This window comes from Manis pentadactyla, chromosome 11, assembly GCF_030020395.1.
Source record: "Manis pentadactyla isolate mManPen7 chromosome 11, mManPen7.hap1, whole genome shotgun sequence".
Classification (NCBI taxonomy): domain Eukaryota; kingdom Metazoa; phylum Chordata; class Mammalia; order Pholidota; family Manidae; genus Manis; species Manis pentadactyla.
In genome coordinates, this window is record NC_080029.1 from 171,757 (window position 1) to 243,845 (window position 72,089).

Genomic DNA, 72,089 nt, shown 5'->3' on the forward strand with positions numbered 1-72,089 from the left:
CTTTTCAAACAATAAGGCTTCTCTCTCACTTACCAACTTCACAATTCCCTGTATGGCCCCGGAAGATGACTGGTTAGCCAGAGACGGGTAAGATTCCTCAAGGGAGGAACAACCTAAGACAGGCACAGTCGCAGGGGGCCATCAGGTGAGGAATTGGGGATCAACAGAGGTGAGGCTTAGAACCTCACCCCCCCTGTTCTGAGAGAAATCTTCTGCATACGTGGATGTTTTATTGCCCTGGTCTAGCTTGGATTAACACATAGTCTACAGGCACACACCTGATCATCTACATTTGCTCTCTTACAACACTAAACTATGTTTTCTACCTTTATCTTGTATCTACCTACCACTTCAGCATTTTATTAAAAATAATAATAATAAAGAGAGAAATGTAGTATCCACACATAAATCAAGTATAAAAACCAAATGAGTATTCATATTTGAACTGACTGTTTAGAGTTCATAATGCATGAGCAAAACCGAAAGTTTCTGTGATGACTGCCCTTGTACTGTTCACTATGTAACTTATTCATTATGTAAGAATTTGTTCTCCATGTAAGAACTTGTTTGTTATGCCTCAGAAGATTGGAGACTGACGAAAATTAGGCTTGGGGTGGATTAATGATTGTGCATTGAGCATTGACTCCCCTATACAGAATTTTATTGTCGTTAACAATCATTTGATCAATAAATATGAGATGCCCTCACAAAAAAAAAAAAAAAAAAAAAAAAGGACAGACTTCCAATGGTAAAATAAATAAGTAACCGGGATGTAATGTATAGCATAAGGAATATAGTCAAGATAATGTAACAGCTTGGTAGGGTGATAGCTGGAACCTCGAATTATGTATATAAATGTTCTACCACTGTGTTGTACACTTGAAACTAATGTAATGTAATACTGTGCGTCAACTACCCTTCAATAAAAAAATAATTATTAAAAAAAAAAAAAATAAGCCTCACCCAAAATGAACACATGATATCCTTCAACTGTTATGAATGCACAGAAAGAAAACCAATCTGAAGAAGCACAGGGAAGATCAGTCTTTATGCTGGTACAGTGTGGGAAGAGGTAGGAAGGGGAATTCCAGGAGAATTATGGGATGTAACAGGGTCAATGAGTTTGCTCCTGACAATGCTGATGCTCATGTCAACATGTATCAAAGTTCACATTCCAAACATGGCATCTTATTGTATGTAAATTGTACCTTATTAGAGAAATTTCAAATAAAGAAATGGGTGACTTGTCAGAAAAGGGCTGATAGATAATGAAATGTTACAGAATCTCACACATTCATCTGCATGAAACAGTAGTCAGGGCAAAACCATCATGTCTTTATTACAGGAAGGGTATCTACAAACCTCACGAGGTACCCCCAGCTCAGCCCCGAGCTGGTGCAGGGAAGCAGTCAGGCCAGTGGGGAAGATCCCAGAGCCAGACCCTGGGGCTCATGCTAACCTGTGGATCACATTGGACACTTCAGAACCTTTCTGCAATTCAGGTGCAGCTTTTCATCTCTAACATAGGAGATGTAACATAACAATGTCACGCACACTATAAGCATTGTGTGCAATTAACAAACAAAATAACATATTGGTGCTCTGTGTTGCCTCAGGAAATATTGTAAATGAATAATTAAGTTTCCTGCAATGTGACCAATGCCACCAAATCCAAGGCACTCACACTGGCTCAGGGGCTCTACCCTCTCCAGAGACGTCCAGCCCCAGGGCTGCTACAGAGTCAGAGCTCATGCAAATGGGGACCTCCCTGTGCTGATGAAAAGCAGCCCAGCCCTGATCCTGCAGTTCTGGGAGAGGAGCCCCAGTCCCAGGAGTCCCAGGTGTCCCCAGTCGATCATCAGGGCTCAACACACACAGCTCACCATGGAGTATGGGCTGAGCTGGATTCTCCTTGCTGCTCTTCTAGGAGGTGATTGATGGGGAACAGGAGACCATAGGTATGTGTGTGTGGGTGTGATTTGGGGAAGCACTGGACATGTGACAGGTGCCTGACCAGGACATATTTGTGTTTGCAGGTGTGCAGTGTGAGGTACAGCTGGTGAAGTCTGGTGGAGGCTTGGTGCAGTCTGGGGGGTCAGTGAGACTCTCTTGTACAGCCACTGGATATGCCATTAGTAGCCATACCATGCACTGGGTCCCCCAGTCTACAGGGAAGGGGCTGCAGTGGGTCTCAGCTATTAGTAGTGATGGAGGTAGCATATACTATGCTGACTCTGTGAAGGGCCAGTTCACCATCTGTCACACTCCAGAGACAACGCCAAGAGCACGGTGGATCTGCAAATGAACCGCCTGACAGTCGAGGACTCAGCCCTGTATTATTGTGCAAAAGACACAGTGAGGGGAAATCAGTGTGAGGCCAGACACGAACTGCCCTGCAGGGACGCAGGAGGAGCTGGACTGCAGGTGGCACTCAGGAGACCAGGAGGTCAGGACACCAGGGGGCACTGAGGATCCACCCATCATAGCGAAGCAGTCTCAGGACGGGATGCACAAGGAGGCTTAGGATGGCTTCCTGTCCGGGTCTGGGCCTCCTCTCCACATTGAAGCTCCCCAGGGGAATCTCTCTATATTTATGACCCTGGGGTCACTTCTCACATCTCACAGTATGGAAGGTTTTTTGTTTTCCTTCTGATTGGAGCTCACATTCTCCCTTGTACCAAATGTAGTGTGTCCCTTACGAAGGCATAAATGACCCTGTGTGGTCACCAGGATCAGAATCCTGAGGAAACTCAGGGGACCCTGATGGGCATATCACAGTGGCAGAGTAGAGCCCTCTGATTTGGTCCCTGATTAGTACAGTGTGTGTGGGTATTGTATCATGTAAACCAGTGGAATAGAATTGAGTGTGCAGAAATAACTCCATATTTCTATGGCAAATTAGTCTTGTGAAGGTTCCTGGGAATATGAAATTGGGTATCTCGAGAAAATGATGCAGGGAAAACTGTACTTCAACATGCAAACAATGAAACTGTACCAACCTTACTACATATACAAAGACTGCCTCAAAGTTCTTTGAAGATTTGAATGTAAGAGCGAACATCCTGAGATCCTTAGAGAAGAGCATGAAAGCAGCTCCTCATAACCCTGGATTGCACATGATCCTTCTTATGACACTGAGAGCTTCAAAGAAAGAATAGCTACCTTGGAACTCATCAAAACTAAGTACATTTGTCATTGAAGGACATTACTAAGAATGTGCAAAGACAATGTACAGAATTAAATAAAATATTTGCAAATCTGACAAGAGTCCAGTATCCAGCATATATAAAGAACACCTACTACTGAACAACAAAATAGTAAGCTACCCATTTATAAATGGGGAGGCAACAAAGGACTCAAAAGGGCCTTGTCCCAAAGAAGATATTCAATGGCCGGCACACACATGAAAATATGCTCCACACCATTAGATATGAGGAAAATACCAACTTTCAAGAACCAGAATGTACCACTTTCAGGCCACTAGGATGTTTATGATAAACAGAAGGGAATTGTTAGTAAGGGTGTGGGGAAGTGGGAGCCCTCACACATTACTGAGGGTGGAGATGTGAAAAGATGCTGGGCACTGTGGAGAACAGACAGAAGCTCCTCAAATGTAACAGGCAGGATGAGCACACCACCAGCACTTCTGCCATGACATGTACATGGAAAAGGATGGAAACTGGGACCCAAACAGACATGAATAAATGCCCATCCACTACAGCCCTATTCACAGTAATCAGAGGAAGTGGAAATGGCTCAGATGTTAAGCTGTGGAAGAATAAATGCTGGAATATCTTTATTGTAGAATATTATTCAGCCAACTAAGGAATGATGTACTGACACAAACTACAATGTGTATGAACTATGAAACCATGATGGTGACAGACACAAAATGTCCCAGAGGATATGAATCCATTCATGTGGAATACATGGGACAGGCGAGTTCACAGGGAAAAAAATCAAGCTGTTCTTGCCAGGGATTTGAAGGTGAGAGGAACTGAAAGAAAGTGCTGGCTGGGACAGTTTCCTTTGGGGAAATGGAAAGGTTTGGGACTGAGACAAAGGAGATGGTTGCACAAGGCTGAGAATGACTTAATGCCACTCGAGTTTCAGTTTAAAAATATTTAATTTTATGGTATGTGAAGTTTACATCCATTTTAAAAGAGACTCTTGTATATCTTCTTAGCACCCCTACAGGTCTCAGTCACACATTCTGCCAATGAAGAGTTTCCATGGCACGTGTGGAGCACAGAGTGCTCACCCCCCACCTGTGAAAGGACATCTTGCTTGCCTCCTATTTCAGCCCTTATGAATGGAGGAACGACAATCATTCCTGTGCAGTTTGTGTGCACAGTTCTCACATAAAGTTGGTAAATACACAGGACCATAACTTGTGGATCATAGGATAAAACTATTAGCTTAGAAACTGCTTTACTGTGCTCAAAAGTGACTGTGTAGATTTTCATTCCTACCAGCATGGTGAGCCTGTCAGTTATTCTGTATGCGTGCAAGTTAACATTTGGTATTGAAAGCCCTTCCATTTTTGCCATTGTGTTAAGTCTGTAGCAGCAGGAGTGGGAGGTGAGGGAGGAGGGGACTGGGTTTGCACTGCTCCTGATGTTCTCAGAGGTGTGGACACCATGCCTGTGCCTGCCCCTCAGTAGGGCTGTGGACACAGACCCTCACTCTCCTGAAAGTCCAGTGCATTATGACCCACCCTGGAGGGGAATGGGTGCACAGAGAGAGGCCCAGGCCTTTGTACAAGGACAGGGCTCTAGATTCTTAGGTAAAAAACCTGCTCCTCCTGCACACAACAGGGTAAGTCTGATAAGTCCCTGCCCCCAGCACAGCCGTTGGTCCTCACAGGCACTCTCAATCCTGGTCCCAGCATGGGGAGCAGTAAGGTGGCCCTTCTGCCTGCTGCCCATCCAGAGGGCAGGTGCCAGGGCCACTGGAAACTGGGTCACAATGCTGGTGTAATGTGGCCCATGGTGACTGTCCTGGCCCCCTAGTGTCCTATCCTAGCTGAGGCTGATTGGGAGGCTGGGGAACCCAATCAGATTGGGGTCTATCAGAACTGACCTGGGTTCTGACTTATCTGACACCATATTCTCTGCAGGATTATGGCTAAATCTGTCACTGCAGAAAGGAAGGCTGCACCCAGAGGGCAGGCCTGCCCAGTGCCCAAGACCCTTGCTGAGCTCCAGTGTGACCTCTGCTCTGTGTGATTTCACAGGCAGCACAGTGAGGTGGAAGGTGGGACCCAGAGGGAGCCCTTCCAGCCTGGTCAGCCCCTCCTGAGGAAGAACCTCTGCTGAGTGACTGGGGGATCAGTCAGCCTACAGGGAAGCATCAGAACAAGCCCTCCTGAAATGGTCTTTGGCATGTGAATCATTTTGAGATGAAGGCCCTTGACCACCAGAAGCAGGAGAAGCTCTTTACCTTTTCCCAATGCCTAAACAGAACATACAAGTTTAAAGTCCTCTTTTGCAAATGAAATTGACATTGTAAAGAAACTTCAGGTGGTTATGGAAGAGGGATCTGGGGAAGGCTCTTCCACCTGAGGGGCCACCATGTTCACCACAGGGTGATGCTTGTTTACCACGTCTCCTGCCTCAACCTGTAATCGTCCCTGTCCTGGGATCCCCCCTAGTCCTGAGCTATGCTAAGGTGACATATGAGCCTCCATCTGGCTGCCTCTGTGGGCTCTCTTCTCTGTGGACACCTGTGCATGTGGCTGTGAAGGGCCAGCAGTCTCCAAACACCTGTGCACACACAGTATGAAGGGTTCTTACCTGTGCCTACCCAGCAGTCATCAGACAAGCAGCCTCCAGGGAGCCACCCATGTCAGGAGAACAGGTGGCTAGAAGTCAGACACACATGCAAAGGACCGGGAAGTGGCTGGGCTGGAGGCTGGCAGCCTGAAACTGCTGGGAGTGACCATGGAGGCCTTTCCCTCCATGTGGGCTGACCTAAGGTTGTGTCCTCAGGAAGATGGTGCATCGCATGACCCTGTTGCATGCAGTCTGCAGAATTTTTAAAGGCTCCCACCACTGTAGCAGAGACCCCGAGCATAGAATCATTCCAATTCTGCCTCATCAGAAATCTTCTCCCTGATTTAAGGGGACACTGCAAGAGTGTGGATGGGTGGACAGGACAATCTCTAAGAATTGTCATAGGGGCCACCACTCAGTCACTTGGGGTCAGCTTTCAGGATCACAGGAGGGTAGAAAAATGGAATCCAAGTGCTCTTGACTTGCAAACTGAGCCTCTGCAAAAGCAAATGTGTGACTCACAAGCCCACTTCTGAGCAGCGCAATGTCCTCCCAGGTCCTTGCAGTCCACCGGGTCTCCCAATTTGTCCCCAAATGTTTGCAGATATGACAAAAGCCAGGACATTGAAAAACATGTTGTTCTGTTTTTGAGAAAAAAAGAAAATCTTGGACATCAATTTTCTTGGCTAGTGCCCTCAGTGGGTCTGACCCCATCCACAGAAAATGCCCATCTACTGGTTGGTCAGCAACCCTCGGGTGCATCCCAGAACCACTAGAAACCTAAAATACACTGGGACTGGACTTCTTAGTGGACATGGTCTGACCCTATCATCTGCTCAGAGGATGTGTCTCGGCCTCAAACCTCTGATTCTATTCAAGCTCTCAAGTCCCTGGCCACCCCGTGCCCCTGTCCATCATCTCAGGCATTCCTAACCTTCACCAAGCCTTCCTGGTTTCTGCCTCCTCACCAGCCAACCTTGCAGGTAGAGGTGTTGTTGTGCAAGTTTAACAACACGGTACAATGGATGAACAAAGGAGTTCCTACTTCTCTGCTGTCAGAACAAATTTCCCACTTTCCCTAATGGAGCCCCATCTTGATGGAAAATCCTCTGAGTATGGTGCACTCTGGGAAAGATGTGCGGGCCAATTTCTGGGCCTCCAGCAAACAGGTCAGGCTTGCAGATACCAGGCAAATAGCCTGGGAAGGGGTGGCCCTCCCCATCAGCAGCCCAATACCCCTCTCTTGGTGCAGAGTGAGGAAATGAGCCTGTGGTAGACTGTCTGGCACAACAAGATGCACAGATGAACGGATGTAATTCCTCAGCTCTTACATTGCAAACCTGCAGTATGGAAAGGGGAGATTTGAGTCATGAAAGTCTTATGAGTTTTGCAAATGATGCATAAAACCTGACAAAATCCAACATTCTTTCATGATAAGAACCCTTGACAATCCGGGTATGGAAGAAACATTAACCAAACAGAGGCAAAATTAGACTAATGCACAGCTGACATACTCACTCATAAAAGGTTGCATGATTTCCTCTAAGGGGAGAAGCAAGACAAGGGTCCCCTCCCACTGTACATATTCCATGTACACTGGGATTCAATGCCCCAAATGAGATAAGCAGGCAGGAAAAAGGCACAGAAGGCATCCATACTGGGCAGGAAGGAGGTGGCAATGTCAGCTCGGGGTGTGACCTTGCATGTAGGGAACCGTGAAGACTGCACCTAGAAACTGCTGGGCTGACGGACAGAGGATGGAAAGCTGCAGGATACAAGACAAGCATATGAAGCTCAGCGCATTTCTGTCCAAAACAGTAAATGACCAGAAATAATCAAGGAAAACAATCCCCTCTGCGACAGCATCAAACACAGGGACACAGTTCAGATAAATTCAATCAAGGGAGGATTCACACAGCAAAATGCAGGATTGAGGAGAGAAACTGCAGAAGCACAAAGAAATGGAAGCTCCCCACAGTTGTGCACATGAGAGTAAATATTGTGGAAATGTCCCCATGTTACCAGCCATCTTTAGGTTCCCTACCGAACCCCTATGCAGTCCCCATGGAAACGCTTATGGCATTTTTTACATAAATTAAAATATCCTCAAACTCATTTATACCCACAGAAGACCACAGAACAGTCCTGGGGAAGAGCGCAGTTGGAGGACTAACTCTCCCTGACTGTAAACGGCCCTCAAAGCTGCTGCACACAAACCCCGTGGTGGCGGCGGGGACACCATCACCCAGCCCAGCGGGACAGGCAGAGATCCAGGAATGACCCCACCCAGATGGGCTCAGACGGTACTGACGGGAGCCCAGGACCCTCAATGGGGAAAGGCCGTGGGTATCGGCTTGCTGCTGTATTGGAGGTTTGGCTTCATCCTGCAGACGACACCCCCCTGCCCGTGTCAGGACGTGTTGGGGGGTCTGTGTGAACCCAGCTGGGCCCAGGTAAAGCACATGCCTGCAGTGGTTCCCAGGGGTGATGTGTGTCCCTGCTGGGGCCTCCAGAGAGCTTGGGAAACCCCAGTAATCTCCGTGCCTCTATCCTGATTGGCTATTGTCCCCTTATGTTCCCCTTTGCAGTATGCATGCCAGCTCTGATAGACTCCGGGGCCACAGTCACTTGCACTGGTTGACCGGGTACAGGTTGGACAAGAGGAGCCCCTGATGTGTTGACTGAGCCTGGTTCCCGGGTGGGTGTGGGAGCCTGGGACTGGGTGAGGCCTTGCCGGTTTCCTGTCCTCCAAAGTGCTAATGCCCAAGGGCCCGTGCCATCCATGGATTCAGGGTGTTTCTGTCCCTCCCTACTCTGCCCTCCACAGCCCTAGGGCTTCTCTATCTGTGCCCTCAGCTCCCAACTTGGGGGCCTTCCCTAAAAATCAAGTCTTCTGTGCCCAGTGAAGGAGGGGATGTGGTTCTCAGCAGGACTGTGGGGCTGACCTCTGGCCCCTCCAGATCCTACTGGTCCTGCAGCACAGGAAGCAGTTTGATGGCTCCCTGAAGGCTGGGTCATCATCTCCATAGTGGACATGGGGGGGGGAGCTGCATGCATTTCTGCAGGGGCTGCTCATCCTCTTCCTTAGGCTGAACCCCTGGGGAAGGCAGATTTGTGGTTTGTCCCCATCCTAGAGGAAAGGGATTCAGGAGGATGGGGAGCCTTTGTGTGGCCCTGGAGTATTTCCCACAATAACACCCTCACCGCACTTTGTGTCCAGCCATCCTGCACATTTCCAGCTTTACCTGTAATAGTCTCTTTACCACTCAGGTCCCTCTGCCCCAGATAAGGTCATTTGCTGCCCAAATAGCTATTATCTGAAAGACAAGAAGTAACAAGCATTTGCAAGGATGTGGATGAAAGGGAAGCATCACACACTGTTGGTGGGAATGTACATGTGTGCAGGGACTGTGGAAAACAGCAGAGATGATCCTCAAAAATATAAAAATACAAATGCCATTAGACCAGTAAATTCACTTCTAAAAATTTACTGGAGGCAAACAAAACCACTAACTCATGCCGCCCTATGTTCTTTACAGCATCATTTACAACAGCCAAGATACAGAAGCAACCTAAACATCCACCAGCAGATGAACTGATAGGGATGATATGACACATGTATCCAAGGGAATGTTATTCAGACACACAAAAAATGACATCTTCCACTAGTGACAACATGGCTGGACCCTGAGGGCATTATACAAAGTGAAGTAAGTCAGAGAAAGAAAAAAACCATATGACTTCACTTATATAAGGGATGAAAAAGCAAACAAATCAGAAATAGACTCAGATAAAGGGAACAAACTGTGGTTCCCAAAGGGAAAGGGCTGGGGGAACAGGTGAGACAGTAGAATGGCGGAGTCTGCCAGGGATACAGTAAGTAAGTCACTGAGATGAAAGTATCTAATAGGGCACATAGGCAATAACACTGTGAACACCTTGCATGGGGACGGATGGGCACCAGCTTGCTGGTGAGCAACAGTTGGTGCATATACTGTCCTATCTCCATGTCCTACACCAGGCACACTATTGCATCAGCCACATGTCAGTGAAAAGAAGTAAAATGACAAGGTGTGCTCTGCAGGGTCTCTTGAGGGCTCCTTCTGCTACAATGATGCTTAATGAACACAGCGACTGAGTTTCTTCACAAGCATTTATGATAAACAAAATAAGCCTGACCACAAATGAACATGTGAAGTGCTTCCATTTTTAAAATTGCACAGAAGGGGAGGCGGAGCCAAGATGGTGGTGTGAGTAGAGCAGCGGAAATCTCCCAAAACCACATATATTTTTGAAAATAAAACAAAGACAACTCTTCCTAAAAGAGAGACCAGAAGACACAGGAAAACAGCCAGACCACATCCTGTGAGAACCCAGCACCTCGTGAAGGGGGCACGATACAAGCCCCAGCCTTGTGGGACCCGAGCACCCCACACCCCATCTCTGGGTGGGAGGAGAGGAGTCAGATCAGGGAGGGAGAGGGAGCCCAGGACTGCTAAATAGCCAGTCCTAGCCATCCGCACCAGAGCGCAAACACAGTGCACGTGTGCGGTCCTGGGTAATAGGGAAACAGGTCAGTAAGACCTGTGAGTGGGTCCCCACAGCTGGCGCCCTGGGAAAAAGAAAAGTGAGTGCTTTTTGGAAGTCTTAAAGGGACAGGGACCCCACAGCCAGAAGGAAGCATCCTGGGACACTTAGTCCAGCAGCAGGGAATCTGGTGAACTCTGGGCACTCTAACCCCCCAGGCAGCAGGGAGCTCAGAGGCCCCTCATGGAGATAAATAGCCTCCCTGCCATTCCCCCTCTAACATGTCTCCATCATATCAGAGCAGAAGCCCGAGGCAGGCCATGCCCACAGCAACAGCAGAGATAAACTCCATAGCAACTGGGAAAGAATCAGAAGCCCCGTCTTCACGCAGCTGCACAGCACAAGCCACTAGGGGTTGCTGTTCTCCCAGGAGAGGAGGGCCACAAACCAACAAGAAGGGAAGTTCTTCCAGCCATCACTCGTGCCAGATCTGCAAACTGTCTCTATCACCATGAAAAGGCAAAATTTCACACAGACCAAGATAACAGAGACAACACCTGAGGAGACAGACGTAACCAGTCTTCCTGAAAAAGAATTCAAAATAAAAATCATAAACATGCTGATGGAGATGCAGAGAAATATACAAGAGCTAAGGGATGAAGTCCGGAGGGAGATTACAGACACCAGGAAGGAGATTACAGAAGTGAAACAAACTCTGGAAGGATTTATAAGCAGAATGGATAAGATGCAAGAGGCCATTGATAGAATAGAAAGCAGAGAACAGGAACACATAGAAGCTGACACAGAGAAAGATAAAAGGATCTCCCAGAATGAAACAATATTAAGAGAACTGTGTGACCAATCCAAAAGGAACAATATCTGTATTATAGGGGTACCAGAAGAAGAAGAGAGAGGAAAAGGGATAGAAAGTGTGTTTGAAGAAATAATTGCTGAAAACTTCCCCAAACTAGGGGAGGAAATAATCGAACAGACCACAGAAATACACAGAACTCCCAACAGAGAGGACACAAGAAGGACAACACCAAGACACATAATAATTAAAATGGCAAAGATCAAGGACAAGGAAAGAGGTTTGAAGGCAGGTACAGAGAAAAACGTCACCTATAAAGGAAAACCCATCAGGCTATCATCAGACTTCTCAACAGAAAACTTACAGGCAAGAAGAAAATGGCATGATATATTTAAGGCAATGAAACAGAGGGCCTTGAACAAGGATACTGTATCCAGCACGATTATCATGTAAATATGAAGGAGGGATTAAATAATTCTCAGACAAGCAAAAGTTGAGGGAATTTGCCTCCCACAAACCACCTCTACAGGGGATTTAAGAGGGGCTGTTCTAGACGGGAGCACTCCTAAGACTAAACAGATGTCACCAGAGAAAATAAAATCACAGCAAAGAAAGTAGACCAACCAAATACTAACTAAAGACAAAACATAAAATCAACTACCCACTAAAAGCAGTTAAAGGAAACACGAAAGAGCACAGAATAAAACAACCAACATATAAAGAATGACGGAGGAATAAGAAGGGAGAGAAGAAAAGAATCTTCAGACAGTGTATATAACAGCTCAATAAGCGAGCTATGTTAGGCAGTAAGATACTAAAGAAGCTAACCTTGAACCTTTGGTAACCACAAATCTAAAGCCTGCAATGGCAATAGGTGCATATCTTTCAATACTCACCCTAAATGTAAATGGACTGAATGCACCAATCAAAAGACACAGAGTAATAGAATGGATTAAAAAGCAAGACCCATCTATATGCTGCTTACAAGAAACTCACCTCAAAACCAAAGACATGCACAGTCTAAAAGTCAAGGGATGGAAAAACATATTACAGGCAAACAACAGAGAGAAGAAAGCAAGGGTTGCAGTACTAGTATCAGACAAAATAGACTTCAAAACAAAGAAGTAACAAGAGATAAACAAGGACACTACATAATGATAAAGGGCTCAGTCCAACAAGAGGATATAACCATTCTAAATATATATGAACCCAACACAGGAGCACCAGCATATGTGACACAAGTACTAACAGAACTAAAGGGGGAAATAGAATGCAACGCATTCGTTTTAGGAGACTTCAACACACTACTCACCCCAAAAGATAGATCCACTGGGCAGAAAATAAGTAAGGACATGGAGGCACTGAACAACACACTAGAACAGATGGACCTAATAGACATCTATAGAACTCTACATCCAAAAGCAACAGGACATACAGTCTTCTCAAGTGCACATAGAACATTCTCCAGAATAGACCACATACTAGCTCACAAAAAGAGCCTCAGTATATTCCAAAAGATTGAAATTCTACCAATTTTAAGACCACAAAGGTATAAAGCTAGAAATAAATTCCACAAAGAAAATAAAAAGGCTCACAAATACATGGAGGCTTAACAACATGCTCCTAAATAATCAATGGATAAATGAACAAATTAAAATAGAGATCAAGGAATATATGGAAACAAATGACAACAACAACACAAAGCCCCAACTTCTGTGGTATGCAGCAAAAGCAGTCTTAAGAGGAAAGAATATAGCGATCCAGGCACACTTAAAGAAAGAAGAACAATCCCAAATGAATAGTCTAACATCAAAATTATTGAAACTGGACGAAGAAGAACAAATGAGGCTAAAGTCAGCAGAAGGAGGGACATAATAAAGATCAGAGAAGAAATAAACAAAATTGAGAAGAATAAAGCAATAGAAAAAATCAATGAAACCAAGAGCTGGTTCTTTGAGAAAATAAACAAAACACATAAGCCTCTAGCCAAACATATTAAGAGAAAAAGAGAATCCACACACATCAACAGAATCAGAAATGAGAATGGAAAGTCATGACAGACTCCACAGAAATACAAAGAATTATTAAAGACTACTATGAAAACCTATATGCTAACAAGCTGGAAAACCTAGAAGAAATGGACAACTTCCTAGAAAAATACAACCTTCCAAGACTGACCAAAGAAGAAACACAAAAGTTAAACAAACCAATAACGAGCAAAGGAATTGAAACGGTAACCAAAAATTACCCAAGAACAAAATCCCCAGGCCAGACGGATTTACCTAGGAATTTTATCAGACATACAGAGAAGACATAATACCTATTCTTCTTAAATTGTTCCAAAAAGTAGAAGAGGAGGGAATACTCCCAAACTCATTCTATGAAGCCAACATCACCCTAATACCAAAACCAGGCAAAGACCCCACCAAAAAAGAAAATTACAGACCAATATCACTGATGAATGTAGATGCAAAAATACTCAATAAAATATTAGCAAACCGAATTCAAAAATATATCAAAAGGATCATGCACCATGACTAAGTGGGATTCATCCCAGGGATGCAAGGATGGTAAAACATTCGAAAATCCATCAACATCATCCACCACATCAACAAAAAGAAAGACAAAAACCACATGATCATCTCCATAGATGCTGAAAAAGCATTTTAAAAAATTCAACATCCATTCATGATAAAAACTCTTAGCAAAATGGGTATAGAGGGCAAGTACCTCAACATAATAAAGGCCATATATGATAAACCCACAGCCAACATCATACTGAACAGCAAGAAGCTGATAGATTTTCCTCTGAGATTGGGAACAAGACAGGGATGCCCACTCTCCCCACTGTTATTTATCATAGTACTGGAAGTCCTAGCCACGGCAATTAGACAAAACAAAGAGATATAAGGAATCCAGATTGGTAAAGAAGAAGTTAAACTGTCACTGTTTGCAGATGATTTGATATTGTACATAAAAACCATAAAGACTCCACTCCAAAACTACTAGAACTGATATCGGAATACAGCAAAGTTGAAGGATACAAAATTAACACAGAGAAATCTGTGGCTTTCCTATACACTAACAATGAACCAATAGAAAGAGAAATCAGGAAAACAATTCCATTCACAATTGCATCAAAAAGAATAAAATACCTAGGAATAAACCTAACCAAGGAAGTGAAAGACCTATACCCTAAAAATTACAGGACACTCTTAAGGGAAATCAGAAGGGACAATAACAAATGGGAACTCATCCCATGCTCTTGGCTAGGAGGAACTAATATCATCAAAATGGTCATCCTTCCCAAAGCAATATACAGATTTGATGCAATCCCTATCAAATTACCAGCAACATTCTTCAACGAACTGGAACAAATAGTTCAAAAATTCATATGGAAACACCAAAGACCCCGAATAGCCAAAGCAATCCTGAGAAAGAAGAATAAAGTGGGGAGGATCTCACTCCCCAACTTCAAGCTCTACTATGAAGTCATAGTAATCAAGACAATTTGGTACTGGCACATGAACAGAGCCACAGACCAGTGGAACAGATTAGAGACTCCACATTAACCCAAACATATATGGTCAATTAATATTTGATAAAGGAGCCATGGACATACAATGGGGAAATGACAGTCTCTTCAACATATGGTGCTGGCAAAACTGGACAGCTACGTGTAAGAGAATGAAACTGGACCATTGTCTAAACCCATACACAAAAGTAAATTCGAAATGGATCAAAGACCTGAATGTAAGTCATGAAACCATAAAACTCTTAGAAAAAAACATAGGCAAAAATCTCTTAGACATAAACATGTGTGACCTCTTCTTGAACATATCTCCCGGGCAAGGGAAACAAAAGCAAAAATGAACAATTGGAACTATATTAAGCTGAAAAGCTCTTGTATAGCAAAAGACACCATCAATAGAACAAAAAGGTACCCTACAGTATGGGAGAATATATTTGTAAATGAAAGATCTGATAAAGGCTTGACATCCAAAATATATAAAGAGCTCACCCACCTCAACAAACAAAAAACAAATAATCCAATTAAAAAATGGGCAGAGGAACTGAACAGACAGTTCTCCAAAAAAGAAATTCAGATGGCTAACAGACACATGAAAAGATGCTCCACATCGCTAATTATCAGAGAAATGCAAATTAAAACCACAATGAGGTATCACCTCACACCAGTAAGGATTGCTACCATCCAAAAGATAAACAACAACAAATGTTGGTGAGGTTGTGAAGAAAGGGGAACCCTCCTATACTGCTGGTGGGAATGTAAATTAGTTCAGGCATTGTGGAAATCAGTATGGAGGTTCCTCAAAATGCTCAAAATAGACTTACCATTTGGCCCAGGAAATCTACTCCTAGGAATTTACCCTAATAATGCAGCACTCCAGTTTGAAAAAGACAGATGCACTCCTATGTTTATCACAGCACTATTTACAATAGTCAAGAATTGGAAGCAACCTAAGTGTCCATTAGTAGATGAATGGATAAAGAAGATGTGGTACATATACACAATGGAATATTATTCAGCCATAAGAAGAAAACAAATCCTACCATTTGCAACAACATGGATGGAGCTAGAGGGTATTATGCTCAGTGAAAGAAGCCAAGCGGAGAAAGAGAAATACCAAATGATTTCACTCATCTGTGGAATATAAGAACAAAGGGAAAACTGAAGGAACAAAACAGCAGCAGGATTACAGAACCCAAGAATGGACTAACAGAGGATCAAAGCCTAATTTGGTTACACAGAAAATGAATTAAGATACGATATGAAGAAGAACTTCCAACATCAACATCCTCTGGAAGAGTCATTCCAGAAGATGAACATCAAAAAACTTCAACAAACATCCTGGCGCTACTGCAGTTGTAGCTGCAGTCATCCCACCAGTTCCTTGACTTGCGATTGGAATGAAGAAGGGGATATCTAAGCTGGCCTGTGCATACAGTAAAACAACAATTTTGACTGGAACTACACTGTCGGAACTCAACCAAGAATTAGGAGAAGTGCAAGTTGCAGTGCTCCAAAATCGTGCGACTATAGACTATCTACTGTTAAAAGAACACATGGGATGTGAACAGTTCCCAAGAATGTGTTGTTTTAATTTGATTTTTCTCAAACTATTCAAATTCAGTTAGACAATACCCATCATATCACTGATAAGTTTTCACAAATGCCTAGGGTGCCTAACTGGTTTTCTTGGTTTCACTGGAGATGGCTGGTAATTGTAGGTCTGCTTTGGTTATGTAGCTGTATTCCTATTATGTTAATGTATGTGCACAATTTAATTAGTAGTTTAAAACCTATACTACAAGAAGATATGCCAAAGAAATAATCAACCTTCCCACGTTTTCTTCCATCTGCTACTTCTATAGCTTTTCTTCTTCCTTCATAATTACAACCCTTTAGTAGAATTAGTGCCTCATATCGAAAATTACCGAGTATCATAATTCTTTCAAGTGGTAAAGATACCTCAAGACAAATGCTGGGCATAGAAGCCACAGGGCATAAATATGCAAAGATGTAAAAAGCTAATCTTTTCAAACAATAAGGCTTCTCTCTCACTTACCAACTTCACAATTCCCTGTATGGCCCCGGAAGATGACTGGTTAGCCAGAGACGGGTAAGATTCCTCAAGGGAGGAACAACCTAAGACAGGCACAGTCGCAGGGGGTCATCAGGTGAGAAATTGGGGACCAACAGAGGGGAGGCTTAGAACCTCACCACCCCTGTTTTGAGAGAAATCTTCTGCATCCGTGGATGTTTTGTTGCCCTTGTCTAGCTTGGATTAATACTTAGTCTACAGGCACACACCTGATCATCTACATTTGCCCTCTTACAGCACTAAACTATGTTTTCTACCTTTATCTTGCATCTACCTACCACTTCAGCATTTTATTAAAATAATAATAAAAATAATAATAAGGTTGAAATGTGGGATTCACATATAAATCAAGTTTAAAAATCAAATGAATAATCACATCTGAATTGATTGTTTATAGTTCATGATGCATGATCAAAACTGAAAGTTTCTGTGATGACTGCCCTTGTACTGTTCACCATGTAAAAACTTATCCACTATGTAAGAACTTGTTCACCATGTAAGAACTTGTTCATTATGCTTCAGAAGATTGGAGACTGTTGAGAACTAGGCTTGGGGTTGATTAATGATTGTGCATTGAGTCCCCTATACAGAATTTTATTGCTGTTTACAACCATTTGGTCAATAAATATGAGAGATGCCCTCTCAAAAAAAATGCACAGAAGGAAAAGTACCCTGAAGCAGCACAGTTAAGATCAGTCTCTATGCTGGGACAGGGTGCAGAGGGGACAGGAAGTGGCATTTCAGGAGAACTAAGGGAGTTTGAGGGGATTGATGTATTTGCTCCTGATAATGCTGATGCTCATCTCAGCATGTATCAATGCACATTCTAAATATGTCAGCTTATTGTACATAACTCATGCCTAATTAGAGTGATTGCATATAAAGAAATGGGTGATGTGTCAGGGAAGGGCTAATAGACAGTGAAATGTTAGAGAATCTCCAAAATTTATCTGCATAAAATACCAGTCAGAGCAAAACCATCATGTCCTCATGACAGTAAGGGAGGCTGCAAACCCCATGAGGTGCTCCCAGCTCAGCCCCAAGCTGGTACAGGGACGCAGTCAGGCCAGTGGGGAGGATCCCAGAGAGAGACCCTGGGGTTCACTCTAACCTGAGGGTCATACTGTATGCTTCACAAGCTCTCTGTTATTCAGGTGTAGCTTCTCATCTCTAACATGGGGTAACACCTATGCACACTATGCTCCTTATGTGAAAAAAAAATAACACAGGAGTGTTAAATGTTCCCTCTAGGAAAATTACAAAATGAATAATCACATTTTGTGAAATGTGATAAATGCAACCAAATCCAAGGCTCTGATCCTGCTTTGGGGCTCTACACCTTCCATAGACATCCAGCCCAAGGGCTGCTGCAGAGTCAAAGCTCATGCAAATGGGGCCCTCCCTCTGCTGATGAAAAGCAGACCAGCCCTGACCCTTCAGCTCTGGGAGAGGAGCCCCAGCACCAGGAGTCACAGGTGTCCCCAGTCGGTCATCAGGAATCAACACACACAGGTCACCATGGAGTCTGGGCTGAGCTGGGTTCTCCTTGCTGCTCTCCTAGGAGGTGATTGATGGAGAACAGGAGACCCAGGGTGTGGGTGGAGGTGAGTGGGGGAAGCAGTGTATATGTGCCAGGTGCCTAACCAGGACATCTCTGTGTTTGCAGGTGTGCAGTGTGAGGTGCAGCTGGTGGAGTCTGAAGGAGACTTTGTGCAGCCAAGGGGTCATTGAGACTCTCCTGTGCAGGCTCTGGTCTCACCTTCAGTAGCTATGACATGAGCTGTGTCCGCCAGGCTCCAGGGAAAGGGCTGCAGTGGGTCTCAGCTATTAGTAATTTTGGAAGCACTTACTACACTGACTCTGTGAAGGGCCAGTTCACCATCTCCAGAGGCAACACCAAGAACCTGGTGAATCTGCAAATGGACCGCCTGACATTCGATGACTCGGTCCCGTATTATTGTGTGAGAGACACAGTGAGGGGAAGTCAGTGTGAGCCTGACAGCAACATCTATACAGGGACATAGGAGGGGTGGGGCTACAGGGGCTCAGGACACCAGGGGGCTCTGGATCCAGTGCAGGTTCAGCCCCAGGAGCAGGTATAAAGGGAAGGGAAGGGCTGCTTTCCTGTGAGGTCTGCGGCTTCCTCTCCATTTAGCACTGCGTTCTGGGCATGAACCTCTGTGGACTCATAATTCTGTGTTTACCTATTAAGTTTCTGGATTAGAAGCATTTCTGGAAAATGAGAGACCAATACTCATATGCATAAAGGGCAAAGAGTCATATATTGTGGCTCCCCCAAACCCTGATAATTAATTATAATTATTTTCACATAAGTCACATAAATCCACAAAACAGGCTCATCTGGCCTCCGCCACTCAGCCCACACCCCCAGGAGCCCAGCTGCCAGCAGAGCATGATGTGCAGGTGGGTGTCAGGCAGCAGAGGCCTCCTGAATCCACAAGAAGAAAGGACCGGCCCCCATGGAGTCACTGTCCACACCAAGCTCACAGCCTCCATGTTGGGGACCCCACACAAAGGTAGGCCGACCCGTGAAGGCCACATGGACGTGGAGCATCGTGATGCAGGACACACCCCCCAGGGAACATAAATCCTGCATCACCTCCATCTGCGGGTGTGGAGAGAGAGCAGCCTGTCTGCAGGGCAGAAGTGGTTTCATGGAGCCAGGACAGGAGGCTGGCTCAGGGGTTACTGTATGTCAGGGATGTGGATCCTGCTCCCAGGAAGGGCTTCTGCAGGGGCTCCCATCTCCCACTTGCATGCGAGGAGGGGAACACGGCTTCCTATCTGATTCCCACGTGTGGACATAGGGAGAAAGGGGGAATGAGTGTTGGGGCTGGGGGTTGCCTTCTATGTTTTGGGGTGATATGAAGAACAACCAAGGCAGCAGGAGTCGTCACGGAGCGAGCTCAAAGAGGCCCCTTCATTCTGCAGAAGATGATGGGTGGTAAAGCACGGGTGCCCCCTTGTGCGCCTGTGAGTATATCCAGAGTCATTCTGGTTTGTAAAGTCACCATCAGCATCTGGGTGACATCATCTAGCAATACGGCTGGAGAGGATCTTGTTACATTCACAGCACAACATGCTGTGCCAAGGCATCTTTTGTTATTCTACAACTATAGTGCCAGCTCTTGGAAGGAAGATAGCCAGGGGGTAAAACCACCATGCCGTCCATTTGGGATGATGCCAGCAGGAATGTACAGCATCCCAGTTATGTGTGGGCCACGGCAAGGTTTGTAGTATCTGTCCTGATATGTCAGGGCAGACCATGTACAATGGCCCGTACAGTTTGCAGGGAGATAGGACCAGCCATATTCCCCACATATCCAAATGGTTTCTCCCAGGAGGAGGTAAGTCGGCACAGTGCCCACATGGGTGTAACCATCCCACCAGCACTTAGGGGTGTGATTACCACTGATATTGGCACACAGTTCTCTGGGTAACCAGCCAACCATGAGACTGGGTATGGAAACCTGCTGTTCAGTGCACAGCGGAGCTATGGTTTGCAAGGTTACACGTGTACTAGACATGTCCCCACACATTAAACACGGTCCCCTCCCAGGCAGAGTGTGTGCTGACTGCCGAATCAACTGCTCAGTCACACACTGTTTTGCTTCACCTTCGGCATCACTGTGATTCCATGTTCGAGGGCGTTCCCACGCAGACAGGTTGATGGGAGCGATTTTCCACAGCAGTCCAGCAGTGATTTCCTTGGGCAGTTCCATACACACCCAGCAGTGGGAGACACTATGTACCTGGGCAAAAGTGTGGGCCCGTGCCACCATACTATTGCTCTCTGTCAGCCTGGCAGAAAGACAGGGCAGACAAAGACACCATCAACAGCAAGCCCCAGTTCTCTGGGAGGGTACAAGTGACCTTGTCATCTTGTAACAAAACAATGGCTGCCTGGGTGGCTTTCTTGGTCTGCAATACCAGACCACAGTGCCCAAGGACACTGGCAGAGCATCAGATTCATCCTTCAACAGAAATTGTGGTATTGGACACACTCACATGACCAAAGTCCCTGCCGGTATGGCTGCTGCCCTCTCCAGCAAGGAGGCAGCCCACCTTCCTACCCATGGGGTAACTTGTGACCCATGGGTCTGCCCTCCCCCCATACCTCATACAAGGTGGCCCATGAATGTCCTTCAAACACCAAGGTCCACAGCCACGGCCACTCCTCTGACCAGCCAGGAGACAGCGTATGTGGGGCAGGAAGGAACAATGTTTCTTCCAGCAACAGTGGCTGCAACCCACTGGGGCCTTATTTCAAATATTTCAAGATGTATGGGCGAGCCACCACCGATCTCCCTGTGAGGCGTTCCCTGTTTTCCCTGGTTGCTCACTCAGCAAGCATACCACTGCAGGCAAGAGCTTCACCCACTGCATCCATGCTAAATGTTTCAGTCCCTCTTGCATGGGTACCTGACGATGATGCGGGTAAAAGGAAGTGCATTGAGCACATGCTTGCACCGTTTGTTTTGCTTCAGCAAACGACAGCAGAATATTACACCTCTGGGCAACTTTACCCATGTTACTAGGGCCTACATGCCCTAATTCTTATGCAACCATGGCCCCATGTACGTAGGGGGCATTCCTGGAGCATACAAGCCCTGGCCAAAGGGCATTGCCCACGTCATTTGCAGGACACAGTGCTGGGCAGTGTCCTGACATGCATGTATTAGGGCCCCTTCCTTTAAGCCATGGGTCCACAGGTCCTTCCACATCGTATGTCCCCACATTGGGCGATGGCCATTTCCACAGGCCTGCACTGCCCACTGAGGCAGCCAGACAGTGAAGCCCCAAAACCGAGCCCAACTGTCAGTGCAAACGGTTATCTGACCTGACCCCCTAGTCAAAACAAGCCGCATCGCCTATAATTCAGCCCATTGGCTGGATCGCCCTACTCCGGACTCATACCAGAATTCTTCCTGTAAGGGCTGAATGGTGACGGCCACCCATGTCAGTGGGTTGCCCTCTGCACGTCCATCTGTATACCAGGCATCCACTGGTGGTGTCCCTGTCCCCTCCTCATAGGGACACAGCGTTGATGCTTCCACACTCAGTAAGGTGGGTGCAGGTCCAACCGCAAAAGTTAATGGTCACATACTTGCTGCGATTCCTGTGAAAGGGCTTTCAGAGAATCTAGCTGGTTGTTCTAAGTAGGTTCCCCATTTGGTCAGGGTGGGTGTCTGGGCAGCCCCAGTCTGGGGAGCTGTGGCCCAGGCTCGCACCAACCCCTCAGTCGGGAGGGCAGTAACCACCTGTACTGCTTGCATTCCCGTGACTCCTTCAGGAGCCAGTAAGGCAGCATACATGCTGCCAGCTCTTTTTCCAAGAATGAATGGAGAATCTCAGTTCCATTTTACAACTGAGGCTAAAATTATTGGGACTTTGTGGGCCCTGTGCTTCTCCCATAATCCCCACCCATACCCACCCAGACACCGTCAGCAGGAAGGGTACGGAGGGGTCAGAGACTCGCAGTGCCTGGGCCTCGGCCACTGCTGCTTTTGTCTCAGCAAAAGCCTTTTCTATCTCTGGTGCCCAGTCCCATGTTTCCCCTCGCTTTATAAGGGATGCAGTGGCTTCAGCAGCATGGCTAAGTGAGGGATAAACGTTCCCCAATACCCCAACAGACTTACATATGTTTGTAGCTGCCTAACATTTTCTGGGGGGTTACTCTTGTATTTTATCAATCACTGCTTCAGGTAGTACTTTTGTCTCACCCAACCAGACACACCCAAGAACTTGACTGAGTAACCAGGTCCCAGCACCTTGTCCTTGTTGACGGCCCGTCCCCACCCCTGGAGGGCCTGGTGCAAACTGCGAGCTGCAGCTTCTAGATCTGGGAGAGAATCAGAAGGCAACATTCTGTCATCTACACAATGGAACACTTGAACCGAGGGTGGAGGGGACCAGGTGGCCAGGCCACTAGCTACCAAACCATGACACAAGTAGGACTGTGCAAGTATCCTTGTGGGAGGACAGTGACTGTCTACTGCCGGCCCTCCCACATGAAGGCAAACTGATCCTGGCTTTCTGGTGCAATGTCAATGGAAAAGAAGGCACTAGCCAGATCCAACACAAAGCGATAAGTCCCCAACGTCACAGTCACTGTATCGTCAAGTCAGTAATGTGTGGTACTGCAGCGTGCAGCAGGGAGTCACTTTATTTAGTTCCCGATAGCCCACTGTCATTTTCCAGGTGGTGTCAGGATTCTTCACAGGCCACACGGGTGAATTAAAAGGGCTGTGAGCCAGGCGGATGATGTGTACTTCCTCCAAGAGCCACCTGTATCCGCTAGTGCCAACACCTGCTGTCCATTGTGTGTGTCATGTTTGACAAATAGCCTCCGGTGTCCGGTGTCTCAATAGGCTGGGTGCCTCAGCCCCACACCCAGTGGTGGAAGAAATCAGTGTGCAAGGCATGGGTTCCTGTTCCACCACAGCACTCGCCCGCACCTGCTTCGAGGCACTGGGCAATAGCGTTAGTCTGGACGCAACGGCTCCCAAGGTCCCATCAGGACCTATGAAGGCTGTCCATCAAGCTCTCATGAGCCAAAGCAGCAGCCAAAGGTCAGTGCACACCTGTCTGCGGCTCACTTCCAGAGGTCCTACCGCGGCCGTCTTTCTTATTTTTTCCTTGTGAATCTTCACCGCGGTAGTTCTCACTTTGGTCGCCTGAGGTCGCTTTATGTCCACGTCTCCCGAGTGAGCTAACGTGGACACTTCTTTGTATTCTTTCAGCTGTCATCTCACAGTCACAACAGGCAGGCAGGCACAGATTAACACAAAAGCTGCTTACACTGTTTGGCCAAATTCTGCAATTCCATGGCCGTGTATGTCGTTAGCCGGGTAGCTATCGCGGGGCCACCTGGCAGGGCCCCTGTCCCTATGGGTTCCTGCATCTCCACACATTGCCACACAGCGCGGTGAGCATGTAAAGCCAATGTTGCTGTGCCGCCCTCGGGGCTTCCGGCTGGTGAAGAGTACGGGCTGGGCAGGCCTCACCGATCTCTGTAATGCACATTCGGCAGTGCCAGCCACAGCCCCAAGTCCCCCTCCTCCTGTGGGAGACTGCTGTCACCACTGCATCTCCGCAGTTTCATGAGGGGCAAGGCAGATGGCCATCAAGAACATCCACGCCACTCGCCAGCCGACTCCAAGGGGGCCAGAGGAACTAGGGGCTCTAGAGTCTCCACGGCATCTATGTAGTGCCTGCGGTCAGCTATACACATTCCCAATCCTCGGCTCTGCCCAAGCGGTCAAGTACGATGCCACCAGGTACCAAACAGAGGATGGGAGGCACATCTCCTCCACACACACTTCCGTGTCCAAGGAAGCGGAGGGAGTGCTGCCCTTGCAACCGCCTACCTCATTCTGATCATAGCAACAAGTGTCACGGTCTGTGGGGAGCTTTGAGGTTTTGGGGCAACACGAAGAGCAAAGAATGCAGTGGGAGTCACCATGGAGGGCGCTCAAAGAGGCCACTTTTATCTGCATCGAGCTGTGCTTCTTATGCTGCTACAGTGCTAATTCATGGTTACATAAGCGTTGAAGATGCACACGCGTGTGGCCTTCGTGGCCACATGTCTGTCCTTCAAGGCCCTTGTCTAGCTCCTTTCCCATGGGTACAACAAGCTGTATTTTCAGGTTTCTCAAGGTCAGGCTTATCTAGCTCCATGCGAAGTCAGACATACTGGGACTAAAGCAGCAGACAGCTGTTCTCATAGGACACTAGGGAAAATGGGGGGCTGGGTTATCCCTACAATGATCTGTCAACAGCCTGAGTCTGCAGGAAGTATGTTCATATGTCAGCAAGCGATAATAATAGCAAAGTAATACTAATAATGCCGTTGTCCAGGGGTTGGTCCAGAGTCTGGGTGGAAGCTGTCTCTCCCAAGGTCATGACCCCGTTATGAAACAGGTGCATCAGCCTTGTGAGTCCAAAGACCAGAGGCTTCTAAGGATCCGTGAGATTCCTCAGCTGATGGGCTCTTTCAAGGCAGCCTTCTGGGTGTTGGGAATTATAAATTGATTCCTCAGGGGTTTCATCAGCTGATCATTGTAACTGCCCAAGAATTGCTCTTTGAAGCCTAATGGCCAATGTGCTGTGTTAGGAGGCGTGGCCTTTGGGAAGCACTCATGTCAGGAAAGGGAGCCTCCTCAGGTCATGAATGGGATCAGGGCCCTCATGAAACAGCACTGAGAAGGCTCCCCTGTCCCCTCCCTCAACATGAGGTCACAGGAGGAACAGCCCCCCAGGGAGGAGGTTCACCCCAGTCACCCAACCTGCTGGCACCTGATCTCAGGAGCCAAGGCACCACAACTCTGAGAAATAAATTCCTGCTGTTTATCAGCCACCCAGTCTGTGGGTCATCATTACAGCAGCCAGAGCAGAGGATGACCCTGGTGAGCCATGACACAACACACTTTCCAGTTTCCACTGCTGCATTACTATTTAACATTCCCAATAAAATCCCTTCAGTGAGGTGAGTGGATGATTTCAGATGTTCCTCCCAGGGCACAGAGTGATCTGCTCACCTGGAACAGAAGCTGCAGGAGAACAAGGAGCAGGATCCCTCTCAGGGGATGGTCATGCATGGTGGGGGCACAGGGGGCTCTGGTACAGGGAGGACAGTGCCTGGGCCAAACCCACTCTGGTGTGGGCCTTCCCTCCAGGGCTTCCAGGATCTCATATGGGATCCACACACCCCCTCATGGCTCTGATGGGGGGACAGGACTGACACCTGACAAATCCCCAAGACCTCCTCCAGGCAGGCCCTCAGGGAAGGACAATCCTGACCTGTGTTCTGGAGCGGGAGGGGTTCCTCCCTGCTCTGGGACACCATCATGTGATGACACCTGTGGGGTGAATAATACTAAACAGGATTGTGTTTCACAGAAACGTACTGGGGACCCTGCATCTAAGGAGGAATTTGGGAGCAGGGGACGTGCTACATGGAGCAGAATAGTGAGCGTCACAACCCAGAGCGTTTCCACTGGGTCCTACTGTTTTACTATGAAGACATAATGACCTCCACACACATGAACAACCCAGTGCGATAAGAGCAGATTATGGTGCAAATGCCACAGGAAACAGATGTTATCTGCAGAAGGGAACTTGGGGACACTGAGAGACAACAGTCACACCAAATCACGGAAGGGACAGCTGTGCTGTTCTGACATCTTCAGCTTCAAGACTGAGCTCAGGACCTTTCCCTGGCCTGAGACACTTTCTATCTCTGCCAGAGTTTCCCTGCCCTCATGGAATTTGTGGGGCATCAGGTGTGTCCCAGGTTTCCACCAGACACACAGACCAGGAGTGAGGAGGTGGGGGTCCCACAGGGACCTGACTGGTGACATCCTTGGGGACAAAGCAGGGAGTCTGACGCTGGGCCAGATGCCAGGCCTGAGGCCCATGGACAGGGGGTCAGAGGGGAGGTGACCAGCAGGAGGAGCCCCAAAGATGGACAGAAGTGAGTTCCTCACAGTGTCCAGGAGTCCTGCAGAAGCCGGGCACCCTTCATGAGCTGGGCTCATTCACCTGCCCCAGCTGCCCCTCCCCTCAGGTGAACCAACAGAGCAGCTCCCTAGAGTCAGCTGGAAGGGAGCTGAATCACACTCACCATCAGGGGTCGCCCCTGCAGGCCTGGGCTGCAGGGGACACAAGGCTGCTATGTACTGACTGGGCCAAGAAGGGACAGGGCCCCACATCTATTTGAGGAACACCATGTCCCACTCTCCCTGGGCATCTGCAGGGTCCCAGGTGCTGCAGGAACAAACACACGGGCATGATCATATTAATCTGTGCTTTGGAAGCTTCACTGTGGTTCTGATGGAGAGAGGAAGTCACTGTCCCCAGACCTAGAGTTAGTGTGGGGTCACTGCCCATGTGCTAGACACAGGGTTGGGTAAGTCTGGAGTCAGCAAGAACATCACCTTCTATCTGTGTGTCTGTGTGTGTGTGTGTGTGTGTGTGTGTGTGTGTGTGTGTGTCTGTGTGTCTGTGTGTGTGTCTGTGTCTGTAGGCATGCAGTGGGCTCAGGTATGAGGTCAGCATGTGCAGATCCATTCAGGTGGTACCTTGTGAAGAGGAGCCTCAAGGAGACTCTAGGCCCCAGAGCCCTGAGGGTCTGGACTCACCCTGAGTGTGGACTGTCAGGGCCTCCAGCAGCTTCAGAGAAGGAGCCCCATGGGTGGCGTGAAGTCCCCCATGGTCTCTGCACAGAGTATATGGGTTTAGTATGGTCCCCTCACTGTCTCAGGAGACCATGTCCAGGCACATGGTACCTGAACGAGCACCTGAAGGACGACACAGTCCCTTACACTGGACTAGAGGTGCTGAGGGAAATGGGCTGGGGGCCAAGACAATATGTGCCCTGCAGGACAGGGACAGGGCTGCAGGGGGCGCTGGCTCCCCAGGACAGGCCTGCAGCCCTGGAGCAGGTGCAGGGGGTGGGAAGTGCGTCCCTCCGGGGGCCTGGCACTGAATTACTAAAGGATTAAAATACAATTTATAGATGCACACAGACAACTGGTGTCAGTTATAAATACCCTCTTCTTTAAGAAGTGTTTACCTAACGTGTAAGGCAATGGAGAGACACTGACAATGCAGGCATTTCCAGGGTTTCTGGAAATCTGAGTAGGAAGAGCTGCAGGATGGGGAAGGATTATTAACTGACTGGTGCAGCATTGACAGACAATGTGATCCCAGGAGTAAGACACTAAGATTTCAGAACCCAGCACAGGGTCAGGGGGTATCCATGCCATTCAAGGTGGCCTCACAGGGAATAGAAACTTTGGAGGGGCTTGTACCCCAGGGTAAGGAGCCCTGTCTACAGTGAGCTCAGGGATGTGAAGGGGACACATATATGCAAACAAGGACGGTGGTTTCTGCTCCTCAACTCCCATGGTCCCTTTCTTCACTATCTGCTGGTTCTCAGGAAGGACACAGCCTTCCCTATAAAGTATTCTGCCTCATGAATATGCAAATGATCTGGGGTGCACTAGGTTAAACATGGGCATGTCTGTGCCCTGAGAGCATCACCCCAAGATTGCACCCTACACAGCAATGCCCTTCACAATGGACTTGAGCTGGAGAGTCCTCTTCCTCCTGGCAGTGGCTGCAGGTGAGGGGCTCCCCTGTCCCTGGGCTAAGGAGGGGACAGGGCCAGTCAGGGGCATGTCATCCTCTACCATGTCCTCCCGCAGGTGTCCACTCCCAGGTCCAGCTGGTGCAGTCTGGGGCTGAGCTGAAGAAGCCTGGGACTTCCGTGAAAGTCTCCTGCAAGGCGTCCGGATACACCTTCACCAGCTCATATATGAGCTGGGTGAGGCAGGTCCCTGGACAAGGGCTCGAGTGGATGGGAAACATCAACCCTAGCAGTGGAGGCACAGACTATGCACAGAAGTTCCAGGGCCGAGTCACCCTGACCAGGGACACGTCCACGAGCACAGCCTTCATGGAGCTGAGCAGTCTGAGACCCGAGGACACGGCCGTGTATTACTGTGTGAGAGACACAGCATGAGAACCCACATCCTGAGGGTGTCAGAAACCCTGAGGGACAGGAGATGTGCTGGGCCTAGGAGGGGACAGGGGCAATGACTTCCTGACTCCCTCATACCAGTTCAGGAAAGAGACAAAAATATAAATATGTCACAACACAACACTAACAAGAATTAAAAAAAGAACACTGAAAGCAACAGTTAGTTGCTTCCTGCCACCTGAATCTGTGGAAAGGCCAATGAATATCTCAGAGTGACTGAAATCCCTTTGGACCACTTGCTCTTTCCTCCAGTGAACAGCAGATTTTCAAGAAATCAGAACATTAGCAGATAAATTGTCCTGCACACAAGGAAAACTCTGATTTAACAATCAATTTCCTAAAGCATAAAACCGTTAGAAAATTCAGGGTTCACCCAAAAGACAATTCTCCCATAAATGTTGGATTCACCCCACCCTCCACCACACACTGTAACCTACAATGGAACTAAAAATATAAGTTCATGAATGGCTTTCTTAAATTTACAATCATGTGGCATTCTCCACCATTTACCCAGGGGATTTGCCTCTCCCTGTCACCTCTGATGGCATTTGCGTTCCTGGGGTCTCAGGGTGCCATTACCACCGCCAGGACCTCTGACCACCCACTTATCTGGCTAGAACCCCTCAACACCCTTCAGGCCTTACTGGCCTCCAGCAGTTCACCAGTAGTCCTTCCTGGTTGACATTTGTAACGTAAATGTGATGCTACTGTAAGCAGCAGTGAGAAGGCTGTTCCTGGGACACTGCATTAGACCAAGTCCCACGTTTCCTACTTTCTCTGCTGGAAGCTCATCCTGATCAAAGGCCCCTGAGAGGATGTCTTTCAGCCACGTCTCATTATCTCTGGGCTGCACGTGCAGACGGAGCTGGGTTACTGTGCCGTGCAGGGCCGTGCGCATCTCCTGGGAAGGAAAAATCCCTTCCCATCAGCAGCTCATACTCACTCCAGAGATTCAGGGCAAGTCATTAGCCCCACAGCAGACTGTCTCCTGAAACACGGAGTCCTGGTCGCTGCTCCCTTGCCCTGTAACACCCAGTCATTCCAGAATTAAGAAGGTAACTGTGACTCAGAAGGAACTAAATTGTAGGATCTGTCTCCGATGTAAACGACGCAAGCCCTTTGTCATCCCTCAGCAGCCAGTGGTCCCGGCCAGCAGGTCTCCCTCTTCAGTGCCCCCTGAGGCTCCCTGGCGCCATGTCAACCAGCAAGTAAAGCTCTCATTTGCTTCAACAGCAAGAGGGGTCTAGGTGGGAACAACAGGGACTGCACTACAGAAGTAGCTATGCCTCAGCCCCGGGCATGTGCAGAGAACAGAGGACAGCACGGTCCTTCATGGAGGAAGAGGGCCTTGGGGGACTGTTCAAAGCAGAAAGCTCATTGGGGGAACCTGAGAGTACCCGGTGTCATGGCTGCTCATTGGCTGCGTTGTAACAGCCTCTCAATGGTTGGACTGTTGCCAGGGGAGTTGGAAACTCTTCCTCCTCCTACTTAGTGTTAAAGCAGCCAAAACAGTGTGAGTTGCAAGGTGTCCTTCCCTTCCGTTCTGTGGGTTGTGCAGTTGCACTTCCAGGAGGGCGGGTGTGAGAGGTTCCACTGTAGGCCTCTGATGTCTTGTCAGTCAGGTTCCTCTTTATCAGTTCTCACACCACCCCCCTTTCAATCAAGATCTTTCAGCAAAAGCAACACTGATACAGAGACAAGTTTTCTGTATTGAGTGACCATCAGTGATAAGAAAGACTTTTCGGGGTTTTCATGTCCTGTGTCAGAGGATTGTTTCAAAGCACTTGGAAACACTTCTGGCCACAATTGAGTGACAAACAGGGCTGGGGTGGGAAGCTCTCAGGCTCTTCCCATCTACAGAGCGTATTCAGGGGATCATAGGTGGTGATCGCCTTAGTACTGAGTACATCACCTTGTCAGAAGTTTAAGAGGTGACACCATACAGGGCTTAACATAATCATAGAGAACAGAAGCAATGTGCAATCCCAAACTGGTCCTTATGCTTTATTTTAGAGCAGAAAAGATCTCCCATTCTGGCAAACACAAAGGCAGCTATGCCTCCTGCAAGTCCCTGCTTAAATTGCCCACAAAAGCAGAATACGGATGACTGTGAGAGTTCACTGAAGGAGACAACTGAGTGCATTTGAGTAAACAAAGGACAGGTGCAAACACGAGGCAACAGCTGACGAACATCTTGCAACAGTAGAAGCCAAAGACACTTAAACAGTAGTATTATCTTATCTTAGTCAGTACAGCCTGTAGGAATCCAAGGTCAGCTAACAGTGAAGCTAAAAGAAAGACTTTGGCAATGCCTAGCTCACTAAGCCCTCGGAAAGAGCTCAGGGGTTTATACTGTGGTGCTTCCAAAAGGACCTAAGCAGAGATGGGGTTTCCCTGTTTTTACAAAGGTTTCAGAAACTCATACAAGGGCGTTTCATTTCCATGAAGGAGAAAGAAGCAGCACAGTTTTCCAGGGCGCATCCCCGTGACGTGGGAAAGCTGTGTTGTCAGGTGACACTTCCTCCCCTTCTGGGAAATCCTTACTTCCTGGTCGCCTATGGAGCGCAGGCCGGGCAGGACTTCGTGCCTTTTGTAAGATGAGTCGGAAGAAGCAAGGAACGTATTCCTTGGAGCTTGGTGCCACCAGGGTTGGTTAGAAGTACTTAATAAGGGTGAGAGATCCAGCAAAGTTGAAGAGAATCATTCTGAGGTCTTTCCAATAGACCAAATGTCCGGTTTGTAAGGTTTGATGCTTACAGTTTCCATCCCCTGGAGTGTGGGTGAGAAGCTTGCTCTACCAAAGCGTTGCTCTTTTCAATAGAAGAAATTAAGCCTTTATAGTATTTTCAGTATCTCCTCTTATCAGCTTTGTTTCAGACAAGGCAGGGGCCACACACAATTGTGCGGCCCATGACTGTCTCAAAGGCTGAGAGCATGCACGTCCCAAACGGGGAAGATCTGAGACTTAGGAGGACCAATGGCTATTCTTTCCTCAGGGTATTTGGGGGGATCTACAAGTTTTGCCATTTGCATCTTAAGAGTGCCATTTCTGCAGACAAGTAGGTCAGAGGATTGAGGATGGTTAGCACAGGGGAAGTGGTGAAATGGGCTAGAATGTGCTGACTTGTCAAAGGACCTGTACAGGAACTTCGGTTCACTGAAAGGTGATTATTCCAGAGGGGTCCCCCAGGCAGGGGTCACCACTTACAACTGAATTTAGCCCCTGAAAAGGCATTGGCCTGTGTACAAGAGGTGACCTCATGTCAGTGAGGAAACATACAATTCATTTACTAACACATATTTATTTCCATGAGGTGGAGTGGCTGCATGAAGCCAATTTGCCAAACCTCAAAAACTTCACTGGGCAATTTAAAATGCCCAGGGGCAGCATATCAGGGGAACAATTGAAGCACTCTCTGTAGCCTTATTCACATTTCCCAACAATGCAGCTCATTAGCACTGTCATCATGTCAGCAGACCCAAGGTTTGAGGCCTGCACAGGGGTAACTGGAAGCTTCGGATTCCTGGTAGGCTGGGATTGTTATTGGACCAAAACAGAGTTCCCTCCTTTTGCCCAACCAACAATTATTAAATTTCTAATGTCAGTGTTTCTTTCCTGGGCCAATTATAGGGTGTCCCTGGTCAGTTTTTCCAAATTATCGCTTGTGAGAACATCCCTTGGAGCATGAGAGAGGTGTGGCCATTTGTTCCCTGGGGAGCACCGTTTTTCATGTAAATATCACCAAGGTGGCTTCCTTTGTCCTTCAGGGATGACGTCTAAAATGCCCAGGTGACTTAACTCCCAGAGCCACCGGTGGAAGTATGACATCTAATATATTTGAGATTAAAGAGATGAGGAGAAGGCAGGAACGGTAATCCTCTTTGTGGTTTACTGAGTTGTATTACTAGGGAACTTGCAGGCCTCAGAGCAGCTGGAGAATGTCCTGCCCAGACCCTGAGACCATCCTGGGGCTCAGGTCCCACTGACCAAGAGGTGGGAACTCTTACACCTGTGTCCTGCCCTGTTCCTTGGGAACGTATGCTTGGCTCAAGACTGATTGTAATAAAGCCTTCAAGCTTTTCCTATTGCTGCTGTAGTCTCTCAGGTCAGCCCTCCATTCCCTCTGCATTGGTTAGAAGAGTTTCCTGTTCATGGCCACACAGAGTTACGGTGATCTTTTGGAGTTAATTACTTGTGAAGGGACTCATCTGGATCCAAAGTAGATCCAAAATCACACATCCTAATAATCAAACCTGAGCTTGAGAATAAAGCTGACCAGGCGGAGGAAAGACCTCTACTCTGAAAATTATATGCAACTGATGGAAGGAATTGAAAATGACACAAATCAATATAAATCCATTCCCTGCTCATGAATAGGTAGTTTAATATTGTCCAATGGCCATCCTGCACAAAGCAATTTACGGATTCAATGCCCTCCCTATCAAAATACAAATGACATTTTTCAGTGAACTAGAGACACTAACCCTGAAGTCATAAGGAGTGAAAAAATACCCCATATATCCAGAGGAAATTTGATAATGAACAATGCTTTGGGTATTATGCTCCCTGACTTCAGGCTATGCTACAAAACTACAGTGATTAAACCAGTATGGTCCTGGCTAAGGCCATCACACAGATCAGTGGAACAGAATAGAAAGCTTGGATATAAACCTATGCACATATGGTCAATTAATATATGACAATGAGCTGTGAATATACAATGGGAAAGGCAGTCTCCTAAACAAATAGTGCTGGGAACACTGGACAGCTACATGGAAGAGAATGAAATTATATCACTGTCTTACACTAAACACAAAGTAAGCTCTCAGTGGATTAAAGACCTAAATGTAAGGCAGGAAACAATAAGTCTCTGAGAAGAAATTATAGGAAATAATTCCATGAACTCCACCATGAGGAATTTCTTTATGGATTTGTCTCACCAGGCAGAGTAACTAAATCAAACAGAAATAAGTGTGACTACATCAAAGAGAAAAGCCCGTGCACAGCCGAGGAAACTCTCACCAAAACATAAACGCAGCCTACCATATGGGAGAATATATTTTCAAATGATATATTCAACAAGGGGCTAATATCCAAAATGTATAATGAACTCATAAAATTCAATGCCAAAACAAAAAACCAAATAATCCAATTAAAAATTGGGCCAAGGACCTGAACAGATATTTTTCCAACAAAATCACATAGATGCCAACAGAAACATGAGAAGATGCTCACCACCAAATAATAGGGAAAGGCTGCCCATAAGCACAGGGAGGTATGACCTCAAACACCAGACAGGAGGACCTCTGTCCCAACGACAAGAAATAAGAAATATGGGCAAGGGAGCAGAGAAAAGGGAAATCGCCTGCACTGTTGGAGGGAATGTGAATTGGTGCAGCAACTGTGCAAAGCTGTATGAATGATCCTTTAGAAACTGCAATTAGGACAGCTAAAAATATGAATGGAAGCAGGTGGAGGTCAGGGAAGCTTTACTAACTCAAGGAAGGAGCATGTCAGGGACACAGTGATCCCAGGAGTAAGACACTATGGTTTCAGATCCCAGCATAGTGTCAGGGGGTCTGTGCCACTCCAGGTGGGCTCACACGGAGCTGCTCTGCCTGCCATGAGTTCAAGGATGTGACAGGGGACACAGATCCACAGAAAAGGACTGGGACATGTACACTCCTCATCCCCCTGAGCACGGTCCCTGTCATCTTCCTGCTCCTTCCAAGGTTGGGCCAGGACTTCACTATGAAGTGTTCTGCCTCATGAATATTCAAATGAGATGAGTTACAACAGCTTAAACAGGCACATGTCTGTGCCATGACAGCATCACCCCACAACTGCACCCTCAATGCAGAGCCCTGAAAGCACCGCCCCTCACCATGGACTGGAGCTGGAGAGTCCTCTCCCTGCAGGCAGTAGCTACAGGTGAGGGGCTCCCCGTCCTAGGGCTGAGGAGGGGACAGGGCCAGTCAGGGGCACGTCATCCCCTCCCACCCAGGTCCAGCTGGTGCAGTCTGGGGCTGAGCTGAAGAAGCCAGGGGCATCCTGGAAGGCCTCTTGCAAGATGTCTGGATGCACCTGCACTGGCTCATGCATGAGCTGGGGGTGGCAGGCCCATGGACAGGGGTTTGAGGGGATGGGATTGATCTTCCTTAGAAATGGAAGCACCAATACACACAGAAATTCCAGAACGGAGTCACCATGACCAGGGACACATCCAGGAGCACAGCACACATGGAGCCGAGCAGTCTGGGACCTGAGGACACGGCCGTGTATTACTGTGCAAGAGACACAGTGTGAGAATCCACATCGTGATGTCTGAAACCCTTGGAAATGCTTCCTGAACAGCTGGGAATCCTGGGTTGGTTACAGGTCCTGTGGCTGAAGGGCTTTCCTTGTCACAGTCTCCGAGTCCCTCTCAGCTGAGAAGAAGGCACCCTTAGAGCAGCATGACCACCTGACACTCGGCACTGGGTCTCACCTCCCACCTATCAGGCCAACGGCACTCCATGACCTTCCCGCAGGGCCATCCTGCTGATATGTGAGAAGCCAGGCATGGGCAGCGGTGCCAGGTCAAGCTGAGGCCGCGTCAGCAGCTCCGTCTTCTGATTTCTCCTCTGTGGTGGGTTCCAGGGGAAGCACATCCCCATGGGCCACAGTCCTGCAGGTGTCCCTGGCCCTGAGGCAGCCGCAGGGGTCATCGCACAGCTGGGACCTGGGTGGGGAGATTCCTGATGTGAGATGCTCTCCTGGCACCTACTCATTTCACACGACTGCTAAGCAAAATTATCCCACACTGGGCATAAAACAAAATATATTCACCTCTAACCCTCTGTGGTCGGAAGGCTGCATTCAGATTCATGGGGCTGCAAACACAGTCCTGCCTTGTGTACACCCCCTGGGACACACGGAGACTGTGTTATTTCACTTCAGCTCCTAGACCTGAGTCCTGGCACCTGTGGGCTCAAGGCCCCTTCCTCCCCCTCACAGCCGAGGCCTGTCTGTGTCAACAGGCACTTTACCTACTCTGGCTGTGACCCAGGCTCTCTTTGTCTTCCCCTGATGAGAGCTGTTTGATCACAGAAGGAGCCACCCCAATGCTCCATGGTAATATTTTAATCTCACTTTCTAAGCTAATTAAACATAGCACAATATCTTTTGTCATTACGTTAATATTCACTAGCTCACAGCCTATTCAAACCCCTCAGTCTATCCTCATGTTCCCAAATTTTCTCAGCGATCTCACATGCCAAATACACTCATCCCATCCCAATATCCTGCAAAGGGCCAGCCTATGAAAGCAGAAATTCATGTCCAAACTATTATAAATATCATCATTTCTCTCATCATCTCAGGTCTGCCTCAGGATAACCTTCAGTAATGCTGACATGAATGGGGTTCACCAGGCACCAAGGAAGGGGCCACATTAGGCCACCAGCATTAGTACATGAGGTGCACGTGCCAGCCTGGCTCTAGGAAGGGGCACGTCGCCACCTCCAGAGACAGCACCAAGAGCATGATGTGTCTTCACATGAACAACCTCGCAGTCAATGCCTCGGAGTTGGGTAAATGGAAGTTTCCAACAGGAATTTCTGCCTGGCAGTGATATTAATGTGCATATAGAGCATGTTTGCCTGTCAGTGTTCTGTTTACTGCTGCAGAGCCCCAGTCTGTCACACGACTGTCTGTCCAGGGCAAGGGGTGCAGAGGAAATGGTCAGTCCCTCCTCCCCTTATTTCTGGTACATAATTGGTAAGGCACCTGCCAGTCACCGGGGACCTGCCCACAGGGTTACCCGAAGAGGAAGGAGCTGAGGAGAGGGGAGCCCAGTGCAGCGGGACAGGGAGAGAGTTGGGGAGCACGGAGGGGTGAGGGGGGCGTAGGGCACGGGGAGAGAGACTGAGACGTGAGAAATAAAAAATCCTTTCCCAACCTCTCACTCTTGTTTACTTCGCCCTCACCACATTCATAGAGAACTTGACCAAGCTGGGCAATCCGCTTCCTCCCAGAGCCGCCCCTGGCCAGGCGATACTGCGCACGACACAGCGCGGTGGGGAGGGGAGGGATCATGTGATCCTGGACACCAACCTGCCTTCAGGGAGGCAGGACAGGCCGCGTACAGGCGGCTCAGGACACCAGGGGGCGCCCAGGAGCCGCAGAGCAGGATCCGTCCCTGCAGCTGATGCAGGTGGAGTTCAGGGCTGGATAACCGTCAGGACGGGGTCTTCCTCTCCATATATTCTCTCTGCACAAAGAACCTCCCTGGGGTCATGATTGTTCACTTCCCACATCAGTCTCTGAATCAGCAGGGGTCACTGTAATAGGAGGAAACATTCTCACATGCACAAAATGCAGTCTGCTCATGGCCCTGACAACCAATTAATTACCAAATCTTATATCAGGCATTTTACCGCATCAGAGAGGTCAGCTGGCCTGCACGGTGCAGCCCAGAGATGCTCAGGGACCTGCTGCCCACCAGCAGCTCAGGAAGTGCCTGGTGGGCACCACGCTGCAGATGCCTCATGAACCCAAAGCCAAAGGAGAAACCCTGGCGGGGTCCTAATGGTCTTGACTCCATGCGGGAATCATTGAGCAGAGTGGGCACCGTGCAGGGCAGGGCACCCACACGAGCTTCATGGGGATGCCCAGTCTGATCGGGAAACATGGAGAGTGATGGGAAAGGAGACTCCCCCAGAGGGTTACTGTGGGTCAGGAGGAAGGGGTGAGGGTCCTGCTCCGGGGAGGGCTTCCGTGGATTCCGTGTCCCACCGGCATCCAGGGAGGGGAGCTGTGCTTTCCTTCATATTTCCACGTGTGGGCAGGGGGAGGGGGATGAGCCTTGAGGTGTCAGAGGTCAGACATCAAAACAGAGCCTGACGTTGTATTAAACTGCAAAGTATAAAGTATAGGGGGGGATATGAGGTCATTATGGGTAGGCAACAACCTGGTTATGCAGAATGTAAAAGAAAGTTCATAGGAAAGCAGGAAATTATAATAACAAAATAATGCAAATAATGGAATTAGCAAGGGGTGTGACCCAGTCTCAGGGGGAAGCTGTCTATTACTCACGGTAATGAGCTTGGTCTCAAGGTCCTGCATCAGCTGTGCTCATTCAAAGGCAGAGTTTTCTGATAGCCCAGCTTGAGGGGTTGTGTTGCAGTAGACTTTCAGGTGTGGAAAATTTAAATTGATGCTTTAGTTATTGACATGAGCTGAAGTTTGTTTCACCACAAAATTTCACATCTTGAATCCTAACGCCCATAGTGATGGGTTAGGTGATGGGGTGTTTGGGAAGCACTGAGGTCAGGAGGCGGAGCCCCATGAGTGGGTTCCGGGCCGTCATGAAACAGCACTGAGGAGGATCCGCTTCCCCTTCCTCCACATGAGGTCACAGGAGGGACAGCCCCCCAGGAAGGAGGTTCACCCCAGAGAACCCAAATTGCTGTCACCTAGGATCAGGATTGCAGACCCCACAGCTGTGAGAAATAAATATGTGCTGTTCATCAGCCACCCCACCTGTGGGTCTCCAGTACAGCAGCCAGAGCAGAGGATGACCCTGGTGAGCCGTGAGCCGAACACACTCTCCGGGTTTCCCCATCAGCACTGCTACTTAACATTCCCGATAAAACCCCTTCAGTGAGGTCAGAGGATTTTCTCTGATGTTCCTCCCAGGGCACAGAGTGATCTCCTCACCTGGAACAGAAGCTGCAGGAGCACAAGGAGCAGGAGCCCTTTCAGGGGACAGTCATGCACGGTGGGGACACAGGGGGCTCTGGTAAGGGGAGGACAGCACCTGGGCCCCACCCACCCTGGTGTGGCCCTTCCCTCCAGGGCCTCCAGCTTCTCAGATGCGATCCACACACTCCCTCATTTCTCTAACGGGGGGAGAGGACTGATCCCTGAGAAATCCACAAGACCTCCTACCGCGTTCGCCCCTTGTTGCGGTGACGACAGCGACCTGGTTCACTTCAGTTCTTTATTGTTGCTTGGAAGGCCGGGAGAAGGCGAGTGAGAAGAAGCAACAGCCGGGGGGAGCGAATGAGAAGAAGAATGAGGGGAGAGAGGGAGACAGAGATTGAGAGAGTGGGAAAGAGAGAGAGTGAGTGAGAGAGTGCTTCTCTTTCCTGCTTATGCCTTATATAAAGGAAGCTGGCCTATGGTGATCAAGCCTATAGGAGCAACTTCCTTATGCTAATGCCACCTAACCAGGCAGGGTGGCGCCCAGGAAGCGTGCGCCACCTTAGGGCATTGGTCAACTAGAGTGGAAGGGCGGTGTTCAGCCATAGTGGGACTCAGCCTCGGCCGTAGGCCGGCCCCTACATCTCCCCCTTTTTTGTTTTTTAACACAATGAGGCTCGGGGACCATGCCTGTCTTAGGTTGTCAGGGAGGTGCAGCATCCTTACCCGTCATAAGGCAACAGACAGCTAAGGTCTGCGCCCTGTCTTAGGTTGGTATGCGTACCTCCTGATCTTACCCGTCTTTGACTACTGGTCCAACATATTGTGCTACACCCTAGGGGAGATGCCTTCTTCTATAGCTGCCATGGCCTGCACCAGAGCCATCGCCCGCACTTTCCGATGTTGCCATTGCATGGAACAGAACACCCATGCCTGACCAGGCTTTGGTGGCATTTAGCACGGCTTCAGCAAACTGAGCTACAGACAGCGCCTCTAACTTTTGGGGACTAACATTCAATATTTCTAGCCATAGCTGAGTGGTGAGCACATCAAACTCACTGGACCAATTGGTGGATAACATCTTGCCTAATTTCCTCGACAGATTGGCAGCTTTAGAGAGGTTATGAAAGGAATGCCAGTAACACATAGAGCTGTCAAAAGGCAGATATGGGAGATTAAGTGTACTATAGGTAGAGAAAAAGGCAGGAAAGGTATGTGCAGTTTCAGTCACTGGGAGTGGAATAGGCCAAGCCTTCACCAGAACCCATAGTTCTCTGTGTTCCGCTATCGCCTGCTGAAGAATCAGTAGCAGGATGAGCATCAGTGGCATCGGCATCTCGCACTTCCGGTTCTGGTCTTGCCACTCTCCGTGTCAGGCGTTCAGGCACCCAGATGGGATTGTTTCGGTCCTGTGGGAAAACACAAACAGAGCCTCGGCTCCAGATTAACACTGGATCCGGGCCTTTCCATGATCCTTCCAATACATCCTTCCACATAACTGCGGGCATGTCTTTAGGCCTGGAACGGCGATTATGCCGCTCTGCTGCACTGTGGCCATCTTTGTCCAATGTCAAAAAATTTAAAATGAACAATATGATGTTAAGTTTGTCTCTGGGGGATCTGAAGTCTGCCCCTATTCCCCCTTTTTGTTTATAGAGAACATTTTTAAGGGTCAGGTTGGCGCGCTCTACCACGCCTTGCCCTTGAGGGTTATAGGGAATGCCCGTGGTGTGGGTGATATCCATTGTTTTTAAAAAGCTGAGGAGCGATTGGGATGTATATGCTGGCCCATTGTCAGTTTTTAAATGTTTGGGCTTTCCCCAGGCCGAAAATGCCTGGAGGCAGTGAGATATGACATCTCTAGATTTTTCTCCTGTATGGCAAGAGGCAAAAATGATGCCTGAGCAGGTGTCTACAGACACATGGACATATTTCATCTTACCGAATTCTGGAATATGGGTAACATCCATTTGCCAAATGTGATTGGGGAGTAGCCCCTTTGGATTAACTCCTTCTGAGATGGAGGGTAGGAGTGTGACACACCATTTGCAACTGACTACTATGGCTCTTGCTTGGTCTCTAGTAATATTATATTTTAGGCGAAGGGTATGTGCATTGACATGGAATTGTTTGTGAAATTGAGCAGCTTGTTCTACAGGGTCAAATAGAGCTAAGATGTTAAACTCACGGGTCAGGGCATCGGCACGTCTGTTTCCCTCAGCAATGGGTCCTGGGAGGGAAGTGTGGGCTCTTACATGCCCAATAAAGAAAGGTTCTGATCGAGTCCATATTAGTTGTTGTAGCTTTCTAAAAATGTTGGCAACGGGGGAAGACTGGCTAATATAACTTACATTCTCTAAGATGGACACAGCAGTCACTACATACTGACTATCTGCTAAAAGGTTAAAAGGTTCCTGTGAGAAAAGCGTAAAGGCTTGGCTACAGCCAACAGCTCTGTTTGTTGGGCTGAAGTGGTTGGAAAACTGAATGTCCAAGATTGGTCACCAGTGACCACAGTCCCAATGCCATTCTTTGACCCATCAGTGAACACCACCTTGGCTTTGGGTATGGGATTACATCTTGTGTTTTTAGGAAAGATGACGGGATTAGAGAGGCAGAACTGTAGCCAAGGATGTTTTGGGTAGTGGTTGTCAAAGGAAGCATTGGTGATGGTGTAAGCAACAGCCCATGCATCACAGCATGCAGTAAGACATTCAATCTGCTCAGCAGTATAAGGCGTTATTATCATGTTTGGGGGAATCCCAAATGTTTTTATAGCTGTCCTGATTCCCTTGATGATCAAATCAGCTATACTCTGAGGATACCATCTTAATGTTTTTCCTGGAGAGTGGGCCAGATATACCCAGAGAATTGGCCCTTCCTGCCAAAGTACCCCTGTTGGGCTATTATTACTGGGTATCACTATAAGGAATAGCAATTTGCCATAGTCTATTCTATCTACCTGGGCAAGCTGCAAGCGGGATTGGACTAGGCTCAAGGCTTCCTTGGCTTGCTTACTGAGAGAGCGTGGAGATGATAAATCAGAATCGCCCTTCAGTGTCTCATATAATGGACTGAGCTCTTCATCTGTAAGCTTTAGGAATGGCCTTACCCAATTTATATCTCCAAGTAGTTTTTGAAAATCATTAAGGGTTTTTAATTGATCTGTTCTTATGGTTATTTTTAATGGCCTAGCAATAGTATCTTCCAATTTAATTCCTAAATACTGTTTGGTGCACGTTGCCTGTATTTTCTCTGGTGCTAGTTCCAGGCCCCATATCTTAAAGTGTGCTTGCAAGAAGCAGAGGGCTTCTTCTACTTTACTATTCTTTTCATGACATAAGAGAATATCATCCATATAATGATAGATAATTACATCAGGGAACTTTTTTCTAACTTCTGCCAGGGCCTCATGCACATACAACTGGCACCTAGTAGGGCTATTTGCCATGCCTTGTGGCAACACTTTCCACTCATACCGCTCATCTGGGCAATCATGGTTGATGGCTGGTACAGTGAAGGCAAACTTTTTACAGTCCTCAGAATGAAGAGGGATGGAAAAGAAACAATCTTTGATATCTATTACAATTGATTTCCAACCTTTTGGCAGGGCCATAGGCAATGGTAAACCTAATTGCACTGATCCCATGAGAATCATCTGATTATTTACAGCTCTTAAATCATGCAGCAATCTCCATTTTCCTGACTTCTTTCTTATGACAAATATGGGTGTATTCCATGGGGAAGTAGAACTTTGAAGATGCCCTGCGGCAATTTGCTCTTGCACTAATGTGTCATTGATGTCCCTGCAAACTTTGAGGTACACATTTAAATCTTTATTTTTCCAAGGCCTGATAGCCTCTTTACACCATTTATTTGCTTGCTCATAGGCCAACTGTTTTACTAGGGGCATTGCTGTGTCAACATCTCCAAATATACGGCCTGCAGTTTGCATTAACTTTGCCAAGAAGTCTGCATAAGGCTCATTTGGTCCTTGGAGTACTTTAGATAATTGACCCTGTAAATCACCAATGCCCTGGAGTGTTTTCCAGGCCTTGACAGCTGCTGTAGCTATTTGCATATACACAGCAGGAGGGTAATTTATCTGATTATGCTGTCCTAGGTAAGGTCCTGTGCCCATTAGCATCTCCAGGTTCCACTGATTGTTCCCTGCGGCAGCGTTGCGCCGGGCAGTGTCTTGAGAAAGCTCTGCCCACGCAGTTTTGAATAGCAGGTACTGACCTCCAGTAAGGCATGCTCTGGCTACATTAGCCCAATCATCTGGTGTTAGATTCTGAGTGGCTAATGACTCCACTATGGCCACAGTGAACGCTGCTTGCACTCCATAGGTGATGGCAGCTTCCTTTAGGCTTTTAACAAGCTTAAAATCTAGGGCTTGATGGTATCTTTGCTGGGTGTTTGGATCTTCTATTACTGGGAAGACTGCATTCCCCTCCATGGTTAGCCATTCCCTCCATCTATCCTTGCCCAATTGTTCTTGGCACCCCTGGCCACCACAATATGAGTAACTCTGGTAAAGGGGTGGCTCTGCTCTATAGGTTGGAGAGCAAAATGGATAATCTGGGGCGGTTGGCACAATCTCTTCTACCTTACTGCTCTTATTGGGAAGAGGGGCTGAGCTAGTCTCTCCTTCCTCTCTGCTTATTCTCAGTCGGCTCAGTGAGGAGCACAATGTGGGCCGATGTCCTCTCTGAGCAGCCCTAGCCTCTAACTCTTCTCCTGATAATTCTTGGTCCTCTTCCTCATCAGAGGACCCCCCCTGTGTAGATCCACTTTCAGATGCTCTCGCAGAGGCTCTTTCCTCTTTCACTTCCTCAAGAATCTCCTCTCCCTCCCTTATGGCTTCTCTACAACTAGGTTTATTCTCCTTTAGGCAGCTCTTAACCAGCCCCCATATGGGGAGCGTCCCAGCCGGGAGCGGCTCCCTGCGATCTGCGCTGCGCAGATCCTCGCCTAACTTTTCCCACACGGGGGTAGTGATTCTTCCTGCATCTAGGAACCACGGAGCATGCTTCTCCACCGTGTGGAGGAAAGCCCTTGCGGTTTTTGTTTTTAATGAGGTTCCGTTGGCCCTCAGGAGTGCTCTCAAAGGCTCTTCTACTCTAATTCGAGACTCTTCAGATCCCATGTTAGCGATTAAAGGATAAAAGGCTACTTCTAAGTTTATGGGTAAAGGGAACTCTTATCGCTAACCTGCATTCGTCGCTATACCGCGAACTTTCCTTGCTTCGTCGCTTTCCCGCGAACTTTCCTGGCTTCGTCGCTTTCCCGCGAACTTTCCTGGCTTCGTCGCTATCCCGCGAACTTTCACTGGCGCCCTAACTTTTCATAACATTTTTGACAAAACAAAACAGTACAACAAAGAACACTATGACGGACAGACAAAACAGAAATCCCCACCACAGCCGCTTGCTATCTCCTTTCCTACTCCTACATTTGCTTTGCTCGTTGGTCCACTCACCCTTCTCATCTGAGGCGCCTTCCCGAGCAATCCTTCCGAACGGGGTCCACAGGTACTGCTTCAGGGTAAGAAGCTCTATGGCGTCTGCGTCCACTAGTTTCTCCTCTGGGTGGTTGGAGAAAAACTCCCGGGTTTCGGCACCAGATACCGCGTTCGCCCCTTGTTGCGGTGACGACAGCGATACGTACACAGACCTGGTTCACTTCAGTTCTTTATTGTTGCTCGGAAGGCCGGGAGAAGGCGAGTGAGAAGAAGCAACAGCCGGGGGGAGCGAATGAGAAGAAAAATGAGGGGAGAGAGGGAGACAGAGATTGAGAGAGTGGGAAAGAGAGAGAGTGAGTGAGAGAGTGCTTCTCTTTCCTGCTTATGCCTTATATAAAGGAAGCTGGCCTATGGTGATCAAGCCTATAGGAGCAACTTCCTTATGCTAATGCCACCTAACCAGGCAGGGTGGCGCCCAGGAAGCGTGCGCCACCTTAGGGCATTGGTCAACTAGAGTGGAAGGGCGGTGTTCAGCCATAGTGGGACTCAGCCTCGGCCGTAGGCCGGCCCCTACAACCTCCTCCAGGCAGACCCTCAGGGAAGGACTCTCCTGACCTGTGTTCTGGGGTGGGAGGGGATTCCTCCCTGCTCTGGGCCCACCATCTTGTGATGTCACCTAAGGGGTGGATAATAGTGAACAGGGTTTTGTTTCTGGGAAATGGACTGGGACCAGGCACCCAGGTAGGTATTTGGGGGCAGCAGATGTGCTCAATGAGCAGATTTGTGAGGGTCACAGCCCAGAGCGTTTCCACTTAATCCTACTGTTTAATCCTGAGGATGTAATGCCCTCCACACACATGGCACCACCCAGGGTGAAAAGAGCAGATTATGCTGCAGGTGCCACAGGACACACACGGTGTCTGCACTAGGAGACTCGGGGACACCCAGAGGGAAGAGTCACAGCAAATCAGGGGCAGAACAGCTGGGCCTCTGTGACCCTGTCAGCTCTAGACCCAGCTCAGGACCCTCCCCTCAGCCTCAGACCCTTCCTCTCTCTTTCCCCTTGGTGACTCTGCCAGAGGTTCCCTGTCCTCATAGGATTTGTGGGGCAGTGTGTCCCAGGTTTCCACCAGACACACAGACTAGGAGTGAAGAGGTGGGGGTCCCACAGGGACCTGGCTGTTGCCATCCTTGGGGACAAAGCAGGGAGTGTGATGTAGGACCATATGCCCATGGACAGCGGGTCAGAGGGGAGGTAACCAGCAGGAGGAGCCCCAAAGATGGACAGAAGTGAGTCCCTCAAGGTGTCCAGGAGTCCTGCATAACCCGCGCAGCCCTCACGAGCTGGACTCACTCACCTGCCCCGGCTGCCCCTCCCCTCAGGTACCCCTACAGAGCAACCTCCCCTGAGTCAGCTGGAGGGGAGCTGCCTCACCCTCACCTCAGGTGTCTCCCGACCAGGCCTCGGTTGCAGGGGAAACAAGGCTGCATGGGCCCTGACTGGACCAGGAAGGAACAGGGCTCCATATCTATTTGAGGGACAAAGTGTCCCACTGTCACTGGGCGTCTGCAGGGTCCCAGGTGCTGCAGGAACAAACACATGGTCATGAACGTGCTAATCTGTGCTGTGGAAGGTTCACTGTGGTTCTGATGGAGAGAGGAAGTCACTGTCCCCAGGCCTAGAGTTAATGTGGGATCACTGTGCTTGTGCTAGACAGAGGGAGGGGCAAGTCTGGAGTCAGCAAAAACACCAAATTCTACGTGTGTGTGTGTGTGTGTGTGTCTGTGTGTGTGAGTGTGTGTGTCTGTAGACATGCAGTGCGCTTGTTTATGAGGTCAGTATGTGCAGATGCATTCAGGTGGTACCTTGTGCAGAGGAGCCTCAAGGAGACTCTAGGCCCCAGAGCCCTGTGGGTCTGAACTCCTGGTATGTGTGGACTGTCAGGGCCTCCGGGAACTCCAGGGAAGGGGCCCCTGGGTGGTATGAAGTCCCCCTCGTCTCTGTGCAGAGTATGTGGGTTTAGTAAGTCTCCCTCACTGTCTTAGGAGATCATGTCGGGGCACGTGGTGCCTGAAAGAGCACCTGAGGGAGGACACAGCCTCGTACACTCGACTAGAGGTGCTGAGGGAAATGGGCTGGGGGCCCAGACAGGACGCACCCTGCAGGACAGGGGCTGGGCTGCAGGGGGCGCTGGCTCCCCGGGACAGGCCTGCAGCCCTGGAGCAGGTGCAGGGAGTGAGAAGCGCTTCCCTCCTGGGGCCTGGCACTGACTTCCAACAGATTCTCACCCAATTTAAAGATGCACACAGACAGCTGGTGTGAGCTACAATATCCTCTCCTGTAAGAAGTGTTCACCCAACGTGATACAGTCGTGGAAAGCCAGGGGCCAAGTGGGCATTCCAGGGCCTCTGAGTAAGAGGAGCTGAAATACAGGGAGGGATTCACTCACTGGTGCAGCATTTTGGGGACACTGAGATCCTAGGAGTAAGACACTCAGATTTCAGATGCCAGCACAAGGTCACGGGGTGTCCAGGCCACTCAGAGAGGGCTCACAGGGACCAGGACCTTCCATGGTGCTTGGCCCCAGTGGGAGGTGCTCTGTCTTCACTGAGCTCAAGGATGTGACCAGGACACATATGTGCAAACAGGAACTGGTACTTGGGCTCCTCACCCCCATGAGGATGGTCCCTTTGTCCCCTATCTTCTCGTTCTTAGGAAGGGCACAGCCTTCAGTATAAAGTAGTCTGCATCATGAATATGCAAATGAGCTGAGGTGCACCCGGTTAAACATGGGCATGTCTGTACCCTGAGAGCATCACCCCAGCACTGCACCATCCCTACAGAGACCCTGAGAGCACCGCCCCTCAACATGGACTGGAGCTGGAGAGTCCTCTTCCTCATGGCACTGGCTACAGGTGAGGTGCTCCCCTGTCCCTGAGCTGAGGAGGGGACAGAGCCAGTCAGGGACATGTCATCCAGTCCCATATCCTCCCACAGGTGTCCACACCCAGGTCCACCTGGTGCAGTCTGAGACTTAGCTGAAGAAGCCGGGGACGTCCGTGAAGGTCTCCTGCAAGGCGTCCGGATACACCTTCAACTGCAACTATATGCGCTGGGTGCGGCAGGTCCCTGGACAAGGGCTCAAGTGGATTTAATGGATCTACCCTGGAGATGGAGGCACAGATTATGCACAGAGGTTCCAGGGCTGAGTCACCCTGACCAGGGACCCGTCCACAAGCACAGCCTTCATGGAGCTGAGCAGTCTGACACCCGGGGACATGGCCGTGTATTACTGTGCAAGAGACACAGTGTGAGAACCCACATCCTGAGGGTGTCAGAAACCCTTAGGGACAGGGGGTGTGCTGGGCTGAGAAGGGGACAGGGGACGAAGACTTCCTCACTTGCTCAAACCTGATCACGAAGGAGACAAAGCATAACGATCTCAAAACAGAACACTTACACGAATAAAAAAAAAAGACACCCAAATGTAACAGTTCTTTCTTGCTACTGAATATGTAGGAAGGCCCATGAGTGACTCAGAGTAACTCAAATCTAATTCAAAGCTCTCACTCTTTACCTCCAATGACCTGCAGATTTTGTAGGAATCTGCACATTCTCAAAGAAATTGTTCTACACACTGGAAGAAGTAAGGTCTAAGGATAAATTTCCCTGAACCCTATAACCACAAGAAAATGCAGGTTTTACCTGATCATCCATTTTCCCATAGATGTTGGGGACAGTCCACCCTCCATCACACCCTCCAACCTACGATCAAACTGAAAATAGAGGATTGTGGCCTGATTTTCTTAGTGGGCACCCATGTGGGTTTCTCCAACATCTGCCAAGGGACCTACCTCTCCCCATCAGCTCTCATGGCGTCTGCACTCTTGGGGCCTCAGGGCACCACTACCATGGATTGGAGCAGGCATCGTGCAGGGCAGGGCACCCACAGGACATTCACGGGGACGTCCAGTCTGATCGAGAAACAGAGAATGACGGGAAAGGAGACTCCCCCAGAGGGTTACTGTGGGTCAGGGGGAAGGGGTGAGGGTCCTGCTCCCAGGAGGGCTTCTGTGGATTCCATGACCCACTGGTATCCAGGTAGGGGAGCCGTGCATTCTATCATATTTCCACGTGTGGGCACAGGGAGGGAGGGGATGATCCTTGGGGTGTCAGCAGCCAGACGTCAAAACAGAGCCTGAGACTGTATTAAACTGAAAACTATAAAAACTGGGTGGGAGATAAGAGGACATTATGGGTAGGCAACAACCTGGGTCTGCTGAGTGTAGAAGAAAGTTCATGAGAAATTAAGGAATTCTAATAAGAAAATAATGGAAATAATGGAATTAGCAAGGGGTGTGACCAAGTCTCAGGAGGAAGCTATTACTCAAGGTCATGAGCTTGTTCCCAAGGTCCTGCATCAGACATGTTCATTCAAAGGTCAGAGGCCTCGGATTCCTCAGCCTGAGTGGCTCTGCTGCAGCACACGTCCAGGTGTTTGGAATGTTAATGTGATGTTTAGTTACTGATATGGGCTGAAGGTTTGTGTCCCCAAGAATTTCATATGTTGAAACCTGAAGCCGGCTGTGATGGGTTAGGAGGCGTGGCCTCTGGGGGCACTGAGGTCAGGAGGGGGAGCCTCAGGGATGGGCTCAGCGCCCTCATGAAGCAGCACTGAGGAGACTCCCCTGACCCTCCCTCCATGGAGGCCACAGGAGGGACAGACCCGCAGGGAGGAGGTTCTCCCCAGTCCCCCAACCTGCTGGCACCTGACCCCAGATTCCCAGACCCCACAGCCATGAGGAATAAATTCCTGTCATTCAGAAGCCACCCAGTCCGTGGACCTTCATTACAGCACCCAGAGGAGAGTGAGGTATTGGTGAGCCATGAGCTCAAACACTAACTCTCTGGGGTTGTGCAGCGACATTTCTTGTCAATGTTCCTGTTAAAATCCCTTCAGTGTGATTCAAGGATGGTTCTTATCAGATGTTTCTTCCCAAAGTGAGCTTCTGAAGAGCCAGGGGTGTGACCCCGGACCCTGAGCTGTCACATGTGCATGGGGACAGGTGCCTGGGGGGACGTGAGGCAGCACCCGGTAGGCACACCTATGTTCATGTACAGCTGGAGCCATCAGATCCTATACTGGGGGTATTTGCCTGATCCGGTGGTTTTCCAAAAAGTGGCTCAGAAAAATAAGACTCTTGTCATCACTGATGGTTTCTGTTAACATGTTTCCATCTCATTAGAGATCAGCCTTCAGGTTATAATGAACAAGATTCCCTTAACCTGACCTTAATTACTCACAAGGTTTTATGGACACTTAGTGAAAAATTTCTTGTCATATTTCAGTTTCATCTTTATTTCCAATGTTTTTTACTGAGGTTCCAAGAACACTTGGATAATAGAACCAAAACAAACAACATTAGTGACAGTGAATTTTCATTGATTCTGCAGCAGAAACTCAACTGAAGCAAACACACCCCAGCAGCAGCGCCGTCTCTCTGCGCACATTGTCACACGTTCATTCACTGAGTCCCACAGACTCTTCTCTGCAGACGTGAGGCCCCCTTGGGCTGAGACCAGACTCTGCTCCCTGTCCATCCTCTGAGCCCTCTCCAGGGTACATAGGGTATCAGAGGGAGGGTCCCATCTCCCCAGCATGACAGCCACCTGCCCCTCTAAGTCACCCCAGGTCATGGTGGCTGATTACCCACAGTGTGCTCATCACTGGGGACCTTCAATGGCATCTTTCCAGCTTTACCCTTTGTCTTTTAATTTCTAAAGACCCTTCTGTCTTTATTTTTCTTCCGTTTTTGTCTTCCTAGTATTGTAACATGACATAGTGTCCAGCCACAATCACCATGAATAATGCCCACAAATGTCACCAGCACCTCAGAGCCCCACATACCTGTTTCTCCTTCCTGGGGATGAGCTACACTTGAAACCCACCAGCACACCCATGAACAAATGCACACCTACCCAATTGTCTCCTCTGTGATTACATGAACCCTGTCCATCCAGGTGCCCCCACCTCCTGGAGGCAAGATGGGCCCTTCATGTATGTCTGTCCAGTTAAGGCCCTGAGAGCACCTGGACACTTACAAACCTACCTGGAAGTGGAGGTGGGGGCCTCTTCCCCTCATCCCAGAGCAGCTCTTCCCACATTCCCAAGTCCCAAAGTGGTTCCCAGCGTCCCTAAGGACCACCGGAGGCATCTCAGGTGTCTGGAGCCCTGAGCACCCCCAGGGGGGCTCAGGATATACCAGGTGCTTATGACACCCTGGAACACGCAGGATACACTAGGGGACATCGGGACTCCAGGGGGCGCTGAGCACCCAGAGCTCAGAGAGCAGCCCCAGGAGCAGGTGCACAGGGAGGCTGCTTCCTGCCAGAGTCTGTGGTTTCCTCTGCATCTAACTGCCTCCCATGGAAACCCTCTGTGCTCCTCATGCCTCGGGAACTGGGCATTTCTGGCTTAGGAAACTCTGTTGTGATGTGTGGTCACTTTATCACATGCATCAAATACAGGGGGTCACCTATGGAGGCAGCAATGGGTGCAGAGGTTCCAGAGCAGAGGCTCGAGGATGCTCAGGGCCCTGTGGGGAGTTACTCAGTGAGACTCAGGGTGGGAATGTTAGGAAACTACCAAGGGCAGTCTGAGGATTGGGGTGACACCCAAGGCATCCAGTCCAGGGCCTGTGGCCTGAAGACCTGGTGGGAGTGACATCTGACCCTCCTCCTCAGACAGTGTCTGGGTCAGGCTCTCTGAGCCCTGCTCCCATTGCCCCATTTGGGGGGAATTAGTGTCTTTCTTTGCTAGACTGTGTGGCCACATCTCTGTATCCTGCTCCTGATGTAGCTTCACGGATGAACCTGGGGCTCAGTATTTACCTGGGTCTCAGGTGTGACCTAGGCTGGGGAGCCCCCAGCACCATAAAAGGTCTATGGGACACCGTCACCACCCTTGCCAAGGACGTGCCTGCTCCCTCAACACATTGACCCTGGGGAAAGGCAGTGGGTGTTAGAGGCTCAGGGGGAGCCTGGACCAGTACCTGGGATGTGGGTGCCAGTCCCATGAGGATCAGCTGTCCTGCAGAGGCCACCCTCACTGTGGGGTTGGAGGGTGGTGAAGGTTGGTGACTGAGGGCTCAGGGGTTGGGATGTGGGGCAGGATGGGCACCATGGCCCCAAGGGCATCACTGCCCCTCCTGAGATGCAACAGAGGCGTCTGTCCCATGAGCACAACGTGTCCCTCAGCCCTGTTCTGACCGAACCTGAAACACCCAGGTTTTCTAGGACACACCCCGAGTCTCAGGGCAATGAGGTGGTGGATGTTCATGATATCTGCAGACACCCTTACAGCGATTGTGGGTGACTGTTGGAGAGAACTGGAAGGGACAAGCCAGCCATGTGGGCACAGCTCTGAACATGGCCATGGTCAGGTTATATGACACCTGCACATAGAGGCAGGTCCCTATCAATCACTAGGTTGTCTTTGCCTTTTATTCAATGTCCCAGAAAGCAGTCATAAGGACTGGATTTAACTGGCCCGGGTTCTTTATTTGGGCAGCAGCTTTGCGCAGGGAGAAGGCAGGGAGCTGGGCGGTGCTGGGAGGTGGCAGCTCCCACAGCTCCTCTGACCCAGAGGGACGGGCAGAGGCTGTGGAGGGAGGGGGTTTCTGACACTGTCCCGCAGGCCAGGGAAGGTCCCATAAATTCATGGGGGTGTCTTTGACCAAAGTGTCCCTTCAGAGACACCCATTCATCTCCCAGGTCCTGCAGTCACTTCCAGGGTCAGATGGCAGCACTGACGGCTTCAGCAGGAGCAGAGGGTGGGCATCCGGGCACCGCTGTGGGGAGCATGGCCAGTGCGCCCCCCCAGGAGCCACATGCAGGGCAGCAAGGCCAGTGCAGCATCCATGGATTTATTTAAGGTATATGGGTTTACTAATCACTTAGATGATAAACACAAGCAGCCTTGAGGTCTACAAGCATTCATTCCAAATGCCTTATTCCTTCACTTTCCTCAAGCTCACGGCCCAGACTTGCTTTCCCCTGAAGGCATTGTGAAAAGTACCCTGATAGCTCCTGGCCCAGGCTCACTGGCCCCTCAGCATTAAAGCTCCCTCAGGGAATCCATTCATGTGGATTCTCCAAGATTAGGTCAACTGTGAGGCCCCATGAAGATCCTGGTCACCTGGGTGAGGAGGAGGGAAGGGGTTGTGGGGGAGGAATCCCAGGGACACGAGGACACGTCCTGGGGGAAGCCTTTCTCCCCTCGAGTTTTAGTGATATTGGTGCATAGGAACACCTTCATCACAGACAGCGATGTAAGTGTAACAACATGCTTTTCCTGGGTGCTGCACATCAGCAAAGTGGGGTGGGGAAACATGAGTATCAGTGGGAAAGGAGGGCTGGAGACTTAGATATGGACACGGGAAACGTAAGAGTCCTGAGCACAGATGTGTGAGCCTGGCTTCCTCGATGTCCTAGGTAGGACTACAATGCAGCAAATCCCACATTCCCACACAGGAAGGGCCTGAAAATCACTGGGAATGGGGCAGCTCTTCCTGGAGGCACATTTGGGAGCAGTGGGGGCCACTGGGAGGAAGACAGGGATTGTTCCACCAGTCAATGTTCGTTCCACCATCACAGTCTCAGGGAAACATTCCAGCACCCATTTGTAGTCCTTTCCCAATTTTTATATGTAAATAAATGAATATCCATGGCTACCTATGACACTAATTTTTGCACAAGTGTATAAAAGTAAACACAACATGGGACACTCATTTCTTTCAATGCACGAAGACATAATGAAAATTCATATAATTTGAAAACATTTTAATGTGGTAAGCAATCCTACCACACACCCCTGCTCTGGGGCTTTACCCACTTCATAGACGTCCAGCCCCAGGGCTGCTATAGAGTCAGAGCTCATGCAAATGGTGCCCTCCCCGTGTTGTTGAAAAGGAGCCCAGCCCTGACCCTGTAGCTCTGGGAGAGGAGCCCCAGTCCCGGGAGTGCCAGGTGTCGCCGTCATTCATCAGGACTCAATACACACGGCTCACCATGGAGTCTGGGCTGAGCTAGGTTCTCCTTGCTGCTCTTCTAGGAGGTGATTGATGGGCAACAGGAGACCCTGTGGTGTGGGCGGTGTGCCTGGGGGGAGCAGTGGATGTGTGACAGGTGCCTGACTAGGACGTCTCTTTGTTTGCAGGTGTGCAGTGTGAGGTGAAGCTGGTGGAGTCTGATGGAGGCTTGGTGCAGCCTGGGGGATCAGTGAGACTCACCTGTCTAGCCTCTGGATTCACTTTCACTAGCTTTTACATGAGCTGGGTCCGCCAGGCTCCTGGAAAGGGGCTTCAGTTGGTTGCAGGTATTAGTAGTGATGGAGGCAGCAAATACTACATTGACTCCGTGAAGGGCCGGTTCACCATCTCCAGAGACAACGGCAAGAACACGGTGGATCTGCAAATGGACCGCCTGTCAGACGAGGACTCAGCCCTGTATTTCTGTGCGAAAGACACAGTGAGGCAAAGTCCTTGAGAGTCCCGACACCAACCTCCCTGCAGGGACTCAGGAGGGGCTAGGCTGCAGGGTCTCAGGACACCAGGGGGCGCTGAGGACCCACCGTCAGAGGGACGGAGCCCCAGGAGCAGGTGCACAGGGAGGCTCAGGGTGGCTTCCTGCCAGGGTCCGGGCTCCCTCACCACGTGGCAGCTCCCCCAGGGATCTTCTGTATATTTATGTTCTTTTGCTCACTCCTGACATCTCGCAGGACAGAAGGTTTTCTTGTTTTCCTGCTGATCGGAGCTCTTCTCTCCCTTGCACCAAATATAGTGTGAACCCAAGGAGGCACACATGACCCTGGGTGCTCACCAGGGTGGGAAACCCGAGGAAGCTCCAGGGACCCTGGTGGGGGATCCCAATCAGTGTGAGCACAGAGCCCTCTGGGATAGCCCCTGACTAGCACAGGGTGTGTGCCTGTGGCAAAAGCCACACAGGGTAAGGGCCAGCGTCAGGTGCTGCAGTCCCCCCTGGGCTCACTTTTGAGTCACCCCCTGACCATAGTGCACAGATAAACCTCGGCTCTGACCCTGAGCTGACTTTCCTTCTTATCTGTTTCACCACCACTTGTTCTTTTCCTGCTTTGCCCTTTGCTGCCTCTGCTACTGAGGTTAGAGGATGTGTTATCTGTGCCCTGATTTCAGTGCTCAGGGTATTTACCTGGAGCTCAGCTGTGACACCCACAGGCTCTTGAAAGGGCTGGAGGGATATTGTCCCTCACCCTGTCCAGGGCTCCCCTGCTGTTCCCTGTGTGGACACATTGGCAAAAGCGAGTGAAGCAGGAGTCCAGGGGTTGCACATGTTTGGTGACCATGGGGAGTAAGGAAGAATGACCCTGTCCTGCTCACACTGTCACTGTGTGGCCTGCTCACCTGGGCTCTGAGTGGCCTGCAGATGAGCCTCCCTCATGGCTGTGGGCTGTGGGGTGGCCATCAGTGGGCAGGCCGGGCTCACCCAGGGTCCATGGGGATGGTCATCAGGAAGGCCAGGCTGGACCCTCGGGAAACTGAGCTGCTATCCACCAGCAAGGTCATTCCCAGGCCCGCTCTGTGTGACTCAGGCACCACCAGGTCATCTAGGAGAGCCTCCTGGGGTAGGACAATGGATGATGGAATTGAATAAAACTGTAAAATATTATCACAGCAGCAACCAGCTTAGTGTTTGACAGAAAACTGGGGCCGGGCCTAGTCAGCCTGCCATGTGCAGTTGGCCATGGCCGGATCATTCTGTGTTCTCCCAGCAGAAAGAGGCTCTTAACATCAAGAACTCATAATGATGAGATTCTGATTCTTGGCCTTTGAGTAGCTGAATAAAGAGTAAATTAAGATGGTTTGCATATTTTGCTTTATTATTTAGGAGGACACCCTTGTGGGAGACACAGCAAGGATGCTAGGTGAGGCTGCAACATATGTGAGACCACACGGCCTTCAACCACAGCGAGGGTGGGGTGTGTGCTCGGGACATTACTGGACTGCCTACAGGACTACCCAGGGGTGCTCCAAGCAGACACCCTTCAGAGGGACCTCGAGTCACACCACAGTGAACCAGTCACAGGCTGGGACAGATCACAGGATGTGTGGCTTCAGCAGAAAACCTGGGACAGATGTCAAAAGAGGAGAAGCGGGTGGCCTGGTATTTCTGGAGTTTTGGGTACTCAGTCAGGGCCAAGCCATTGTTCCTTTTCTCATGGGAAGATGTGGTTATCCTGGATCATTGATGGTGACGTGGAGAAGCAGGCATACAGCCTGCGAACGGTCTACACAGATCCCACTGCACTTGTTTCAAGTTCCAAGGAGAAGCCACCATGTCCTTCACCCCGCTTAGCACCGGCCCTCGGAGACACATCAGGGTCATTCTCCCACGCTCTCCCTTCCACAGAAGATGGACACAGACACAGCTGCACCAGGCTCTCTCCCAGGTAATAAAGAGGACGGCCCCCCTCCAGTGTCAAGCCCTGTTCTGGTCTTCATCTGAGAACATGGTCAGAACTGCCTTTACTAACGCCTGTACTTAAAATCCCGTCAGAGTAACGTGTTGTCTAGGAAGCAGAGGCCGTCCCTAAAGCTCCCATCTTTGTCTCCAAGTCACCAGAATCACCTCCATAATCCTGCCCATGGAGGGGATTGTGTAAAATGTCCCTTGAACCCTTCCATCCCCGTTTGAGTCCCAAAGCTGTGGGGTCATTTGTTCCCTGTGACTTGTCTCCCTGTGAGCAGAATGTACAGTATGAGAAGTTCAAAAGAGCAATGCAGATATAAGCATTATTTCTTTGTGTAGGTTTTGTGTGAACCTAAGTTTTTACATGACTTTTTTAAATCCCTCAGGGCCTGGCTCCCCCATTGCTTGGAATGTCCAGGTTACCTCCATAGGGACACTTAAAGTGCCTCTCAAGTAGTTTTACCATTTTACATCTGCAGTCATGACTGAGGGATCCTCATGGCATTTGGGAAGCATCAAACAGTTTCCTCCTGGTATGAGGACGGACCCGTAAACCACGTAAACCAGTGGCATGGAACTGAGCGTGCACAGAGAGGCCCACACTTCCGGGGTGAATTAATCCTGTCTAGGTTGTGGGGAGCTTGAGGTGGAGTATCTCCCCAAATGCTGCCCTGAAAACTGGATTTCCGCTTGCAAACAATGAATCTGTCCAAACCTTACCTCATATACAAAGACCAACTCAAAGTGCTTTGAGGAGCTGAATGTAACACCGAACATCCTGGGATCCCTGGAGGGGAGCCTGAGAGCAGCTCTTCATGACCCTGGATGTGTCACGTGGTTCTTCTTAAGACACTGAGAGCTGCAAAGAAAGAATTTCTATCTTGGCGTTCGTCAAAATTACATACATCTGTCATTAAAGGACATTAGTATGAATGTGAAAAGATAATCAAAAGCATGAAATTAAAGATTTTCAAATCTAAGAATACTCCAGTGTCCAAAATATACAAAGAACACTAACTACTGAACAAGGAAATGGTAAACATACCACATTTAAACAGGGAGGCAGTAAAGGACTTGAATGAATTTTGCTCCAAAGAAAATATACAATGCCTAACATGTACACGAAAATATGCTCCACACCTTCAGACCATAGGGAAATAGAAACTGAAAAACCAGGATGTACTATTTCCTGGAACATAGGATGGCTATGAAAACAGAGGGGAAGTAGGGGTGTGGGGAAGTGGGAGCCCTCACGGTACTCGGCTGGGGATGTGAAAAGATGCTGGGCACTGTGGAGAACAGACAGAAGCTCCTCAAAATGTTACAGGCAGGATGAGCACACCACCAGCACTTCTGCCGTGACATGTACATGGAAAAAGATGGAAACTGGGACGCAAACAGACATGAATAAATGCTTAGCCACTGCAGTAGTATTCACAACAGCGTGGTGGTGGAAACGGCCCGGATGTTAAGCTGTGCATGAATAAATGGTGGAACATCCTTACTCTGGAATGTTATTCAGCCAACTAAGGAATGATGTAAAGACACAAACTACAAGGTGGATGAACTCTGAAACTTTGATGGGGACAGACACAAAATGCCCAGAGGATGCGATTCCACTCGTGTGAAATACACAGGACAGGCGTGTCCACAGGAGAGAAATCAGGCTGTGCTGCCAGGGATGGAGGTGAGAGGAACAGGAGGAAGGGGCTTGTGGGACGGTTTCCTTTTGGGGAGATGGGAAGGTTTGGGGCCTGGACAAGGGAGATGGTTGCACAAGGTTGAGAATGACTTAATGTCGCTCAAGTGTTCAGTTGAAAAAAAAGTTAATTTTGTGATATGTGATGTTCAGATCCATTTCAAAAAGAGACTCCTGTATGTCTTCTTAGCTCCCCTAAAGCTCTCCTCACATTCTGCCAGTGAAGATTGTCCTTGGCACATGCAGAGCACAGAGTGCTCACCCCTCACCTGTGAAAGAACATCTTGCTTGTCTCCTGTTTCAGCCCTTATGAATGGAGCAACGACAATCATTCCTGTCTAGTTTGTGTGGACAGAAGTTCTCAAGACAGGTCGGTAAACACTCAGGACCGTGACTTGTGGATTGTAGGATAAAACTACACTCAGCTTTGTAGAAAACTGCCTTACTGAGCTCCAGACTGACTCTGTAGATTTTAATTTCCACCAGCATGGTGAGCCTGTCTGCTGTTCTGTATGCATGTAAACACTTGCTATTTTAAGTCCATCCGTTTTAGCCATTTGTTAGGCCACTAGCAGCAGGAGTGGGAGGTGATGGAGGAGGGTCTGGGTTTGCTCTTGTCCCGATGTTCTCAAAGGTGTGGACGCTATGCCTGTGCTTGCCCCTCAGTAGAGCTGCATACACACACCCTCACTCTCCTGAAAGTCCAGTGCATTATGACCCACCTTGGAGGGGAGTGGGTGCACACAGAGGCCCAGGGATTGGTACAAGGACAGAGATCCAGATTCCCATGTACAAACTCTTCTCCTTCCTGCACACACAGAGTGAGTCCAGGAGGCCCCTCCCCCCAGCACCCCCATAAATGCCCACCGGCAATTTCAATCCTGGTCCCAGGTGTGTTGAGGATTACAGTGTCCCCTCTGTCTGCTGCCTCTCTGGAAGGCCTGTGTGAGAGCCTTTGATAACTGAGGCACAGCCCTGGTGTAATGGGACTCATGGTGACTACCCTTGACCCTAGTGTCCTGTCCCAGGTGAGGATGAAGTATTCACAGTGGGGCTGGCTAACTGCGTCAGACAATGGTCTATCAGAACTGAGATGGGTTCAGGCTAATCCGACCCCATTATCTCTGCAGGATGATTGCTAATTCTGACACTGCAGAGAGGAAGGCTGTGCCCGGAGGGCAGGCTTGCTTGGAGAGGGTGCACCCTCAGCCCAGTGTCCAGGACCCATGCTGAGCTCCAGTGTGACACCTCTGCTCTGTGTGATTTCACAGGCAGCACAGTGAGGTGGTGGTGGGACCCAGAGGAGCCCGAGTAGGAGACTCTGCTAACCAACTGGGTGATCACTCGGCCTACAGAGAAGTGTCAGGACAAGCCGCCTTGAAGTGGCCTTTGGCATGTGGATTATTTTGAGCTGAAAGCCCTTGACACCGGAAGAAGGAATAGTTCTTTGCAGTCCCACCAAGCCATAAAGAAAAAGTACAAGTTTGAAGTCCTCTTTTGCAAAGGAAATGGACACTGTAAGAGACATTTCAGGTGGTTATGGAAGAGGGATCTGGGGAAGGCCCTTCCACCTGAGGGACCACCATGTTCACCGCAGGGTGATGCTCGCCTGCCACTTCTCCTGCTTTAGAGATGCTGCAGAGTCAGAGCTCATGCAAATGGGGCCCTCCCTGTGCTGATGAAGAGCAGCCCAGCCCTGACCCTGCAGCTCTGGGAGAGGAGCCCCAGCCCCGGGAGTCCCAGGTGTCCCCAGTCGGTCATCAGGTCTCAACACACACGGCTCAACATGGAGTCTGGGCTGAGCTGGGTTCTCCTTGCTGCTCTTCTAGGAGGTTATGGATGGGGGACAGGAGACCCTAGGTGTGGATAAAATGAGAGTTATGTGTCCAGGAATCTCACCTGGCACTGGTTGACTAGCTCACTGCAGACCTGTGGGCAATACATGACTGTTGACTCCATAAAAAGCTCCACCCAGTGCTCTGGGCACAACATGGTGGCAGGGCTGCAAGGCTGCAGGAGAGCAGAGGCTGTAGAGGTGGCAGCACCGAGGACAGAGGCCCAGAGGATAGCTGTGCAGGATGACTGTGCAGAGGGGCCCAGAGGACAGCTGTGTGGGATGATGGCTGTGCAGGCAGAGAGGCACAGAGGATGGCTGTGTGGACAGAGGTGCCCATAGGCAGATACCGGCTTGCTTCATGCAGACTCGCTCTGAGTGAATGAATGGGATTTTAGTGACTGATCTGCCACCTGGAAATTAATTTGGTTATAACCCTTTCATCCCAACAACGTTTTGCTGTTAATTTCTTTGGTTACATTGAATCCACAGCCAACTTGCCCGGGGCTGAAACCCATTGGCAAGACACTAGGGGTTGTGTGGGGTGTGAGTAGGGGCAACAGAGGATGTGTGACAGGTGCCTGACCATGACTTCTCTGTGTTTGCAGGTGTGCAGTGTGAGGTGCAGCTGGTGGAGTCTGACGGATTCTTGGTGCAGTCTGGCGGGACGCTAAGACTCTCCTATGAAGGCTCTATACTCAAGTTCAGTAGCTATGCCATACGCTGGGCATGTCAGGCTCCAGGAAGGGGCTTCAGTGGGTCTCAGCTGTTAGTGGTAGTGAAGGCAGCAAATACTACACTGACTCCGTGAAGGGCCGGTTCACCATCTCCAGAGACAATGCCAAGAACACGGTGGATCTGCTAATGGTCAACCTGACAGTCAAGAACTCAGCCCTGTATTACTATGGGAGACACAGTGAGGGTAAGTCAGTGTGAGCCCAGACACCAACCTTCCTGCAGGGACCCAGGAGTGGGTGGGCTACAGGGGCTCAGCACACCAGGGTGCTCTGGATCCAGTCCAGGTTCAGAGCCAGGAGCAGGTATAAAGGGAAGGGAAGGGCTGCTTTCCTGTGACGTCTGCGGCTTCCTCTCCATTTAGCACTGCGTTCTGGGCATGAACCTCTGTGGACTCAATTCTGTGTTTACCTATTAAGTGTCTGGATTAGAAACATTTCTTGAAAATGAGAGAAGCACACTCACATGCATTAAAGGCCGAGGGTCATATACAGTCAATCCCTGAGAGCTAATTAATTACAATTATTTGCACATGAGTCAGGTAACTTCACAAAACAGGCTCAACTGGCCACCACGGTGCAGCCCACCCACCAGGGCCCAGCTGCCAGCAGAACATGACCTGCAGGTGGGTGTCAGGCAGCAGAGGCCTCCTACACCCACAGCAAGAGAGGACAGGCCCCTAGGGCCACTGTCCACACCAAGATCACAGCATCCTTGTAGGGGACCCCACATAAAGGCAGGGTGACCCATGAAGCCCACATGGACGTGGAGCATCGTGATGCATGACACACCCTCCAGGGGACATAAATCCTGCATCCCCTCCAACCAAAGGTGTGGAGAGCAGGGAGGCCTGTCAGCAGGGCAGAAGTGGTTTCAGAGCCAGGACAGGAGGCTGTCCCAGGCGTTACTGTGGGTCAGGGGGGTCAGGAGTGTGGGTCCTGCTCCCAGGAGGGGCTTCTGCAGCCTCCATCTCCCACCTGCATGTGAGGAGGGGAACCCGGCTTCCTATCAGATTCCCAGGTGTGGGCAGAGGGAGAAGGGGGGTAATGAGTCTTCAGGAGCCTGAGTCTATAGGAAGTAAGTTTGTATGTCAGCAGGCAATAACAATAGCAAAGTAATACTAATAATGCAGTTGTCCGGGGGTTGGTCCAGAGTCTGGGTGGAAGCTGTCTACTCCCCAAGGTCATGACCCCGTTATAAAACAGGTGCACCAGCCTTGTGAGTCCAAAGAAAAGAGGCTTCCAAGGATCAGTGAGATTCCTCAGCAGAGGGACTCATTCAGGGCAGCCTTCTGGTTGTTGGAATTATAAATTGATTCTTCAGGGGTTGCATCAGCTGATCATTGTAACTGCCCAAGATTTGCTCTTTGAAGCCTAATGGCCAATGTGCTGTGTTAGGAGCTAGGGCCTTGGGGAGCACTCAGGTCAGGAGGGGGAGCCACATGAATGGGATCAGGGCCACCATGGAACAGCACTAAGAAGGCTCCTGTGTTCCCTTCTTCCATGTGAGGTCACAGGAGGGACAGCACCCCAGGGAGGAGGTTCTCCCCACTCACCCAACCTGCTCACACCTGATCTCAGGAGCCAACGCCCCACAGCTGTGAGAAATAAATTCCTACTCCTTATAAGTGTGGATAAAATGAGAGTCCCTGTGGCAGGATTCTCGCCTGGCCCTGGTTGACTAGCTCACTGCACACCTGTGGGCAATACTTGTGGGACTTAGGTGTGGATGGAATTGTTCTGTCCGGATCAGAGATGGGAAAGCTGTCTTCCCTGACAGTGCAGCCCGCCTTGAGGCAGCAATTACAAAATGAGAGGTGACACGTACAGTAGCTGCAGCAATGAAAATCCGGAAAGAAATAAGACCTGTTACTCACAGGAGGAATTTGAGGGGCCCTGTGAGCGTTACAAGGACCAAGATGTGGGTTGATTTGAAACGGGCAGGCACAGATGGAAGGAAATTAGGTGGGAAGCCAAATAGGATCTTACTGGAGCTATAGCAACAGCTGAAACCAGAGCAGCAGTTCCAGCCATTAAGACCTAAGAGGCAGAGGTCAGAGACAGAGACACGAGTTGGGCCTGTGTGTTTGCAAGACTTTTTGTTGGAGAGGCTGGAGAACAATGTTTGAGCTTCCTTGCACAAGGGCCATTGCAGAGCACTCAGGGCACATAGATTGAGAGAAGAGAGTCCTGGAGGGGTGGAGTGTGGATACAATGAGAGTTCCTGGGGCCAGGTTTCTCATCTGGCTGTGGTTGACTGGCTCACTGTATGCCTGTGGGCAATACACGACTGTTGACTCTATATAAAAAGCTCTGCCCAGTACTCTGCACAACAGGGTGGCTGGGCTGCAAGGCTGCAGGAGAGCAGAGGCTGGAGTGGTGGCAGTGCCGAGGACAGAGGCCCAGACGATGGCTGTGCAGGACGATTGTGCAGAGAGGCCGGGGCATGGCTGCGCGGACAGAGGGGCCCAGAGGCAGAGACTGGCTTGCTGCCTGCAGACTTACTCTGAGTGAATGGGATTCTAGTGACTGACCTGCCACCTGGACATAAAGTTGAGTATAACCCTTTCACCCCAAGAACGTTTTGCTATCAATTACTTTGGTCACACTGAATCCATAGTGAACTTGCCCAGGGCTCAAACCCATTGGCAAGACAATAACCCACCCAGTCTGTGCAATTTCATTGTAGCAGCCAGAGCAGAGGAAGGAATTTGAGCCATGAACTGAACACAGTGTATTGCCAGTGGATTTCAGCCCTGGGCAAGTTCACTATGGATACTACAAGACCCAAAAATGTCAATGAAAGGCTTTAGGTGTGAAATGGTTTACACCCAACTTTATTCCCACAGTGGCAGGTCAATCACTAGAATCCCATCAACCCACAGCGAGTCTGCAAGCAGCAAGCCAGTCTTGTCCTCCAGCTGTCTCTGTCCCATAGCAGTGTACCTCTCTGTCCTCAGCACAGCCACCACTGCAGCCTCTGCTCTCCTGCAGCCTTACAGGTGTGCCACGGTGTCACCCAGAGCACCCGGCAGAGCTCTTTATATAGAGTCAATAACAACATATTCCCCACACGGGTGAAGCGACCAAGCTAAACAGGGCCAGGTGAGACTCCTGCCAGTAGGAACCTTCACATTATCCACACATGGTCTGGGTTCTTCCTGCTTCATTAGTATTTAACATTCCTGATAAAACCCCTTCAGTGAGGTTAGAGGAATTTCTCTGATGCTCCTCCCAGGGCACAGAGTGGTCTGCTCACCTGGAACAGAAGCTGCAGGAGCACAAGGAGCAGGAGCCCTTTCAGGAGACGGTCATGCATGGAGGGGGCACAGGGGGCTCTGGTATTTGGAGGACAGCACCTGGGCCACACCCACCCTTGTTTGGGCCTTCCCTCCAGTGCCTCCAGGTTCTCAGATGGGATCCACACACCCCCCTCATGGCTCCGATGCGGGAAGAGGCCTGACCCCTGAGAAATTCCCCAGACCTCTTCCAGGCAGACCCTCAGGGAAGGACTCCCCTGACCTGTGTTCTGGGGTGGGAAGGGATTCCTCTCTGCTCTGGGTCTACCATCACCTAATATCATCTAAGGGGTGAATAATAGTGAAAAGGGTTGTGTTTCAGAGATACAGACTGGGGACCCTGCATCTGGGGTGGTACTTGGGGGCAGGGGACATGCTCCATGGCGCAGATTTGTGAGGGTCACAGCCCAGAGCTGTTCCACTGAATCCTACTGTTTAATCATGACGTAATGCCCTCCACACACATGACACCACCCAGCTTGTAAGAGCAGATTATGCTGCAGGTGCCACAGGACACACATGGTGTCTGCACAAGGGGACTCGGGGACACCCAGAGAGAACAGTCACAGCAAATCAGGGGCAGGACAGCTGTGCCTCTGAGACCCTGTCAGCTCCAGACACAGCTCAGGACCCTCTCCTCAGCCTCAGACCCTTCCTCTCTCTCTGTCCCCTTGGTGACTCTGCCAGAGGTTCCCTGTCCTCATGGGATTTGTGGGGTATCAGGTGTGTCCCAGGCTTCCACCAGACACACAGACCAGGAGTGAGGAAGTGGGTGTCCCGCATGGACCTGGCTGGTGCCATTCTTGGGGACAAAGCAGGGCGTCTGACACTCGGCCAGATGCCGGACCTGAGGCCCATGGACAGGGTGTCAGAGGGGAGATGACCAGCAGGGTAGAGCCCCAAAGATGGACAGAAGTGAGTCCCTCACAGTGTCCAGGAGTCCTGCAGAACCTGGGAACCCCTTATTAGCTGGACTCACTCACCTGCCCCGGCTGCCCCTCCCCTCAGGTGCCCTGACAGAGCAGCTCCCCTGAGTCACCTGGAGGGGAGCTGCCTCACCCTCACCTCAGGGGTCTTCCCTCCAGTCCTCGTTTGCAGGAGACACAAGGCTGCTGTGTACTGACTGGGCCAAGAAGGAACAGGGCCCCATATCTATTTGAGGGACACCGTGACCCACTCTCCCTGGGCGTCTACAGGATCCCAGGTGCTGCAGGAGCAAACACACGGGCATGAACGTGCTAATCTGTGCTGTGGAAGGTTCACTGTGGTTGTGATGGAGAGAGGAAGTCACTGTCCCCAGGCCTACAGTTAGTGTGGGGTCACTGCCCATGTGCTAGACACAGTTAGGGGCAAGTCTGGAGTCAGCAAGAACACCACCTATATGTGTGTGTCTGTGTGTGTGTGTGTGTGTGTGTGTGTGTGTGTGTGTGTCTGTGTCTCCAGGATTGGAAGCAAGCAATGGGTTGTGTATGATGTCCATTTGTGCACATATATTCAGATGGTGTCTTGTCCAGAGGAGCCTAATGGCCCTGAGTGTCTGGACTCACCTTGATGTGGACTGTCAGGGCCTCTGGCAGCTCCAGAGAAAGTGCTCCTGGGGTGGCATGAAGTCCCCCCTGGTCTCTGTGCAGAGCAAGTGGGTTTAGTAAGTCCCCCTCTCTGTCTCAGGAGACCATATCAGAAGCACATGGTGCCCAGAAAGAGCACCTGAGGGAGGACACAGCCACTCACACTGGACTAGAGGTGCTGAGGGAAATGGCCTGGGGTCTGAGAGAGGACGTGCCCTGCAGGACAGCGGCTGGGCTGCAGGGGGCATTGCTCCCCAGGACAGGCCTGCAGCCCTGGAGCAGGTGCAGTGAGTGAGACGCCCTTCCCTCCTGGGGCCTGGAACTGACTTCCTAAAGATTTTAAATATAATTTAAAGATGCACACAGACAGCTGCTGTGAGTTATAAATACCCTCTTCTTTAAGAAGTGTTGACGGACGGAGCCAACATGGCGGCGTGAGTAGGACAGTGGGAATCTCCTCCCAAAAACATATATACTTTTGAAAATACAACAAACACAACTAGCCCTAAAAGAGAGACCAGAAGACGCAGGACAGTGGCCAGACTGCAGCTACACCAGCGAGAGCCCAGCGCCTGGTGAAAGGGGTGAGATACAAGCCCAGGCCCCGCGGGACCCGAGCGCCCCTCCCCCCAGCTCCCGGCGGGAGAAGAGCAGGCAGAGCGGGAGGGAGACGGAGCCCAGGACTGCCGAACACCCAGCCCCAGCCATCCGGGCCAGAGCGCAGACACAGTACGTGCCCAGGGGGCCCTGGATACTGGGGGAACAGGGAGTAAGACCTCTGAGCGGGTGCCGAAGCTGATACCCCTGTGACAAAGAAAAGCGGGGGCTTTTTGAAAGTCTTAAAGGGACAGGGACTTAACAGCTTGACGGAAACAACCCAGGTCACAGTACAGCAGCTGGAAATTACAGGGAAAACCGGGTGCACTAACCCCCTGGGCAACAGCTCTGAGACCCCTCACGGAGGCAAACAGTCAAGCAGCCCCCCCATCCATTACTCCACCGGGCGCTGCGAAAGCAGAGAAGCAGCCTGAGACAAATTCCGCCCACAGAAAGGGAAATTTCTCCCTTCCGGCCAGGCAAGACACAAAGACCCAGTCTACACGCAATTACCCAACAGAAGCCACTAGGGGTCGCAGTTGTCCCAGTAAAGAAAGGCCAGTAGCAAGTGAAAATTTTGGCCCTCCCAGCTGACAGTCAATAGCACCTGTCAACATGAAAAGGCAAAAAAATATGATCCAGACAAGACTAACCCAGACAGCTTCGGCATCTGCTACATCTTCCCCTGAGAAGGAATCTGGGGAGATACATTTAGCCAGTCTTCCTGAAAAAGAATTCAAAACAAAAGTCATAACCATGCTGATGGACTTGCAGAGAAATATGCAAGAACTAAGGAAGGAGAATTCAGAAATAAAACAAGCTCTGGAAGGACTTCAAAACAGAATGGACGAGATGCAAGAGACCATTAATGGACTAGAAAACAGAGAACAGGAACGCAGAGAAGCTGATGCAGAGAGAGATAAAAGGATCTCCAGGAATGAAAGAATTTTAAGAGAGCTGAGTGATCAAACGAAAAGGAACAATATAAGAATCATAGGTATTCCAGAAGAAGTAGAGAGAGAAGAGGGGATAGAAAATGTCTTTGAAGAAATAATTGCTGAAAATTTCCCCAAACTAGGGGAAGAAATGGCCTCTCAGACCACAGAGGTACACAGAACTCCCATGACAAGGGATCCAAGGAGGGCAACACCAAGACACATAATAATTAAAATGGCAAAGATCAAAGACAAGGACAAAGTACTACAGGCAGCCAGAGAGAAAAAAAAAGGTTACCTACAAAGGAAAACCCATCAGGCTATCATCAGACTTCTCAACAGAAACCCTACAGGCCAGAAGAGAATGGCATGATATACTTAATGCAATGAAACAGAAGGGCCTTGAACCAAGACTACTGTATCCAGCACGAATATCATTTAAATATGAAGGAGGGATTAAACAATTCCCAGACAAGCAAAAGTTGAGGGAATTTGCCTCCCACAAACCACCTCTACAGGGCATCCTACAGGGACTGCTCTAGATGGGAGCACTCCTAAAAAGAGCACACAACAAAACACCCAACATATGAAGAAGGGAGGAGGAGGAATAAGAAGGGAGAGAAATAAAGAATCATCAGACTGTGTTTCTAATAGCTCAACAAGCGAGTTAAGTTAGACAGTAAGATAGTAAAGAAGCTAACCCTAAACCTTTGGTAACCACAAACTTAAAGCCTGCAATGGCAATAAATTCATGCCTTTCAATAATCACCCTAAATGTAAATGGACTGAATGCACCAATCAAAAGACACAGAGTAATAGAATGGATAAAAAAGCAAGATCCATCCATATGCTGCTTACAAGAGACTCACCTCAAACCCAAAGACGCACACAGACTTAAAGTCAAGGGATGGAAAAAGATGTTTCAAGCAAACAACAGAGAGAAAAAAGCAGGTGTTGCAGTTCTGGTATCAGACAAAACAGACTTCAAAATAAAGAAAGTAACAAAAGACAAAGAAGGACATTACATAATGATAAAGGGCTCAGTCCATCAAGAGGATATAACCATTATAAATATATATGCACCCAATACAGGAGCACCAACATACCTGAAACAAATATTAATAGAACTAAAGGAGGAAATAGAATGCAATGCATTCATTCTAGGAGACTTCAACACACCACTCACTCCAAAGGACAGATCCACCAGACAGAAAATAAGTAAGGACACAGAGGCACTGAACAACACATTAGAACAGATGGACCTAATAGACATCTACAGAACTCTACATCCAAAAGCAACAGGATACACATTCTTCTCAAGTGCACATGGAACATTCTCCAGAATAGACCACATACTAGGCCACAAAAAGAGCCTCAGTAAATTCCAAAAGATTGAAACCCTACCATCCAACTTTTCAGACCACAAAGGCATTAAACTAGAAATAAACTGTTCAAAGAAAGCAAAAAGGCTCACAAACACATGGAGGCTAAACAACACGCTCCTAAATAATCAATGGATCAATGACCAAATCAAAATGGAGATCCAGCAATATACGGAAACAAATGACAACAACAACACTAAGCCCCAACTTCTGTGGGACACAGCAAAAGCAGTCTTAAGAGGAAAGTATATAGCAATCCAAGCATATTTAAAAAAGGAAGAGCAATCCCAAATGAACAGTCTAATGTCACAACTATCGAAATTGGAAAAAGAAGAACAAATGAGGCCTAAGGTCAGCAGAAGGAGGGACATAATAAAGATCAGAGAAGAAATAAATAAAATTGAGAAGAATAAAACAATAGCAAAAATCAATAAAACCAAGAGCTGGTTCTTCGAGAAAATAAACAAAATAGATAAGCCTCTAGTCAGACTTATTAAGAGGAAAAGAGAGTCAACACAAATCAACAGTATCAGAAATGAGAAAGGAAAAATCACGATGGACCCCGCAGAAATACAAAGAATTATTAGAGACTACTATGAAAACCTATATGCTAACAAGCTGGGAAACCTAGGAGAAATGGACAACTTCCTAGAAAAATACAACCTTCCAAGACTGACCCAAAAAGAAACAGAAAATCTAAACAGACCAATTACCAGCAACGAAATTGAAGCGGTAATCAAAAAACTACCAAAGAACAAAACCCCCGGGCCAGATGGATTTACCTCGGAATTTTATCAGACATACAGAGAAGACATAAGACCCATTCTCCTTAAAGTTTTCCAAGAAATAGAACAGGAGGGGATACTCCCAAACTCATTCTATGAAGCTAACATCACCCTAATACCAAAACCAGGCAAAGACACCACCAAAAAAGAAAACTACAGACCAATATCCCTGATGAACGTGGACGCAAAAATACTCAACAAAATTTTAGCAAACCGAATTCAAAAATACATCAAAACCATCGTACACCATGACCAAGTGGGATTAATCCCAGGGATGCAAGGATGGCACAACATTAGAAAGTCCATCAATATCATCCACCACATCAACAAAAAGAAAGACAAAAACCACATGATCATCTCCATAGATGCTGAAAAAGCATTTGACAAAGTTCAACATCCATTCATGATAAAAACTCTCAGCAAAATGGGAATAGAGGGCAAGTACCTCAACATAATAAAGGCCATCTATGAAAAACCCACAGGCAACATTATATTGAATATCGAGAAGCTGAAAGCATTTCCGCTGATATCGGGAACTAGACAGGGATGCCCACTCTCCCCACTGTTATTTAACATAGTACTGGAGGTCCTAGCCACGGCAATCAGACAAAACAAAAAAATACAAGAAATCCAGATTGGCAAAGAAGAAGTCAAACTGTCACTATTTGCAGATGACATGATACTGTACATAAAAAACCCTAAAGACTCCACCCCAGAACTACTAGAACTGATATCGGAATACAGCAAAGTTGCAGGATACAAAATCAACACACAGAAATCTGTGGCTTTACTATATACCAACAATGAACCAACAGAAAGAGAAATCAGGAAAACAACTCCATTCACAATTGCATCAAAAAAAATAAAATACCTAGGAATAAACCTAACCAAAGAAGTGAAAGACTTATATTCTGAAAACTACAAGTCACTCTTAAAAGAAATTAAAGGGGACACTAACAGATGGAAACGCATCCCATGCTCATGGCTAGGAAGAATTAATATCGTCAAAATGGCCATCCTGCCCAAGGCAATATACAGATTTGATGCAATCCCTATGAAACTACCAGCAACATTCTTCAATGAACTGGAACAAATAATTCAAAAATTCATATGGAACCACCAAAGACCCCGAATAGCCAAAGCAATCCTGAGAAAGAAGAATAAGTAGGGGGGATCTCACTCCCCAACTTCAAGCTCTATTATAAAGCCATAGTTATCAAGACAATTTGGTACTGGCACAAGAACAGAGCCACAGACCAATGGAACAGACTAGACAATCCAGACATTAACCCAGACATATATGGTCAATTAATATTTGATAAAGGAGCCATGGACATACAATGGCGAAATGACAGTCTCTTCAACAGATGGTGCTGGCAAAACTGGACAGCTACATGTAGGAGAATGAAACTGGACTATTGTCTAACCCCATATACAAAAGTAAACTCAAAATGGATCAAAGACCTGAATGTAAGTCACGAAACCATTAAACTCTTGGAAGAAAACATAGGCACGAACCTCTTAGACATAAACATGAGTGACCTCTTCTTGAACATATCTCCCCGGGCAAGGAAAACAACAGCAAAAATGAACAAGTGGGACTATATTAAGCTGAAAAGCTTCTGTACAGCAAAAGACACCATCAATAGAACAGAAAGGAACCCTACAGTATGGGAGAATATATTTGAAAATGACACATCCGATAAAGGCTTGACGTCCAGAATATATAAAGAGCTCACACGCCTCAACAAACAAAAAACAAATAACCCAATTAAAAAATGGACAAAGGAACTGAACAGACGGTTCTCCAAAAAAGAAATACAGATGGCCAACAGACACATGAAAAGATGCTCCACATCGCTAATTATCAGAGAAATGCAAATTAAAACTACAATGAAGTATCACCTCACACCAGTAAGGATGGCTGCCATCCAAAAGACAAACAACAACAAATGTTGGCGAGGCTGTGGAGAAAGGGGAACCCTCCTACACTGCTGGTGGGAATGTAAACTTGTTCAACCATTGTGGAAAGCAGTATGGAGGTACATCAAAATGCTCAAAACAGACATACCATTTGACCCAGGAATTGCACTCCTAGGAATTTACCCTAAGAATGCAGCAATCAAGTATGAGAAAGACCAGTGTACCCGTATATTTATCGCAGCACTATTTACAATAGCCAAGAATTGGAAGCAACCTAAATGTCCATCGATAGATGAATGGATAAAGAAGATGTGGTACATATACACAATGGAATACTACTCAGCCATAAGAAAAGGGCAAATCCAACCATTTTCAGCAACATGGATGGAGCTGGAGGGTATTATGCTCAGTGAAACAAGCCAAGCAGAGAAAGAGAAATACCAAATGATTTCACTCATCTGTGGAATATAAGAACAAAGGAAAAACTGAAGGAACAAAACAGCAACAGAATCACAGAACTCAAGAATGGACTAACAGGTACCAAAGGGAAAGGGACTGGGGAGGATGGGTGGGTAGGGAGGGATAAGGGGGGGGAGAAAAAGAGGGGTATTAAGATTAGCATCCATAGCGGGGTGGGAGAAAGGGGAGGGCTGTACAACACAGAGAAGACAAGTAGTGATTCTACAACAGTTTGCTACGCTGATGGACAGTGACTGTAAAGGAGTATATAGGGGGGACCTGGTATAGGGGAGAGCCTAGTAAACAAAGTATTCGTCATGTAAGTGTTGATTAATGATTAAAAAAAAAAAAAAAGCAGTTCCTATGTGGTGACCTCTAATGAGTTCTACACAATGATATAAAGGGCATATAAAAGTGTAGGCAAAGGGTCTGTTTGTGTTTATACAGAGGATCAAAGCCTAATTTGGCTACCCCAAAAATGAACTAAGATACAATATGAAAAAGAACTTCCAACATCAGCACTCTCGGGAAGACTCATGACAGAAGATGATCAGCAAAAAAAAAAAAAAACTCCAACAAAGATCCACGCACTGTCACAGGTGTAGATGCACTCATCCCACCAGTTCCTGGACTTGCCATGGGAATGATGAAGGAGATATCTAAGCTGGCCTGTGCATACAGTAAAACAAAAATTGGACTGGATCTATACTGTTGGAACTCAACCAAGAATTAGGAGAAGTGCAAATTGTAGTACTCCAAAATCTTACAACCACAGACTATTTATCGTTAAAAGAACATATGGAATATGAACAGTCCCCAGGAATGGGTTGTTCTAGTTTATCTGAATTCTCTCAGACTGTTTAAGTTCAGTTGGACAATATCCACCATATCATAGATAAGTTTTCACAAATGCCTAAGGTGCCTAACTGGTTTTCTTGGTTTCACTGGAGATGGCTGGTAATTACAGGTATGCTTTGGTTAGGTAACTATATTCCTATTATGTTAATGTGTGTGCACAATTTAATTAGTAGTTTAAAACCTATCCATGCTGAAGTTACTCTACAAGAAGATATGTCAAAGAAATAATCAATCTTCCCAGGTTTTCTTCTGCCTGCTACTTCTATAGCTTTTCTTCTTCCTACCTAATCACAACCTTTAAATGGAACTCGTGCCACATGTCGAATTTACCGAGTATCATAATTCTTCCAAGTGGTAAAGACACCTCAAGACAAATGCTGGGCATAGAAGCCACAGGGCATAAATATGCAAAGAAGTAAAAAGCTAACCTTTTCAAACAATAAGGCTTCTCTCTCACTTACCAACTTAACATTTCCCTGTATGGCCCCGGAAGATGACTGGTTAGCCAGAGACGGGTAAGATTCCTCAAGGGAGGAACAACCTAAGACAGGCACAGTCGCAGGGGGCCATGTGGTGAGAAAATGGGGAGCAGCAGAGGTGAGGCTTAGAACCTCCCCCCTCATGTTCTGAGAGAAATCTTCTGCATACATGGATGTTTATTGCCCTCATCTAGCTCGGATTAACACATAGTCTACAGGCACACACCTGATCATCTACATTTGCTCTCTTACAACATTAAACTCTGTTTTCTACCTTTATCTCGTATCTACCTACTTCAGCATTTTATTAAAAATAATAATAATAGAGAAATGTGGTATCCACATATAAATCAAGTTTAAAAATCAAATGAATATTCATATTTGAACTGACTGTGTATAGTTCATAATGCATGAGCAAAACCGAAAGTTTCTGTGATGACTGCCCTTGCACTGTTCACCATGTAACTTACTCACTATGTAAGAATTTGTGCTCCATGTAAGAATTTGTTCGTTATGCATCAGAAGATTGGAGACTGACGAAAATTAGGCTTGGGGTGGATTAATGATTGTGCATTGAGTA

General features: G+C 48.6%; 2 pseudogenes and 2 gene segments (V, D, J or C); all 4 read left to right on the plus strand.

The window, feature by feature from the left end:
- Nucleotides 1-18,191: 18,191 nt before the first annotated feature.
- On the plus strand, nucleotides 18,192-53,003 carry LOC118919466 (immunoglobulin heavy variable 3-7-like). The segment is given in 2 exon segments: nucleotides 18,192-18,300; nucleotides 52,670-53,003. Coding segments are annotated over 2 exon segments (375 nt in total).
- On the plus strand, nucleotides 27,818-28,309 carry LOC130679437 (immunoglobulin heavy variable 1-46-like). The segment is given in 2 exon segments: nucleotides 27,818-27,885; nucleotides 27,968-28,309. Coding segments are annotated over 2 exon segments (375 nt in total).
- LOC118919465 (immunoglobulin heavy variable 1-2-like) lies at nucleotides 46,278-46,766 on the plus strand (annotated as a pseudogene).
- A 5,295-nt stretch (nucleotides 53,004-58,298) lies between the features above and the next one.
- LOC130679601 (immunoglobulin heavy variable 3-23-like) lies at nucleotides 58,299-59,426 on the plus strand (annotated as a pseudogene).
- Nucleotides 59,427-72,089: the final 12,663 nt, after the last annotated feature.